Here is a 61,024-nt window from a genome sequence, read left to right on the forward strand (position 1 = left end):
CAACTTTACCCGCTAACACCCTCATAAGATGGTATTAAATCAAACCCTAACTTCTTAGGACCTAGATCTTGGTCCACAAGCCACCAATACTTCAATCTAAGGCATATAAGTTCAGATCTAGACCCTAGATGCTTCATGAACACGCAAAGATTCCACCTTTCCTTCCATGCATGGCCTTTTAGAGCTTAAGAGACCATAATAACCTTCCCTAGGGTTGCATGGGACTTTAATGGCATAAAGTTTGCACCTTTATGCCTTCACAACCATTAAGGACTCCAGATCTAAAGAGATCCAAGCTTGGGACGTCCAGATCCTAAGGATCAAGTTTCTTGGACAAAAACCCCCACAAAAGTGACCATAAGGAGATCTAAGAAACTATAAGGCAAGATAGAAGCTTGATTACCACAAAGTGATGAGAATGAAACGAAATCCCTGGATCTATAACCTTATCCTTGAACCTTCAATTTCCTTCTTCTACTTCTAGGATTCAAGAGCTTCCAAAATCACTCATAAATGGCTCACAAACTCAAGAGGGTCACTAGGGTTTCGTGGGTGAGGGTTTGCACACCGGAGGCTGTAAATGAGGCTGAGGGGAGGGGAATAAGATGCTTAAATAGGGCACCAAGTCCTGATTTTAGGGTTTTCCAACCTAGACCAGACTCGCCGAGTCGGCCACTTAATCCCCCGACACGGAACTCGCTCCGACTCGTCGAGTGCTTCCTTGGACTCGACGAGTTAACTCATTGACTTAGGGTTTTCCTTTCCTTTCTTGGTGCTGCTGGATTACGGGTGTTACAAATCTCCCCCACTTATACTTGACTTTGTCCTCGAAGTCCGCTACGACCAACTATCCTGCAATCTACTCACAGCATTCCCGCCCGATGAGTACATCTCGTACTGGGTCCGATCCTCGTGGAATCACTTCCATTGACCTTCCGACCGCTACGACCAATAATCCTGAGAACACGGCTCTTACCCAACCGACAATCCTTTCGGTACTCCCTGTGTACTTATGTTGGTCATCCTAGGGGTTCACCCCTTTTTTCCTTGCGCGTTCACTGGCCTTCCCAAGGCAACTTTCCATAAACAACAACCTCCTCTATCTCTATGAAGGATATACCCTTCGCTGTATCTACACCTCCAGCCACTCCCCGTGTTGGTTACTTCACTGATACCCGCTGAATGCTTCCTCTTACTATATCCTGGTGCTGAAAACCCGACCCCGCGAATGGACCAGATAATCCTTCGAGTAAAAGATTCATCCCTGCAACGGTTAGACTCATACGAGAGCTGCGCAATAGGGTCAAACCCTTCCCTCTGAGATTATTTAACCCTGGGGTGAGAGGCGTAACACTTCTTGGTCAACTAGCTGTCCCACACCAAACTTCTCTTATCAATACCACCCCTGACTGCAAGTTCTGCTGTCTCTTATCCGCCTTCCGGATAAACCGAGACCACCCTGGTCCCATCTAATCTGCCAATAACTAGGTTACCGGAATCCCACCGGTTACTGAACCCAAGCTCAATCGCTCAGTCACTCCCAGCGATTCCCGAAGGAAACTTCGGATGTCTAAAACTGTTCTATCTACTTTTCCACTCTGACTCTATAAGCTCTGGGATCCTTGATCCCCTAACTTAACCCTAAGGTCTCTACCAGGTCCCACCTGCACTGCTGCCAACATACGAGCCTCTCCCACGGGTCTCACCCAACTATATCTTGGAGCGGCATCTCCCAGGGTCTCACCCCTCTAGGACTACGCAGGCCAACTCCATACTAGAATCTCAATGAACTATCCTTTCCTGATTTCTATCATGCTAACTAAGAGATACGGGCCTCGCCCAAACTCCGCTAACTAGGAGATATGGGCCCTCGCCCACACTCCTCTGACTGGCTACTAACGAATGTTGCGGCTATCCCGCAGTCTCACCACACTCTCCATGTTGACTCTACTACTGACTACTACTCCGAAAGCATCCCATGTTGGACGTTCACATAATCTTCATCCTGACTCACTCGCGTCCTGCTGGCGATCCTCCGACCTGGTTTCCCAAACCAACCATCAACTAATCATGAATATACGAACTCAACGTTGGGAAGTTTCCCAAACTCTCAGCTCACATGCTCCTCAATCCAACCAGCCACTTGGGTTGCTTTCCTTCTCATCAAGGATGCATACTCATCCTAGTTTTGTACTTACTCCTGCTTCTGACTACTCGGAAGGTTCTCCCCCACTTCGATTCAACTAGCTCCTTACAGCTCACTGCTTGGAAAGGATTCCCAATCCTTCCTACCATCCTATAACCAATATGCCGACAAATCCAATGCTCGTCACTGCTAGGGATCCAGAACACCAATACCCAAACGAAACCACTCTTGAAAACTAATAGAATACCTCCCGAGCCCCAGCCACAATTGCTACAATGACTACATCCGGGAAACCTGCTCTAAAGGGAAACATCTTCAAACTACTACTCTAACATCCATGGCATGCAAATGACATATAACTCAATCACAAGCAGGCCACTAAATTCTGAAATAACATTACCCATACCGATGCAATACTATAACAATAAAGTCATGAATAAAAACTGACATGAAATCAAAAGATACGCACCTGCAACGTCCGAGGCTGCTCGTGTCTCCAATGTAGACAGCTGAAAAGCCCTTCTCCGTGCCGTAGGCGCCTTTGCCCGGCCTCAACGACCGCCGGTGATTCTCAAAGTCACAGGGGCAGGAGCCCTCTCCTGTCCTACTGGAAGCGAACTCGGACATTGGGCCTTCTTGTGGCCCCGCTGACCGCAATGGAAGCATACCATGTCTGATCCATGGGAGATGGTAACAGTACAATCTCTACTAAAATGACCGATTCGCTCGCACTTGAAACAACCCAAATCACTACCACTGCTGCTCCTAGACGCACCCTCGTGCGTCCTGCCGCGCTTACCTTCGCGACTGCGGCTCTGAAAGTCTCTTAATCTCGAATCCGACCTTTTGGGTCTCTTACCCGAACCTGTGGACAACTGAACCTCATCTGGTTTCCTCTTCCTCTCTGACTCCAAGTCAATCTCATGCTCCTGAGTTATCCCGACTGTCCCATCAACTGTCTGAACAGTCGTTGTCTGACCCTGAAACCTAGCGGATACTCTGCCAATAACACGCTCAATAATGTCGGGCAACTCCTCGCGTACGGCTCGCGAAACCTCCATAGCGATCCAATCATGTAGTCGTCTCTCCTGGAGGCAAGGTCCTCAACCCACCTCTGATCCCTGATGACAAGAGATAATAACGAAATCCTCCCTTCCGAGAGATCGCAAAGATCCATAAGCATTGGGCCCCTGATGGGCCCCGAGGCGGCTACCCAAAAGCTGCAAAATCCTCTCCTTGACTGTACCGAAGATCAAAGGAGTCTAGTCCAATATACTGCGCGTAACCTCAACCGATACAAACTCTCTCATCTGCTCCTCGAGCTGTCTGGCTCCTGAACCCGAGCCTGATCCCTCCCCGGCGCCTGCACCGCCCACCGATCTATCTCGTAGCGTCACCATGCTGCAAACATATCATAACACCCATCTGAATATTCCTCACTGACGAGGGATCACATACACACTACGAGTTTCCTGGTCTCATCTCGGCCCTTCTTGAATCGAGTATGGATCCTCTGCTTTCAGTAGTACGGGCCCATACTACCTTCCACATCTATCTGTACTTTCCTCAAGAATTGCTTTGACTCCACCAGGTCCTTTTCACTGCTACTAACACTGCGCCCAACACTACTCTCATCCTAGGCTTGCCCTAGGGTATCCTCTAACTTATTCCATCCTCAGCTGCTGAAGGACTTCCCAGTAATGCCAACTAGCTACCTCATGAATATAGCCACATACAACAGAGATCAGATAATCCTTCAAGTAAAAGACTCATCCTTAGAACGGTTGGACTCAGACAAGAGCTGCGCAATAGGGTCAAATCTTGTCACTTTGAGATTATCCAGCCTGTGCCACATGTGACTTAGCATATTCACTTAATAGCTAGCTCGCATTAATAAAAGTCCTAAAAGCACAAAGAAAGAAGCATTCAGACAATAAGGAAAAACTAACCACATAATCCAATCAAAATGTTCTATCCCCTACTCAGGAATCTGTACTAGCATGCAAGTCATAAAGCTCATATAATCAGGCATAACCTAAACAGGCTATCCTGCCACTGACTAATCAATACTAGCATGCATCTCAATAAACGAATATAACAGGCATACAAGGCATCCTTCCTAGATCCTTAGCCCTAAAGTAGCATGCTGATCACATAATCATATCATAACATAAACTTGTATGGGTAATTTGGGAGAACTTACTTGAGCTTGGCTGATTACATGCACCACACCCTTTTTCTCTTTTCAAAACTCTTTTCCTTTTTCTCAGAACGCGTTTTTTTTTATAAAATGATTTTCTTTTGAAAATTTTCATACCATGCCCTCAGTTTGAGTTCAGTCACACCTAAGAGTATGCCCGAATCCCTCAAACCAAGGCTCTGATACCAACTTGTAACATCCCAAAAATCATGACTAAAAATTTCATTTTTAAAACCATTAAGCAAACCATGGTTATTAAGTCATACATAAAACATCTTAATAATTCAAAGTATCCTTTCCAAAACATATTTATTTTATCAGAGTAAAACATCCCAGGCTAAATAAATAATGGTGTGTGCCATGCGATCACCCCGAGCTCTTCCCTCCGCTACCGGAAGTACCTGAAACCAAAAATGAAAACTGTAAGCACGAAGCTTAGTGAGTCCCCCAACCTACCACATACCATACATAATCATATACTGCAAGCATAGGGCCTCGCCCGCTACATCGGGCCCCGCCCGAATCCGGACGAATCCGACATCAAGCCCCGCCTGACCCCAGGCCCCGCGTGGCTTCGAGCCCCGCTCAGTATACATATCTGTTTCTCTTAGTCCCCGCCTGTCTCTGGGCCCCGCCCGCTAAACATTTACAAATATATAACCATAACACATAAACTAAACATACCCTATGTATTCCTGTTCTAAGGCCTCGCCTATCTTGGGCCCCGCCCCTGTCCTGCTATGGATGAGTCATGGAACCCCGTCCAAGCTCCTGCTGTTAGTGAGATACATGCCCCCGCCCACACTCACCTTCCTACCAGGCACATACAAGTATCACACAGACAACAAGTATAATCTAACATGCAAAAATTCCTTGGGTACCCGCCCGACATCAGACCTTGGTCCGAAATATCATGCTAGCATACGGTGCCTAGGGCTAACCCCCAGGTCTTACTACTAATAACTACATGGGCCGGCATTATGCCTTAGACCCATTCACACAGTGAGGAGACTTACCTCGCATTGCTGAAACCCTGCTGATATCCTTCTGGCTGCTATATGGCAATTCCCGAACTGCTGCTCCCCTAGCTCCCCGAGCTACCAATACCAACATAACACTTAGTCCCAAAATTCCCTCAAGATGTCAAACTAAGTCAACTCTGTTCAAAGTTCAAAGTCAACAGTCAATGGTTAAAGTCAACATTCTGAGTTGACTCAACTCGCCGAGTTCCTCCTTCAACTCGCCGAGTCCTAAAACCCAGATCATAGAAATCCTCAACCAACTCGCTGAGTCAGCCCCTGACTCGTCGAGTTCCCTGGCTAACCAGACTTGTGATAAACCGAGTTAACTCGTCGATTCATTCCTCTGACTCGCCGAGTTCTAACGCGAACCAACGTGGGACAACCCACTCCAACTCGTCGAGTCCCTCCCTGGACTCGCCGAGTCCTTCAGTCTGATGGACTAACTTAATGTATTAAGCCTCTATAATTCAGATCCAAGCTTCATACTTCACATAAACCCTGAAAATGTCCATTTAAGGGTAAAGTTTCTAACTTTACCCGCTAACACCCTCATAAGATGGTATTAACTCAAACCCTAACTTCTTAGGACCTAGATCTTGGTCCACAAGCCACCAATACTTCAATCTAAGGCATACAAGTTCAGATCTAGACCCTAGATTCTTCATGAACACGCAAAGATTCCACCTTTCCTTCCATGCATGGCCTTTTAGAGCTTAAGAGACCATAATAACCTTCCCTAGGGTTGCATGGGACTTTAATGGCATAAAGTTTGCACCTTTATGCCTTCACAACCATTAAGGACTCCAGATCTAAAGAGATCCAAGCTTGGGACGTCCAGATCCCAAGGATCAAGTTTCTTGGACAAAAACCCCCACAAAAGTGACCATAAGGAGATCTAAGAAACTACAAGGCAAGATAGAAGCTTTATTACCACAAAGTGATGAGAATGAAACGAAATCCCTAGATATATAACCTTCTCCTTGAACCTTCAATCTCCTTCTTCTTCTTCTAGGCTTCAAGAGCTTCCAAAATCACTCATAAATGGCTCACAGACTCAAGAGGGATACTAGGGTTTCGTAGGTGAGGGTTTGCATACTGGAGGCTATAAATGAGGCTGAGGGGAGGGGAATAAGATGCTTAAATAGGGCACCAAGTGCTGATTTTAGGGTTTTCTAACCCAGACCAGAATCGCCGAGTCGGTCCCCCAACTTGTCGAGTCGGCCACTTAATCCCCCGACACGGAACTCGCTCCGACTCGTCAAGTGCTTCATTGGACTCGACGAGTTGACTCATTTACTTAAGGTTTTCCTTTCCTTTCTTGGTGCTGCTGGATTAGGGATATTACACAATTGGTCTATGATTCTGTTTTCTAGTGGGAACCTCAAGTAATCAGAAGTAGAGTAGCCAGCTGGGAGACAAGTGGGTTGGATTCAATAATGATTTAGTAAGGGCGGTCTGTCGGGGAATCAGACCATCTCGAGACTTCAGATTTCAGCTTGGGTAAGCGTGATTATGTTATAAGGGATTCATACCTTTGCGGGTTGTAGGGCCCTGCGAGGGTTGAATTCGGTTGCCTTGGGAAGGCTGGGGTATGCTTGGGATTTTGGCTGTGTTGCTCAAGGTTGTTCGACATGACGAGAATGGTATGGAATGATTTCGAGGACGAAATCTAATTTGAGTAGGGGAGAATTGTAACATTTTGTTTATTAGATAAATAGATAGATAAATTTATAGATGAATAGTAGCCCTAAATTCGAAATACTTTAGCAAGGCATTGGTTTTGGGGGTTAAATGATATAATTTGGACTTCGGGGGTTAAGAGTGTAATTTCCGGATTAATTTGTAAAGAATTTTGAAGGTTGAGGGCTGTTTGGTAAATTATGGATTTAATTTGAAAAAGGATTTTAGAAGTTAGGGTATGTCTTGTAAATATTAGACTAAAGTTAAAAAGGTTTTGTGGAGGAGGGACTGAACTTGTAGAAAAGGAATTAAGTTTGGAAAGAAGACACGAGATAAACCCGGTGCACTCCTTCCCTACCGTTTTTGGACGATGCAACCCTAACCCTAAAACCTTCATCCAGCCGCCAACCTTATATCCACTACCACCGGTTGCCACCACCGCCTCCTAGCCGCTGTTGAAGCTGGAAGCTGCCGAAGCCAAACCGGTAGTGAGTCTGTCGACAGCGACGAAGAACATCTCATGGGACGCCAGAATCGTGAAACGCGGCCGCTGATATTGTCTATCGGTGAGAACGCAACCTCCGTTTCCTCCGCCTCCACCACTCCTTCTTACTCCGTTTTTGCTCTGCATCATCTAACTCGTTTCGCCGCCGTAGACGTCGCTCCTTGCGGCTGTTTCTCTTCCCGTGAAATATCTCCGGTCGTCGCTGCAGCGGACATGGTGGTTGTGGGTACGTTTTGTAGTGTTTTTCCGTGATTACGATGTGTGTGTGCATTTTCTGGTCCGAAAGCGTGGGTAACCACCATGACAGCCAATCATGGTGGCTACCGCCATATAGCCTATTTCTGCCGCCACCAGGCACTGTGGGAGGTGGCTGTGTGTGTGTGTGTGTATGTGTGAAATCTTCGGAATGCATGTATTGTAGTGGTGTGTCGTTGGTTGGACGATTCTTGGTTGGAAGTTGAAGAAAATCCATCACCACCGCCGTGAGGTGGTGGCTGCCACTGTGGGCCGCCGTCGACCACCACCGCCCGAGGCGGCAGTGGGTGGTGCTCAACATAGTGAAACCCTAATCGGTCCAATAGCTTAATCTTGGACTTAGTTGGCATGTGTTTGGGTTAGAAACCATAATTAGGGTTTAGAAAACCCTAATCTTGGAAATTTTAGTTTGGACTTGTCGGGACCCGTGTTTTGGACCATTGGATTGAATCTATGGCCTATGCCCGACCACATGGTATGATTGGTCTAGTGGAGTGATGGACTTATGTAACATCCCAAAATTCAAGACCAAAAATTTCATTTTTAATTAAGTTATTATAAAACCAACAGTAAAAGAAAACATCCATAATAACATCCCATGTCAATACCAAAGTGTCAATAATCAAAACATGTTATCATAAAACAATATCAAAGTGTAATCCCAAATATCTCATGTGCGGAAAACATAGTGTGATACGCTGCGATCACCGACTCCTTTCCTTTGAATACGAAGTACCTGAAACCAAAACTGAAAACCGTAAGCACGAAGCTTAGTGAGTTCCCCCATCATACCACATATCATACAATAAACATACTGCCAGACATGTTTGGGTGCTCGACCTACCCTGCTGAGCATATTTGGGTGCTCAACCTACCCTTTTCAGGCATACCGGGGTGCCCAACCTACCCCTGTCAAGCATATATGGGTGCTCGACCTATCCTGCTAGGCATATCTGGGTGTCCGACCTACCCTCCGGTTTATTTCAACCGGTTACGGGGACTATTTCACCCCTACCACTACCACATAATAACATAGCATAACATACTGTCAGGCATATCTGGGTGCCCGACCTACCCTCCGGTTTATCTCAACCGGATCTGGGGACTAGTTCCCTTCCTACCACTATCACATAATATCATAGCATACTATCATAAATAGCATACCAGATAGTGACATACCATATAATTATCACAAAGACAATCATCTCTACTATAATCAACTACTAGTGGGCCGACATTGGGGCCTTCGATCCACTTCTACTGGAAGGTAACTCACCTAAATGTCGAGAAGTAGTTGAACTATCCTCGGATTTAGGATCAACTCCTCTCAAACTCCTACACATAACAATCTCCTTTAATTACCCTTTCATACTTATAACCCCTTTAAGGGTCAACTCTGGTCAAAGGTCAAAGTCAAAGGTCAACACTCTGGTCAAAGTCAACCTTCTGGTCCAAGTCAACCTTCTGTTTGACTCAACTCGCCGAGTTGGTCCATCAACTCGTCGATTCCCCGAGTCCATAAAACTCTCGAGTCTCGATCCTACTCGTCGAGTTCTTCCACGAACTCGTCGAGTTCCCCTTCATACAAATCGGGGCATTCCACTCACAACTCGTCGAGTTCGTCCTTGAACTCATAGAGTTCCTCTTCATATCCATTAAGACATTTTGCTCTCAACTCGCCGAGTTCATCCTTGAATTCTTCGAGTTCCTTGATCTTCAAATCCATAAACACGTTCAACTCGCTGAATCATATTCTAGACTCAACGAGTTTGCTCAGTAACATCAACGGTTGGGGGACCACGACCTAACTCGTCGAGTCGTATGAACGAATCGTCGAGGCCCCCAAAGTCCAAATCTGTCCAATCGATTTTGGTTGGGCTTAATGCATCCAAAACACAGATCTGGTTCCCTAGGGTCGATATATCACGTAAAGTTTGATGCATGGGTTATTTAGCTTAAAAAGGCTCTAAAAGTGGTTCATATGATGCATGGGACTCCCATGGCCATAAAGTTGGCACCTTTATGCCATGGAGTCCCTCTAAGACTCTGGATCTGAAGTTATAACCCCAAACCATGCTTGCATCCATGAATGGTTCCATAATATACTCCAAATGGCCCTAAACTACCCCATGAAAAGATCTAGTAGATGAATAGTCAAGGTCAGGAATGTAGCACAAACTCTGGATCTACTTGCTTCCTCTAGAATCCCCAAACTTCCTCTTCCTCCTCAAGCTTCAAAATCACCAAAAACACACAACAAAGGCTCAAGAACACTCAAAATGGGTTAGGGTTTCGTGACTAAGGTTTGGAGGTGATTGAGGTTGTAGTTGAAGTCAGTTAAAGTGTTTAAATAGGGTGCAAACCCTGATAATTAGAGTTTCACTCTGGCAGCTCTACTCGTCGAGTCGGGGCTCCCTGACTCGTCGAGTAGACTTCGAGTCTCGCGTTCGAAAATCCCATTCCTACTCGACGAGTTTGGGGCCTCCAACTCGTCGAGTCCCTTTGCTAAAATGAATATTTATAAAAAAAATACCTACCAGGAATCGGGCATTACAACTTAATGAATTAAGTAAGAACACTTAACCCTAATCGTCATCTTATGTGAAAACCCTAATTATGTTTGGCTTTAAGTTGGGCCTTTCTTTTGGGCTTAGGTATTTGGATTCTTGTTGGGCCATCTGAGAGCAAATGTATGGACTAGATTATTTGGATGGGCTTAGGGTAAGGCCCATGCAAAGGGTTTGGGCCTAATTTGGAAAATTGGGCCATAGTTGGGCATTGGTTGATTATTTGACTTTTGGGCCTTCAGAGTGTGAGTGTGGGCCTTGGTCTTGGACCAAGCTAGGTTAGGGGTAAAATGGTATTTTTAACCCAAGTATGGACTTATGGTTATGTCTTAGAACCCGATTATTAATTAGGTGTTGTTTTGATGTTGACAGTTCGGGAATCTATCATCCACTGGCTAGAGTTTTATCCACGGGACTTCAACATAACAAGGTGAGTCTCCTCATTGTGTTTAGCGGGTCGAAGACACCAATGCTGGCCCATGGTTATTATGTTAGGATGTCAGTTGTCTACGTGACCCTGACATGTGTACATATTGATATGTATGCTGAGTGGGGCCCGATGACTATTTTATATGCTAGTATCAGGTTATGCATATATGACTTGTATGTAGGCGGTGCCCGTTGATTGTGCTGTATGTTGTTATCTTTGTGATTTTCACATGTGTTGGAATGTTTATATGATTATATGTATGTGAGAGTGGACGGGGCCCGTATTTCCTCATTATTCGAGTATGGGCGCGCCCGTATCTCAACATTAGCTGAGTGTGGGCGGGGCTCGTATCTCATTATTACTTGTGTGTGGTTATTGGTATGTTTAGAAGGTTGTGTACTTGTTGTCTGTATGATACTTGTATGTGTTTGTTTATGTATCTGAGCGTGGGTGGGGCTGATATCTCATTATTATTTGAGTGTGAGTGGGTCCCGTATCTCATGATTAGCTGAGTGTGGGCGAGGCACGTATCTCGTAGTTAGCTGAGTGTGGGCGGGGCCCGTATCTCACAGAGTGTGGGCGGGGCCCGTATCTCGTAGTTAGCTGAGTGTGGGTGGGACCCGTATCTCCTAGTTGCATGTTATGTGTATGGTATGTGGTAGTTTGGGGGAAACTCACTAAGCTTCGTGCTTACGATTTTCAATTTTGGTTTCAGGTACTTCGGTTTTCAAAAAGAAGAGCTCGGGATGATTGTAGAGCACACACCGTATGCTTCCGCCTTGGGTGTTTTACTCTGATTTTACAGAAATTGATACATTGATTTTATGTATATGTTTGGATGTCATTGATCAATACTGTTTTATCTATTATTAAAAATGAAATTTTTGGGACTATATTTTGGATGTTACATGTATATATTTTGTATTTATTTTATATTGAAAATCAGTAAACTTATATATATATATATATATATATATATATATATATATATATATATATATATATATATATATAATTTCAAAAATGACTAATTTAACTAGTAATTAAAGGTTTTTCTTTTTCAAGGCAAACTTTTCTAATGACAATATGTAAGGGTAACCAATCTTTATAATTGTATAATTCTTATCATTTGTTATATACAAATTTTACCAATAAATATAGAGTTAAGATCAAATTTGGCTAATTAGATATTTAAAGTTAAAAGACCAAATTTGAACAATCATGAAAGTTTGTTCTGAATTGGTCCTTTTTACCTCATATATATATATATATATATATATATATATATATATATATATATATATATATATATATATATATATATATATATATATATATATATATATAATTTTGGCTTAAATTTTAATTTTGTTATTAATTTGGCCCAAATTATATTATAATTTATAACTTTACTTTTCTAACAAGTTTTTTTACATATGCATTTTCACAATTTTATTAAAAAAACTAAGTTTGAAAAAGCTTTGTAAAAAAGTTGTCAAAAAATATAATTTTATGAAAAAGGTTTTAAATTTGCGAAAAAAAAGTTGTTTAAAAAAATATTTTGTTGAAAAAATTAAGTTTTAAAAAACAGTAAAGCAAAGTTGTAGAAAAGTTTAGAGTAGATTTGTAATAACAATTAAAACTTAGGTCATAATTGTAAAAAATAAAAAATGATGATAATAACAGGAAACATTGACCAATTCCAGACAATTTTTATGATGGGTTAACTCATTATGTAACAAAATGTGTAAATTTTGCTATTGACATTTGAAATAATTTGTTAGTCATAATGGTCTTTTTTGAACATTTTATTTTTGTAAATGCACAAAAAAGTATATTATTATATGTATAATATCACAAAAGTTTGTTGCCCTTACAAGTTTATTGCAAATTCAATATGAAAATTTATTGGTCAAATATGTAAAAATATAATGATTAAATATATAACATAGTAAAACTAGTCACCTTTGAAAGTCATTACTTAATATATATATATATATATATATATATATATATATATATATATATATATATATATATATATGTTGAAGTGGTCAAAGGCAATCTAACGGTATGCAAGTTTCAGATTTTATATGGATTGAACTTATAATTTCAACTTTCAATTCCTACATAGATTCATTGTGCTTCTTGGAGCATTAGATTCTTGTTGTGAGCCACCTAATTGTCGTTATATACATCTCATGCTCTATGAACAACACAATTTAGGCCAGCTATGAATTTGGTACAAAATTAATACTTAGTTTGGTGAATATGTTCATAATTCTTCTACCGGTTAAATAAACTTGTGAAGGATGTATCATAAACTTGTGCATATTCATATTACCATTAAAATTGTTTTTTATTTATTTTCTTGATTTTACTAAAATACAAGTTATGAAAATAGAAATTTATCCTCACACCCTACATATTGAACTTATCAAATCTTCTCTAATCAAAGAGTATACGATTCACATATATGCAAGCATGGAACATTTCAGAATCTATATCACTCAATTGCTTTACTACAAAACTCAACATGCTATAGATTTGTTCAGATTGTGGATGAGTTTTATCATGAGCTATGAATCTGTGAGGTGATCCAAGTATCTCCACAAAGCTCCATCCTGGAGACTTCTTAACTCCTCTCTTCTCCATCACTTCTCTCATTGTTCTTGCTTCATCCCATCTCTTAATCACTGCATAAACATTTGATAAACCAACATATCTACCATCATGATCTGGTTCCAATTCAACAAGCTTCTTCCCCACTACTTCAGCAAGATCAAGATTCCTATGATTGATACAGCCATTGAACAACGCCCCTAACATGGAAGCAGTTGGTTCCATTGGCATTTGAGACAAGAATGTGTATGCTTCCTTAAGTTTTCCAGCTCGAGCCAATGCATCCATCATGCATGCATAATGTTCGGTTTTTGGATTCAAACCATTTTGAGTAATAGACTTGAAATAATACCAAGCTTCGTTTACTAAACCTCCATGAGCACAAGCACTTAGTATGCACAAGTATGTGATCTCATCTGGTGTGATCTTGTTCTTCAGCATCTCTTTAAACATATCAAGTGATTCGTGTACAAACCCATGTGTTGCAAGCCCTCCAATCATTGCATTCCAAATTAAAACATCGGTTTGTTTCATGATTGCTCCATGGAATACGGATAGTGCTTCCTCTATTGCTCCACATTTGGCATACATATCTACAAGTGATGTTCTTAACACTAAAGTTAAAGCTATCTTCTTGTTGATAATGTAGTGATGCATCATGATCCCTTGATCAAGTGCACCTAAATGAGCACAAGCACCCAATACACTCACCATAGTCACCTCATTTGCATTGATACCAGATCCATGCATCTTTTGGAAGATAGCCAGTGCTTCACTATACTCACTACCTTTGACATACCCATCAATCATGGAGCTCCAGGATACAACATCACGCTCTGGCATTGAATCAAACACTTCCCGAGCCATTAATACTTTCTTACACTTGACATAGCAATCCAACATCGAGTTCCAGGAAACCAAGTTCTTGTTTGGCATTTCGTCGAACAGCTTGCGTGCATACCCTGGATCCTTGAAAGAAGAAGATAAATGAATCAAAGAATTCTTAACGAACCTGTCAACATCAAATCCATCTCTTATAACACGTCCGTGAACCGATAGGCCAAGCCGAACCTCTTGTAAGTGCGACGCTGCCTTTGCTAGAAACGGGTAAGTTAGATGGTCTGGGGTTATACCCATCCGCAGCATGTCAACGAAAACTGATATCGATTTGTTAGGATTTTTGCTTTTCGAGTAACCCCTAATGATTGTGTTCCAATTGAAGATAGTTGGGTTTGGAAGTTGAAGGAAAATAGCGTAGGCGTAATCCATGTTCTTGGAGTGAGTGGCTGCAAAAGAGAGAAAGCTTGAGACGAATGCATCTTCTTGGGTTAGTGGAAGCCCGAATGTAATGATGATGGAATGCAATTTTTTGAATTGGCACAATGATCTGCAGTTTTCAAGCAAGGCGATCAGATTCCCATTTTTACATAACAATGCAGCATTCAACATTACCTGTGGTTTAGCGATCGGAATAGTTTATGGATGATGCCTGGGTTTTTTAGTTTACTGGAAAAAGACTATGTGAGTAATTGAGTATTATTGTATTTATATACGATCTGAAGTTTAGAATAAGTGGAGTCTTACAACAAAATGATAAACATGGACGGGTCACCGGGTCCAAAATACCCGGTCCAGCTTGGTCCAACAAAACATGATCTGGTATGATACGTATCAGTCCAGAACTTTGATATGGACTACACCGTCCACGACTCAATCACCTTTTATTAATTGGATATTTGGATCCGTTAAAAACTTTATGTATGAGTAAGAGTAACAAGTTTTGTAAACGTATACATTTTGTATTTTTTTTAATATAGAAAATCAGTAAACTTAACTATAAAATGTTCAAAAATGACTATTATAACTAGTAATTAAAGGTTTTTTCTTTTTCAAGGCAAATTTTTCTGCGCGACCAATAAACATGTAAATACACATTTGACCAATATAGAGGAAAGATCAAATTTGGCCAACTAGCTATTTAGAGTTAAAAGACCAAATTTGATCAATCATGAATGGTCCTTGTGACTTCCTATAACCAATTTTTCTTTTTATAATTTTGGCCTAATTTTATTTTTGTTACCAATATGGCTCAATTTTTATTATAAGTTTACTTCTTTACAAGTTTTTTTTACATATGCATTTTCACAATTTTATTAAAAAAACTAAGTTTGAAAAAGCTTTGTAAAAAAGTTGTCAAAAAATATAATTTTATGAAAAAGGTTACAAATTTGCAAAAAAAAGTTGTTTAAAAAAATATTTTGTTGAAAAAATTAAGTTTTAAAAAACTGTAAAGCAAAGTTGTAGAAAAGTTTAGAGTAGATTTGTAATAACAGTTAAAACTTAGGTCATAATTGTAAAAAATAAAAAATGATGATAATAACAGGGAACGTTGATCAATTCCACACAATTTTTATGATGGGTTAACTCATTATATAACAAAATGTGTAAATTTTGCTATTGACATTTGAAATAATTTGTTGGTCATAATGGTCTTTTTTGAACATTTTATTTTTGTAACATGCACAAAAAAGGAAATTATTATATGTATAATATCGCAAAAGTTTGTTGCCCTTACAATTTTATTGCAAATTGAATATGAAAATTTATTGGTAAAATATGTAAAAATATAATGATTAAATATATAACATACTAAAACTAGTCACCTTTGAAAGTCATTACTTAAAATATATATGCTGAAGTGGTCAAAGGCAATCTAACGGTATGCAAGTTTCAGTTTTTAAATGGATTGAACTTATAATTTCAACTTTCAATTCCTACATAGATTCATTGTGATTCTTGGGGCATTAGATTCTTGTTGTGAGCCACCTAATTGTCGTTATATACATCTCATGCTCTATGAACAACACAATTTAGGCCAGCTATGAATTTGGTACAAAATTAATACTTAGTTTGGTGAATATGTTCATAATTCTTCTACCGGTTAAATAAACTTGTGAAGGATGTATCATAAACTTGTGCATATTCATATTACCATTAAAATTGTTTTTTATTTATTTTCTTGATTTTACTAAAATACAAGTTAAGATAATAGAAATTTATCCTCACACCCTACATATTGAACTTATCAAATCCTCTCTAATCAAAGAGTATACAATTCACATATATGCAATCATGGAACATTTCAGAATCTATATCACTCAATTGCTTTACTACAAAACTCAACATGCTATAGATTTGTTCAGATTGTGGATGAGTTTTATCATGAGTTATGAATCTGTGAGGTGATCCAAGTATCTCCACAAAGCTCCATCCTGGAGACTTCTTAACTCCTCTCTTCTCCATCACTTCTCTCATTGTTCTTGCTTCATCCCACTTCTTGATCACTGCATAAACATTTGACAAACCTAAAGAAACTGAGAAAACATTCTATTCCATTAATTGATTATTGATCCACACACGTACAAGTATTAAAGAGATCCTTATAAACAGGATCAGATAAACTAGCTAGAAAATAGGCTAAAGATAAACATAGGAATAAACTAAACAATACGTGATTATCTAAATGGAATAATCTAGATGTGTAAAATAGTTCTATTACTCCCCCTCAAGATGGAGCATGAAGATTACGAATGCCCAACTTGTCCGATAGAAATTTGAGACGATCTGATCCAAGTGGTTTGGTCAATAAATCAGCTAACTGGTCTTGAGTCTTGATTTTGACAGGTGCAATCTCCTTAGACTCAACTCGTTCCTTAACAAAGTAACAGTCCATTTCCACGTGCTTTGTACGTTCGTGCAAAACAAGATTGTGTGCAACGTGACGAGCAGATTCATTATCACACAAAAGGGGAGTGGGTTTGTCCAAAACAATGTCGAAATCAGCCAACAGCCATCGAATCCAGAGTATTTCACTAACCGTGACAGCCATTGCACGGTAAGCAGTGAGCTTAACGTCTCCTTCCTTTGGTAAAAGTATGCCTTGCCCCAAGGTGTTTTTCAGATATCGAAGAATTCGAATGGCTGCATCCCAATGGTTTTGGCGAGGATCATAAACAAACTGACTAAGCACGTTCACTGCGTAAGTTATGTCGGGCCTAGTGGCTTGGAGATAGAGAAGCCTACCAACAAGGCGTCGATAGGTGCTTGCATCTACCTTGTCAGCATCATCTCCTTTATCGAGCTTCAAATTTTGTTCCATAGGAAACCGACTAGGCCGACAGCCAAGCATGCTAGAATCTTCGAGCACATCAATGGTGTATTTGCTTTGACTGAGTACCAGCCCTTCATTTATGCGAGCTACTTCAATTCCCAAGAAGTATTTCAAAGTTCCAAGGTCTTTAATACTAAAATTTTTGTCAAGGCATGACTTCGTATCTTCTATATTCTTTCTATCATTCCCCACAATGATAACATCGTCAACATAGATGAGTGCTGCCACAAAGATATCTCCGTCTTTGTGAATAAAAAGCGAGTGATCAGCATGAGACTGTCGAAAAGCAAGATCTTGAAGGGTAGCAGTGAATTTTTTATACCAGTTTCGCGAGGCTTGTTTTAGGCCGTATAAGGATTTCTTTAGCTTACATACACGTGTCTCATTATCTTTTCTGAAGCCTTGTGGTATTTTCATATAAATGTCTTCATCGAGATCGCCATGCAGAAATGCATTGTTGACGTTCAATTGGGATATGATCCAGTCACGCTTGACAGCTATGGTAAGCAAAACACGAACAGTGATGAGTTTAGCAACTGGGGCAAACGTGTCATGAAAGTCGACTCCTTCCATTTGTGTGTAACCTTTTGCCACAAGGCGTGCTTTGTATCGTTTCACCTCTCCATTCGGCTTATACTTCACTTTGTACACCCACTTAGAGTCTATAGCTCTCTTGTCTCTTGGCAGACTCGTAAGTTCCCAAGTGTTGTTTTGCTCAAGGGCTTCAATTTCCTTCTGCATTGCCTCTTTCCATCGTTTGTGTCGAACTGCTTGATGAAAAAATTTAGGCTCATCGTTGGTGACGATGGCAGCTAAAAAGGATTTGTGAGATTGATAAAAATTGTTATAAGAGACATAATTGGTAAGAGGATGTACCGTAGAGGCGACTCGACTAGTGACGGGTTGCGGATGATTTATCGAAGGGGGGAGCTGCACTTCATAGTCTTTGTAACGGGTGGGTTGTGACCTGTTTCTGGTTTCTCTTTGTTGATCAGTGTTGCTGGTTTGTTGATCGGTGCTGCTGGTTTCACTGGCGGCGTGATGGTTCGTTGGTACAGAATTATCTTCAACCTTGCCAAATACATCATTTACAACACTCGTCGTATGTTGGTTGTGGTCAGAATGACTTGTGGGGCTGTTGTCATCGATAAAACTGTCATGCATGGCAGTCTCGGATGATGAGTTTTGATCAGGGGGTGTGATGATCTTATCAGCAAAGCGAAAAAGATCCTCACTGTCGGCTAGTGGTTGCATGTTTCCATGCATATGTTTCATGGGAAACTCGTTTTCAAGGAATCTTACGTCCCTTGATATCACTAACTTCTTGGTTTTCATGTCATAAATTTTATAACCTTTTATCCCTTGAGGGTACCCAACGAATATTCCTGGTCTGCCTCATGGTTCAAATTTATCTCCCCCAGTGTCGGTGTTGCGATAGTATGCCAAGCATCCAAAGACGCGCATATGATCATAATCTGGTGACTCATTGAAAAGAAGCTCATAGGGAGTGAGACCACGAAGTACCTTGGAGGGGAGTCGATTTATGACATAGGTGGCAGTCAATATGCACTCACCCCAAAAGGTTTTCGGCAGGTTTGCTTGAAATAAAAGGGCACGGGCTGTTTCAAGCAAGTGTCGATGCTTGCGTTCTACCACCCCATTTTGCTGTAGGGTGTATGGACAAGTGGTTTCTAAAACAATGCATTTCTTGGCATAGAAGTCAAACATTCTTTTAGAGATAAATTCTCCCCCGTTGTCACATCGTATTCGTTTTATGTCCTTCCCAAATTGTGTTTTGACCATTTTGTGAAAATTTATGAGATATAAACCAACTTCATGTTTGTGTTTGATAAGAAAAGTCCACACTGATCGGCTATAGTCATCAACTATTGTTAAGAAGTAGAGAGCCTTTGATAGGGATGGGATTCTATATTTTCCCCAAACATCACAATGTATAAGCTCAAAACAAGAAACAGTCTTTATTTCACTAATGGGAAATGGCAACCTAGTGTGCTTAGCTTTAAAACAAGCATCACACATTTTAGTTTGGTTATTCCTAGAAACATCTCTAACAAAATTTAAATTCAAAATCTTCTTGGGTGATGGATGACCAAGTCTTTTGTGCCAAACCTCGAAAGTTGTCACGAGAGCCTTCTTTTCCATTGCCCCCATTCGATACAATCCTCCAATGCAGTTACCCGCACCAATCAAGTCCCTCGTCACTAATTTCTGCACCACAAAGAAGTCAGGAAAGAAAGTTACAACACAATTAAGGTTCCTTGCAAGTTTGTTAACAGATAACAAGTTGTAATTGAAATTAGGAACATGTAAGACGCCATCAATTTTGAGACCTCCTGGTAGGGTGTGTTCACCCTCACCCATGACAGGCACCTTATCGCCATTAGGGATGATGACATGTGTTTCTTTGGTGTTTGTGACTTTGTTATCAAGAAAGTCACTTCGATGGGTGATGTGTTCGGTTGCACCCGAGTCAACCACCCATCCATCATACGTGTTAGTTCTACCTGCCAGATTAGCTTTAGGAGCCTCATCTTCTCGGAAGTGTGCAACAAAAAGACGATATTGTTCATCCGTTAACCCTGGTATGGGGCTGGGTCCAACTTCTACACAAGCTGCTTTTGCCTTTGGTTTGTCTTTCTTTCCTGGCCACCAATCAGGGTAACCTATCTTCTTGAAGCACCCATCGCTTTTGTGTCCTTTTCCACAAAAAGTGCATTTTTCTGCCTTGTCGCTACTCTGTTTCATGATTCGTTGTGCGCCTTTGTTAGCCGTCTGTGTGCCTTGAACCCCTTGTGTAGTGCGTGTTGTCTTCCTGTTCATCATGTTCACCTGGAAGGCTGTTGTTTCGCCAATTGATTTTCTAGATCCACCTGTGATTGCGCGTTGCTGTTCATCTTCAGCAACCAGGTGATACGTGGCCCCCCAAGGAAGGTGGTGGCTTCATGGCAAGGATTTGGGTTCGGATGATGGAGAACTCCTCATCGAGCCCCATAAGAAACTCATAAATTCTTTCTTTCTCCTTCACTTCATTCAATCTTCTTCCTAGAGAGCAATTACACCCATCACAGGTACATCTTGGTGTTGGGAGAACGAGTTGCAGTTCATCCCATAGGGTTTCTAATTTCGTGTAGTAGGATGAAACCGAAGTCCCATCCTGCCTTGTAGTGTTCAACGACTGTTTTAGCTCGTAAGCCCGTGGAGCACCTTCCTTCTCAAACCTCTCTTCCAAGTCTTTCCAAATCTCGGCTGATGTATTAGTGTACCTCACACTGGTCCAAATGTCCCTCTCCATGGCTGTTGTCAGCCAGCCCTTGACCATGACATCTGCACGCATCCATGCCATATGCATGGGGGATGCAGAATCTGGTTTGTTGATTGACCCATCGACAAACCCCTTTTTATTCTTGGCAAACAAAAAATTGATCATCTCCTGCCTCCATTCATTGAAGTTGTTATCATTCAACACGTCATTAACCTGCATTTGTTTAGGGTAATCTGACGGATGAATGTAGTATGGGGAATTGACATGGATGGAGTTAGCATCGATGGGTTCTTCAGTCTTCTTGCTTGCCCCCGGATCATTGTTTTTCTCTTCTGTCATGGCGGCTTCGAATCTAGGTTTTCTTCAACGGATCAACGCTCTGATACCATAAAGAAACTGAGAAAACATTCTATTCCATTAATTGATTATTGATATCCACACGTACAAGTATTAAAGAGATCCTTATAAACAGGATCAGATAAACTAGCTAGAAAATAGGCTAAAGATAAACATAGGAATAAACTAAACAATACGTGATTATCTAAATGGAATAATCTAGATGTGTAAAATAGTTCCATTAAAACCAACATATCTACCATCATGATCTGGTTCCAATTCAACAAGCTTCTTCCCCACTACTTCAGCAAGATCAAGATTCCTATGATTGATACAGCCATTGAACAACGCCCCTAACATGGAAGCAGTTGGTTCCATTGGCATTTGAGACAAGAATGTGTATGCTTCCTTAAGTTTTCCAGCTCGAGCCAATGCATCCATCATGCATGCATAATGTTCGGTTTTTGGATTCAAACCATTTTGAGTAATAGACTTGAAATAATACCAAGCTTCATTTACTAAACCTCCATGAGCACAAGCACTTAGTATGCACAAGTATGTGATCTCATCTGGTGTGATCTTGTTCTTCTGCATCTCTTTAAACATATCAAGTGATTCGTGTACAAACCCATGTGTTGCAAGCCCTCCAATCATTGCATTCCAAATTAAAACATCGGTTTGTTTCATGATTGCTCCATGGAATACGGATAGTGCTTCCTCTATTGCTCCACATTTGGCATACATATCTACAAGTGATGTTCTTAACACTAAATTTAAAGCTATCTTTGATAGCTTATTTTATTTCCTTATTTTTATTAGTGTATTTTAGATTTTTAGCTCTTTTTATTAGTATTGCATTGTATATTCTTTATTTTCTTTAGTATGGATCGTACCGGGTGCTTTTTATGTTGCATGAGGAATTTTGCAGGGTTTTGGAGCTTATTGCGATTATGGATTAGAGTGAAGACGGACTTGTGGGCTCTCGAGGCGCTATTGGGCTTGGCGGATCCACCAAAGGAGATTTGGGCTTAAAAACATAAAAGCTTGGATGAAGTGGGCTTGTGAAGATGGATCATGGATAATTAATTTTGGGTTTGGAGCATCCACATTTGAAGATAAAAGATGATTGGCTGATTTGAATTACATGGATATGGAGGGGACCAAAGGAATCTTTGGTAGTGGAAGGGTGGAGTGGTGGAATGAAGGACCAATAGCATAACAGCAACATTTGCGCGGGTGGAATTTTCGTCGCGCGGGTACCCGCGCAACTGCCCAGTTTGGGCATTTTGGTCATTTAGCTCACCATAACCTTGGGGGATCAGATCTAGCAGCCATAACTTCGATTTTACACCATTGGAGACCTGTAGGAGGCGATTTTTGAAGCTCAAGACTCATTTCTCTTCATCTTTGCAAGATTTTTGGTAGTTTCTTTATGCAATTAGACTTTTGTGATTGTTGTTCTATTGCCATGAGTGGCTAAACTCTTTATATTGGTTAACTTTGGTTAAAACCTTTGAATGTTTGTGGGTTTTTGAAGGATTCATGCTAGATTATCAATTATCTTATGTTTATGGTTCTAGATCATATTTCTTATGCTTGTTTAATGCTTTGATCATGAGCTTGGCACTTGAAAGAGCAATTGTTAGTTTATTTCTTTGGTTTTGCATTGAATCATTGAATTAACTTAGAACAAGGGCTTTATGATGGTAAAAATCATCTCTAGTTTATGAATCATAGCTCCTTTATGGATGTGTAAGCATTGACATCCTCTAGGAATTGGGGATTCCTTCTTTCTTAAGGCTAATTAACTTCTTGGGTTCAATTGCTTCAATTAAACCCTTGATCTTGATTAAGAGGGTGTGTTGTGGGCTTCCCCAACCTCCATACTACCTAAGAGGAATCTTGGCATATCATGCTTCATGATTGCTATAACCAATTTGGGATGAATGATAAGCTTCATGTTGAATCCTAATGATAAGCACACAAATGTTCATTGTGTTGAATTGCCTTAGTTAACCAACTCTCTCCACTTTGTGAGCATCTCACTATCTTGCTTAATTGCAAGTTTTTAGTTATTCAAGTCTTTTAGTTTTCAAGCAATCATAACACCCCCCCCCCTTTTTTAGTTTAATTGTAGTTAATTAGTTTATTTACAACCATTTCCCTGAGGATCGATACCCCTTTTTACCATTATATTACGTTTATTTAGAAATCAACGGGTGTAATTTGCTTGGTGGACTTGACATTCCCATCAAGTTTTGGCGCCGTTGCCGGGGAAGTTGGTTATTGTTATTTGATTGTTTATGCCTAGGTCTACAAGAACCGGTGAACTACTCTACAATCCGGAAATTGAAAAAGAAGCAAAAAGGTTGAAAAAGTTAGCCAAACAAGCAAAGCAACAACAACTCGTTCAAGCTTCTTCCTTTTCTCCACTAATCAACATAGAAGATCAAGTTCATACTTCAAGTGATACCGACACCGAGCCGAGTTCTCCAATTTTTGGTCATTCCTTTGAAGACATTCCGTTTGAAAACTACATAGCCATGAATCATACTCCACCTCACAATCCCAATCCAAACAATCAAGATGCCAATACCCCACCCCAACAACCAAGACAACAACAACAAGAGCCTCTCATTGATATGCCACCTTGGAATCAAGCCCTTCCTCAAAACCAACCTAATTATCAACCACCACAACCACCAAACCAACAATTCCACCAAAACAACCAACCTCAAAACAATGCTTTTCAAGTTCAACAAGTACATTACCCAAATCAACCCAATTACCAACATCCTCCAATGTACCAAAACCCGATGTACCCACAACAACAACCTCCTTACAACCAATACCCTAACTACCAACCTTATCCACCACCAATCTATAATCCCCAACAATACCCATACCCACCTTACCAACAACATCCTAATTACTTGCAACAAACTCCCAATTACCCCAATCCACCCAATCCCCCTCAAGAGTTGACACTTCGACAAATGATGGAGACAGATGTTACTCACACACCTCTTGGTATTGTTTATCCTGCAAACCGCCGAGGGATTGAATTAAAGTCAAGTTTCATACATCAACTCACCAAGTTCCATGGTTTGGATAGAGAAGATCCTCAAATGCATTTGAAGTCCTTTCATATGATATGTGTTAGCATGTTGCCCGAAAATGTGACATTGGATGATTTCAAGCTAACCGCCTTCCCACTCACCTTGGAAGATAAAGCTAGAGAGTGGTTATTCAACTTACCACCGGGATCTATTCACACATGGGAAGAGTTACTCAAAGCCTTCAATAGCAAGTTCTATCCCACCTCCCGAATTTCAAGACAAAGAAGTGACATTTTGGGGATTCGTCAAGGGGAGAATGAGACTTTTCATGATTTTTGGGAGCGATTCAACAACTTATGTACAAGTTGTCCTCAACACAATATACCCGAACAACTACTTCTTCAACAATTTTATGAGGGTATGAATGAAAAAGATCGAAGGATGATTGATGCTTCAAGTGGTGGTGACATCTTCAACAAGACACCTCAAGAGATAAGATCACTTTTTGGAACCATTTCTCAAAATCAAAGGAACTTTGGGACTAGAAATGACATGGAGAGAAATTCTCCACAAGTATTTGGTGAAGTTAGCAACACTCAACACTTGGAATCAAAGCTTTTAGATTTGACTAATGTGCTAAGTCAAATGGTGGTGGGAAGTGGTCAACAATTGATGGTATGCGGTATTTGTGCAATGACGGGGCATTATACGGATAAGTGTCCCACACTTGGAAGTGAACCGGAGGATGTGAATGCAATGGGCGGATATCAAGGTCAACCAAGACCCATGGGATTTCAAAACAATTTCAACTCAAATTGGAGGAATAACCCAAACATCCCATACCCACCAAAGCAAAATCCACCAAACATTTTGATGAGACCTCAACATCCACAATACCCCTCTCAAAAACCTCCATATCCACAAACTTCTTATACCCCTCCAAATTACCAACCACATCATCAACAAGGCCAATCAAGTGGTACCCACCAAATGAGCCTTCAAGAACTTGTCACTTCTCTTGCTCAAAGCCAAACCCAATTTCAACAAGAGACCAAGAACACTTTCTCAAACATTCAAGCACAAATTGGAGACTTGGCCACTACTCTCAACAAGATGGAACAAAGGGGAAAACTTCCATCTCAAACCGAGAAGAATCCCAATGTGAGTGCCATAACTTTGAGAAGTGGGAAAACACTTGGAGAAAGCAACCCCAAAAGAGTTTCAAGAGAAGAAGAGGATGAGGTTATTGTTGTTGAACCTTCGAAAGTGGTAGTTCCTCCAAAGGAACTGGTTGTTCCAAACATTGAGCAACCCGAATATTCCAACAAGCCTATTAAGCCATTGGTCATACCACCACCCTTCCCTTCCCGGTTAGCCTTTTCCAAGAAGATAGAGGAAGAAAATGAATTATTTGAAACTTTTCGCAAGGTCCAAATCAACATTCCACTTTTGAATGCTATTAAGCAAATTCCAAGTTATGCAAAATTCCTCAAGGATTTATGCACCAAGAAGAGGAAATTCAAAGCGAATGAAAAGATTCAAGTCAATGCAAACATGCCTGCGGTTATCCAAAAGAAGTTACCTCCCAAATGCAAGGATCCGGGAATATTTGCTATCCCTTGTACCATTGGTGATTTACATGTTGAAAGTGCCATGTTAGACCTTGGAGCCTCAATCAATGTCATGCCATATTCGGTTTTTCAATCTCTCAATGTTGGTCCTTTGGAAGAAACCGGAGTCATCATTCAATTAGCGGACAAGTCAAGTGTGTCTCCAAGAGGAGTGTTGGAGGATGTGTTAGTACAAGTTAATCAACTTGTTTTTCCCGCGGATTTTTATGTCATTGATATTGAAGAGACGACTCCTTCCACATCATCTATGATCCTCCTTGGAAGACCTTTCATGCATACCGCTCACACAATCATTGATGTCCATAAAGGAAAGATAACTATGGAGTTTGATGGAGAAACCATTCACTTCAACATCTTTGAAGCAATGAGGTACCCTAGCAACATTTCGCCATTGTATCGGGTTGATGTGATTGAGCCAATAAACGAGATAAGCCCTAATGTATGCACAAACAAGATACTCATGGCAGATGATTGTAAGCCTAAGAGGGAAGCTCAAAGAAGATTGAATCATCCAATGATGGAAGTGATCAAGAAGAAGATAATTAAAAGGTTCAAAGAGAAGAAAAAGGCATTTCATGACAAGCACATAACCCAAAAACACTTTATTCCGGGTCAAAAAGTTCTTCTTTATCATTCACGCTTAAAGCTATTCCCGGGAAAGTTGCGATCTCGATGGCACGGACCTTTTATTGTTATAAAAGTGTTTGATCACGGTGCGGTTGAAATTAAGAGTTTGGAAATAAATCAAATATTCAAAGTGAATGGGCACCGTTTGAAACCATTTTATGAAGGCTTTGACATGGGAGAATTCGACAACATAACATTGGAAAATCCGAATTACGAAGGTTGACGGAAGCGGAGCTATGTCTTGACAAATACGTTAAATAAATGCATTGTAAATAAATAATCTCCACTTGAAGTTTTGGGTGTTTCTAAGCTTGAAGTTGGTCTAAAAATAAGCATATGGAAGTCTTGCAATGATCTTGGTGAAGTTTGAAAAATGCTAAAATTTGAAATTTGCGCGGGTGCCCGCGCAGATTCCGAGTTCCAAATTACCCCCAAATGGGATGCATTCTGATGTATGCGCGCGGCCGGTTCCTCACCCGCGCAAATGTTTGCGCGACCGACTGCCACCCGCGCAACCCTTGCGCGACCCAACTCTAGTCGCGCAAATCCGAGCTCGAAAATTACCCCAACATGGGATGTATTCTGATGTGTGCGCGCGGCTGCCCCCCACCCGCGCAAATATGTCATTTCATAAGAAAATTTCGAGCCATTTCATATGTGTCCTTTGTGCGACCAAGCTTTCATCCATGTGTATTTAGGCGGCCAAGAACTCCATCCAAGCATCATTATGCGACCCATGTGTTGCTTCCATACCATCCTCGTGGGCCTCCTCCATCTTGATCCCGGTATGATCCTTCCTTACTCTCATCCTAAGCATTGAGGACAATGCTTAATTTTAAGCTTGGGGTGAGGTATTCTTATATTTTATTTTTTTTATTGCATTTAGGTTGTATATTGTTGCATTTAGAGTAAGTCATTTAGGTCATTCATAAAAAATTGCATAAAAAATTCCAAAAATATTGCATATTTTATTTCTTTCTTTTCTAATTTTCATGTTTTTTAGATGCATTCTAGTTTAAGTTCATGCATTTTTGTTCTCTCTTGACTTCTCATCCCTACAGGTACCAGAGCACCGAGTCATAAGTATTGAATCATAGATTGGTCCCGGGTCTTGATATGGAATTCCTTGTATTTGATAAGTGAGACACGTTTTGAGCCTCACGGACCATTTTAAGACCGCTTGTGTGGGGGTCAGATGCAGGTAGCTTGATTGGGTCTAGGTGCGGAGGGATGTGGTTGGTCATGCCAATGTGTGCGAGCAAAGATTAGCCCGGTAAGGTACATTGAAGATATTGAAGACTCGCATCTTGGTTTTGGGGGGAATACCCCTTAGTACTCCCGAGTCTCGTCCGAGCCTTGCTTAGTTAGATTCTCACCACCTTTTTAAGATAGGTTATTTTTTTTAAAGAGTCTAGAGTAGATAGTTAGATAGATTTTGTTTATCACACCTTGCATTAAGGTGCTTGATGAACTTTGAAGTGGGTCCCCCAATTCACATCTTTTGGGACCAAGTCTTTTCGGTAACACCCACTTTTGAGTCATTCCCCACCCTTTTTAGTTGATCTTGGCACATTGTCAATGATCATTAGGTGTTCATGTTAGCCTCCATCCTATGTTACATGGTGAAATTCCTTAGACCTTCAAAGAAAAAAACACAAAAAAAAAAATGAAGAAAAAGAGCAACACAAAAAGAAGAACAAGAATCCAAGTTCAAGGCTTTAGTTCAAAAAAAAAAAAAAAAAAACAATGAAGAAGATTAAATAAAAGCAACAAAATAAAAGAAGAAAAAAATGAAGAAAAAGAGCAACACAAAAAGAAGAACAAGAATCCAAGTTCAAAGCTTTAGATCAAAAAAAAAAAAAAAAAAAGAGACTGAATATCAAACAACAAAGAGGCTGAAGACCAAATAACAGAAGTTCAAGATTGAAGATTTAAGCTGTTAGGTTTAAGTTTAGGTTAAGTAGAATTTTTATTATTTTATTTTATTTTTGATTTTTGGTGAGAAAAGACCCCGACGATGAGACGGTAAACTGTAAAGGACAGTACAAGAGAGAAACCTCTGAAACCGGATGTTTGCCCGGAGGCCGCGCTGCAAAGCCCTATTTCGTACTATACACTTTAGCCTGACAAATGTAGGAATCATAGTGTGTGAAGAGGCGCCTTTCCTTCGTGCATTATGATCTGCATTGGTGATTTAAAGTGCCCCCACTGGGCGCATCTCTGTTTCCTTTGTCTTGCACACCGCGACTACATCCAGTCGTGATCTATTCGCCCATCAAGTGGTTGAGAATGTGGTTTATGGCTCTAAAGCGGGGAACAATTTTGAAGATGCATAGGGTCCATGAAGGACTAATTCTGACCATGTTGACTGATGTTGACCAAGTTCTATGGTACCTTTCTTTTTCCTTTTTAGTTTAGCTCATCCCGATCTCATATTAGTCTTGTTCTAACTTGAGGACAAGTTAGGTTTAAGCTTGGGGTGATTTGATAGCTTATTTTATTTCCTTATTTTTATTAGTTTATTTTAGATTTTTAGCTCTTTTTATTAGTATTGCATTGTATATTCTTTATTTTCTTTAGTATGGATCGTACCGGGTGCTTTTTATGTTGCATGAGGAATTTTGCAGGGTTTTGGAGCTTATTGCGATTGTGGATTAGAGTGAAGACGGACTTGTGGGCTCTCGAGGCGCTATTGGGCTTGGCGGATCCACCAAAGGAGATTTGGGCTTAAAAAGATAAAGGTTTGGATGAAGTGGGCTTGTGAAGATGGATCATGGATAATTAATTTTGGGTTTGGAGCATCCACATTTGAAGATAAAAGATGATTGGCTGATTTGAATTACATGGATATGGAGGGGACCAAAGGAATCTTTGGTAGTGGAAGGGTGGAGTGGTGGAATGAAGGACCAATAACATAACAGCAACATTTGCGCGGGTGGAATTTTCGTCGCGCGGGTACCCGCGCAACTGCCCAGTTTGGGCATTTTGGTCATTTAGCTCACCATAATGATGCGGGCCCTAGTGTGGAGGATCGGGCCCTTGCGTTCCTAGAGGCCCACGATCGTGTGACTAAAGGGGCTTCACGGAAATGGCCATAACTTTGGCTACGAATCTCCGTTTCGGGCCTACGACCAGTCAAATCGAAGCTTGGAGTAAGGAGCACGTCCAGATAAATTCCCAAAGGGAACTTACCCATTTTTGAGTCCAGAAATCGCTTTCTAAATGGAGTTATGAACAATTTTGTTATTTTTCCTTAATTTTTGGGTTTTGTTTTTGGGTTTGTATTTGGCCCATGGACTTTTAGGGTTTCATTTTAATTTCTGCTTCTTATTTAACTGTTTTTGATGTAATTTGGATGGTCGATCATCAATTTTATGAACTTTCGATTTTCTCCCAAATTATGTGTGTTAACCCAGATTTTGAAGCCAATCCCACGGTATTCGTAGAATCAACGTGGTTTTGAAGAGATTGTCCTGGCTATTCTTTTAGAATCAACAGGTTCATTCTTGGTTATCTTTGTGTTGTTTTTTTGCGCTGCATCAGTTCGTATCAAAGCCGAATTCCTGGTTCAAAATGCCTCCGAGGAGAAACAGGACGCCCGCTAATGTTCATGAGCAAGAACTAGAAGAACGTATTATGGCACGAATGGAGGAGATGATGGATCAAATGGTTGACCAACTGACTGATAGGATGGTCGAACTGATGAATCGAGGAGGGCAAAGGTCTCGAACACATTCTCAAGTGGAAGATGGTGAATTTGGGAACCCGTTCGGCGGCAGTGACGGTTCATATTCTAAAGACGATCTAGAAAGGCGGCCAAGGCGTGATCATAGAGGTGACAATAGGCGTTGGGAGGCCGGAATGAGAATTGATATCCCAGAATTCGATGGGGTCAGTTTGAATCCGGAGGGGTTCATCGACTGGTTGGCTACTGTTGAGGAAGTTTTTGAGTTCAAAGAAGTCCCTGAAAACAAAAGAGTGTCATTGATTGCTACCAGGCTACGTGGTAGGGCATCTGCATGGTGGCAACAACTGAAACTGACACGAGACAAGCTCAGAAAGTCAAAGGTCGTGACTTGGAGGAAGATGAAGAAGTGTTTACGATCCAACTTCCTACCCCATAACTTTCAAAGGTTGATGTACCAACGGTTGCAAAATCTGAAGCAGGGTGCCAAATCAGTTGACGATTACACAACTGAGTTCTACCAATTGATTGCCCGAAACGATATCCAGGAGACAGAGGAACAACTCGTTGCTCGATATATTGGGGGTCTACGGGTCCAAATCATGGACTCTGTAAATATGTTTGACCCGGTATCTATTTCTGAAGCGCACCAACGGGCGTTGGCTTTTGAGAAACAAAGTCGTCGGGTGGGCGGTTCGTCTTCAACTGCTAATATTGGAGGAAGTTCCGGGACGGGTGGTATGGTACCCCGTGTTGTGCCTAATCAACAAAGACCGACATCTAACAGTGTTGGACCAAATCCTAGGACAACTGTTAGTAGCAGCTTGAAGTGTTTTAGTTGTGAGGAGACAGGTCACCGACAATCAGAGTGCAAGAAGGTCGGAAAACGTCATTTGTTTGCTGAGCAAGATGATTGGCAAAATGATGATGCCGGTGAAAATTACGAAGATCCCCCTGTGTATGACGAAGAGCATCAATGTGAAGAGGAAGTTGTAACTGGAGATGTGGGGGTAAATTTGGTGGTAAGGCGGTCTTGTTTTACACCAAAAGTTATTGGTGATGATTGGCTCAAACACAACATCTTTCAGTCGACATGTACTATTTTGGGAAAGGTTTGTACTTTTGTTATTGATTCAGGAAGTTGTGATAACCTTATATCTGAAGAAGCAGTTCAAAAGTTGGCTTTGAAAACAGAAAATCGCCCTAAGCCTTACAAGCTACAGTGGCTTAAGAAGGGTGGCGAGGTCACTGTATCTAAACGAGCCCTTGTTCAATTTTCTGTTGGTACCACGTATAAAGATGATGTGTGGTGTGATGTGGTTGCTATGGATGCTTGTCATTTGTTGTTAGGCAGACCTTGGGAGTATGATCGTAACATTGATCATAACGGGCGGACTAATACTTACAGTTTCTTGTTTGGTGGTGTGAAGATAACATTGGTTCCCAGTAAGCCAAAGGAGCCAGTTCCGAGACCTTCGGGTACTCTACTGACCCTTAATCAGTTTGAAGACGAGTTGGAGGCGGAAGGTGAAATTTTTGTATTGCTCGGGAAGGAAGTCGCTAAGGAGGTTGAAATTCCTGAGGCTATGGTTCCTCTGCTCAAGGAATTCGCTGATGTTTTCCCTAATGAATTACCTAATGGTTTGCCACCTTTACGTGACATCCAGCATCATATTGATTTACAACCAGGAGCTCAGTTGCCTAATAGGCCACATTACAGAATGAGTCCCGGAGAGCATGAGGAGTTGCGACGACAGGTGGAGGACTTGATTTCAAAAGGTCATGTTCGGGAGAGCATGAGCCCGTGTGCTGTTCCTGCTTTGTTGACTCCTAAAAAGGATGGTACTTGGCGTATGTGTGTTGATAGTCGCGCCATCAATAAGATCACGGTGAGGTACAGATTTCCAATTCCTCGACTTGATGACCTACTTGACCAGATTAGCGGTGCCTCTATCTTTACGAAACTGGACTTGAAGAGCGGGTACTATCAGATACGACTTAGGCCTGGGGATGAGTGGAAGACTGCCTTCAAGACTCGTGAAGGATTGTATGAGTGGTTGGTGATGCCTTTCGGTTTATCAAACGCTCCTAGTACATTTATGCGTGTGATGAACCAGTTGTTCAGGCCCTTTATTGGTAAATTTGTAGTCGTTTATTTTGATGACATACTTATTTACAGTGCTACTTTTGGTGAGCATGTCAACCATGTGAGGCAGGTTTTGACCGTACTTCGACGGGATAGTTTGTATGCAACTATGAAGAAATGTGTGTTTATGGTTCCTAAAGTCTTGTTCTTGGGGTACGTTGTTTCTGGGGAAGGAATACAGGTGGACGAGTCTAAAGTAGCAGCTGTCAGACAATGGCCAAGTCCAACTACCATCACTGAAGTTCGAAGCTTTCATGGCCTTGCTTCATTCTATAGGAGGTTTATTCCAAACTTTAGTTCTATTATGGCACCGGTGACTGATTGTATGAAAGGGAAGGCCTTTACTTGGACCGAAGCAGCAGAATCAGCTTTCCAATTAGTAAAAGAGAAGCTTACTACATCACCGATCCTTGTATTGCCAGACTTTTCTCAAGTGTTTGAATTACACACGGATGCTTCCAAGGTTGGGATTGGAGCAGTTCTAAGTCAAGGAGGACGACCGGTTGCCTATTTTAGTGAGAAGTTGACGGGGCCAAAGCTGCATTATAGCACTTATGATGTTGAGTTCTATGCAGTGGTCCAAGCTGTAAAGCATTGGCGCCATTATTTATTTCATAAGGAATTTGTTTTGTTCACAGATCATGATTCATTAAGACATATTCGCAGTCAAGATAAGGTGTCACACAAACATGGGAGGTGGATGTCGTTCTTGGAAAAATTCACTTTCGTGGTGAAACACAAGTCTGGGATGTCAAATCGGGTGGCTGATGCATTGAGTCGGAGGAGTAATTTGCTAGTTTCCATGAGGGTTGGTGTGCCGGGGATGGATGTCCTCATGGAGCAGCTAACGATTGATCCTTATTTTTCTGTTGTTCTGCAGGGTATACAATCTGGACAGATGTCTGATTTTCTACTGCATGAAGGTTTTCTTTTCAAAGGCAATCAATTGTGCATCCCTGATTCTAGTCTCCGCCTTCAAATCATTAGGGAGCTGCATGGTGAAGGGCATGTCGGCCGAGATCGCACTTTACAGTTGGTACAATCATCTTATTTTTGGCCTACAATGCGCAAGGAGGTGGATAGATATGTTAAACGGTGTCGAATCTGTCAGGTGTCAAAGGGCACATCTACTAATGCAGGACTCTATATGCCTTTGCCTGTTCCATCACAACCTTGGGTAGACATCAGCATGGATTTTGTGTTGGGTTTACCACGTACTCAACGGGGAAATGATTCAATATTTGTGGTTGTTGATCGTTTTTCTAAGATGGTGCACTTTATTCCTTGCAAAAAGACGACGGATGCAGTTAATGTGGCCCAGTTATTCTTTCAAGACGTCTACCGTTTGCATGGATTGCCGTCTTCTATTATTTCAGATCGAGACACTAGGTTTTTGAGTCATTTTTGGCGCAGCCTATGGAAAATGGTGAACACTCAGCTCAATTTTAGTAGTGCATACCATCCTCAAACGGATGGCCAAACAGAGGTTGTCAATCGATCCCTTGGTAATATTTTGCGGTGTTTAGTGGGTGATCATGTGAAGACCTGGGATCAGAAGCTTTGTCAAGCTGAGTTTGCTCATAATCATGCTATCAACCGAAGTACTGGATATAGTCCATTCCAGGTGGTCTATTCTGTTCAGCCACGGGGACCACTTGATTTGATGTCACTGCCTGTTTCTAGGGTTGTTCCAAAGAAAGTGCAGGATTTTGTTGGAGGACTGCATGATGTTCTTTCTAGGGTTGTTCCAAAGAAAGTGCAGGATTTTGTTGGAGGACTGCATGATGTTCATAAGGCTGTTCATGACAACTTGGTCCGAGCTAACTCCAAGTACAAGCAAGATGCAGATAAAAAACGCAGACAAGTTGATTTTGAAGTAGGTGACTTTGTTTGGGCTGTTTTGACTAAAGATCGTTTTTCGGTTGGTGAGTACAACAAGCTGTCAGCTAAGAAGATTGGACCGGTGGAGATTGTGGAGAAGATTAATTCCAATGCTTACCGTCTACAGTTGCCAAGCCACATTCGTTGTTCCGATGTTTTCAATGTAAAGCATTTGCTTCCTTATTATGGGGATTCTTCTGATGATGACCATGGTGCACATTCGAGGTCGAATTTTGTCTACCCAGGAGGGGATGATGCGGGCCCTAGTGTGGAGGATCGGGCCCTTGCGTTCCTAGAGGCCCACGATCGTGTGACTAAAGGGGCTTCACGGAAATGGCCATAACTTTGGCTACGAATCTCCGTTTCGGGCCTACGACCAGTCAAATCGAAGCTTGGAGCAAGGAGCACGTCCAGATAAGTTCCCGAAGGGGACTTACCCATTTTTGAGTCCAGAAATCGCTTTCTAAATGGAGTTATGAACAATTTTGTTATTTTTCCTTAATTTTTGGGTTTTGTTTTTGGGTTTGTATTTGGCCCATGGACTTTTAGGGTTTCATTTTAATTTCTGCTTCTTATTTAACTGTTTTTGATGTAATTTGGATGGTCGATCATCAATTTTATGAACTTTCGATTTTCTCCCAAATTCTGTGTGTTAACCCAGATTTTGAAGCCAATCCCACGGTATTCGTAGAATCAATGTGGTTTTAAAGAGATTGTCCTGACTATTCTTTTAGAATCAACAGGTTCATTCTTGGTTATCTTTGTGTTGTTTTTTTGCGCTGCATCACATAACCTTGGGGGATCAGATCTAGCAGCCATAACTTTGATTTTACACCATTAGAGACCTGTAGGAGGCGATTTTTGAAGCTCAAGACTCATTTCTCTTCATCTTTGCAAGATTTTTGGTAGTTTCTTTATGCAATTAGACTTTTGTGATTGTTGTTCTATTGCCATGAGTGGCTAAACTCTTTATATTGGTTAACTTTGGTACAAAATTAATACTTAGTTTGGTGAATATGTTCATAATTCTTCTACCGGTTAAATAAACTTGTGAAGGATGTATCATAAACTTGTGCATATTCATATTACCATTAAAATTGTTTTTTATTTATTTTCTTGATTTTACTAAAATACAAGTTATGAAAATAGAAATTTATCCTCACACCCTACATATTGAACTTATCAAATCTTCTCTAATCAAAGAGTATACGATTCACATATATGCAAGCATGGAACATTACAGAATCTATATCACTCAATTGCTTTACTACAAAACTCAACATGCTATAGATTTGTTCAGATTGTGGATGAGTTTTATCATGAGCTATGAATCTGTGAGGTGATCCAAGTATCTCCACAAAGCTCCATCCTGGAGACTTCTTAACTCCTCTCTTCTCCATCACTTCTCTCATTGTTCTTGCTTCATCCCATCTCTTAATCACTGCATAAACATTTGATAAACCAACATATCTACCATCATGATCTGGTTCCAATTCAACAAGCTTCTTCCCCACTACTTCAGCAAGATCAAGATTCCTATGATTGATACAGCCATTGAACAACGCCCCTAACATGGAAGCAGTTGGTTCCATTGGCATTTGAGACAAGAATGTGTATGCTTCCTTAAGTTTTCCAGCTCGAGCCAATGCATCCATCATGCATGCATAATGTTCGGTTTTTGGATTCAAACCATTTTGAGTAATAGACTTGAAATAATACCAAGCTTCGTTTACTAAACCTCCATGAGCACAAGCACTTAGTATGCACAAGTATGTGATCTCATCTGGTGTGATCTTGTTCTTCAGCATCTCTTTAAACATATCAAGTGATTCGTGTACAAACCCATGTGTTGCAAGCCCTCCAATCATTGCATTCCAAATTAAAACATCGGTTTGTTTCATGATTGCTCCATGGAATACGGATAGTGCTTCCTCTATTGCTCCACATTTGGCATACATATCTACAAGTGATGTTCTTAACACTAAAGTTAAAGCTATCTTCTTGTTGATAATGTAGTGATGCATCATGATCCCTTGATCAAGTGCACCTAAATGAGCACAAGCACCCAATACACTCACCATAGTCACCTCATTTGCATTGATACCAGATCCATGCATCTTTTGGAAGATAGCCAGTGCTTCACTATACTCACTACCTTTGACATACCCATCAATCATGGAGCTCCAGGATACAACATCACGCTCTGGCATTGAATCAAACACTTCCCGAGCCATTAATACTTTCTTACACTTGACATAGCAATCCAACATCGAGTTCCAGGAAACCAAGTTCTTGTTTGGCATTTCGTCGAACAGCTTGCGTGCATACCCTGGATCCTTGAAAGAAGAAGATAAATGAATCAAAGAATTCTTAACGAACCTGTCAACATCAAATCCATCTCTTATAACACGTCCGTGAACCGATAGGCCAAGCCGAACCTCTTGTAAGTGCGACGCTGCCTTTGCTAGAAACGGGTAAGTTAGATGGTCTGGGGTTATACCCATCCGCAGCATGTCAACAAAAACTGATATCGATTTGTTAGGATTTTTGCTTTTCGAGTAACCCCTAATGATTGTGTTCCAATTGAAGATAGTTGGGTTTGGAAGTTGAAGGAAAATAGCGTAGGCGTAATCCATGTTCTTGGAGTGAGTGGCTGCAAAAGAGAGAAAGCTTGAGACGAATGCATCTTCTTGGGTTAGTGGAAGCCCGAATGTAATGATGATGGAATGCAATTTTTTGAATTGGCACAATGATCTGCAGTTTTCAAGCAAGGCGATCAGATTCCCATTTTTACATAACAATGCAGCATTCAACAGGGCCGGTCCTATGATATTTGATGCCCAGGCAAAACAAAAAAAAAAAAAAAAGGCCCCTTCAAATTACCAAAATTTATACAATAATTAAATCTGAATTAATTCTTTTCACAAATCTTGGTGATAGACAAATTAAGGATGATAAATAAAAATGTTTAGTGATTTATTACAAAAGATTGTTATTATACAGAATTATATGTAAATAACTTCAAATGAATTTTAAATAAAACAATTAAAAAAAATTCTAAATAAAAAGGATAATTGAACATATTTAAAAAAAAAAGAATCAATTAAGTGGTAAAAAACACTACTACTCCTAAGAATCGAACTAGGGTGCCACATCAAATGTGAAAATCATCCGAGGTGCCGCATCAAATGTGAAAATCATCCTACCAAGTCTGCTGAAGCCTATTTCACTTCATATGCTAACATAATTTATTATTACTAAATATCTAATGATATAAAATTGGGGCCCCCAAGTTCATATGGGCCCTGGGCAGTGGCCCAGCTTGCCCCCTTCTTAAACCGGGCCTGACATTCAACATTACCCGTGGTTTAGCGATCGGAATTAGACTCTGTTCTAGTTTATGGATGATGTCTGGGTTTCTTTAAAGGGTGTTTGGGATTGCTTTTAAGTTTTAACTTTCCCAAAAAGTTTAAAAAAGATACGAAAGTTTGGGTATTAAAAAAGATCTTTTTAAATGACTTTTTATATAAAAGGAAAAGAGAATGTTTCAAAAGTCACACAATCTTATCTTTTTGTGACTTTTGAGACTTTTTAACTTAAAAAGTTAACTTTTACCCTAAAAGCAAATACAAATACTTTTTAAAGATTTTCTTTTGGAAAAAGTCACTAGCCAAAAAGTCTTTTTGCAAAAAGGACTTTTAACCTTAAAAAGTTTTCCCAAACACCCTCTTAGTTTACTGGAAAAAGACTGTGATTAATTGAGTATTATTGTATTTATATACGATTTTAAGTTTAGAATAAGTGGAGTCTTACAACAAAATGATAAACATGGACGAGTCACCGGGTCCAAAATACCCGGTCCAGCTTGGTCCAACAAAACATGATCCGGTATGATCCGTATCAGTTCAGAACTTTGATATGGACTACACCGTCCACGACTCAATCACCTTTTATTAATTGGATATTTGGATCCATTAAAAACTTTATATATATGAGTAAGAGTAACCAAGTTTTTTGTTTTTTCTTTAATATAGAAAATCAGTAAACTTACCTATAAAATGTTCAAAAATGACTATTATAACTAGTAATTAAAGGTTTTTTATTTTTCAAGGCAACTTTTTCTTGACGACCAATGAACATGTAAGGGTAGCCAATCGTTGCAACTGTATTAAATCTTATTGTTTTTTTTATATACACATTTGACCAATAAATATAGAGGGAATATCAAATTTGGCCAACTAACTAGCTATTTAGGGAGGAGGGAGTCATTCCCTCATAACCCACTGAACCCACTGTCGTATCAATTTTTGTCTCTTGTTTTTCTTCATCTTTCCCAACCCACAACACACGGAAATCCTATCTTTCTTAACCCACTCAATTAAAAAGAATACAAAACAACTAAGGTACAAGTTTTAAAACACGTGGTACAAGAGAACATGAGAGAGAGAAAGTAGAGATAGATGATGATGTGGGTTAGTGAAACCAATTAAACAACCCGCTGAAGCGGGAGTGGTACCGACCGTAACTCAATTGCTAATTAAGATTTTACCTTAATTGTTTTGTATTTTTTTTCTAATTGAATGGGTTGAGTGGGTTCAAAAAGATAGGGTTTCCGTGTGTTGTGAGTTGGGAAAGATGAAGAAAAATAAAAGAGAAAAAATGATGTGGCGGTGGGTTCAGTGGGTTGGGAGGGAATGACTCCCTCCTCCCTTGGAGTTAAAAGACCAAATTTGATCAATCATGAAAGTTTGTTATGAATGGTCCTTGTGACTTCCTATAACCAATTTTTCTTTTTATAATTTTGGCCTAAATTTTATTTTTGTTACCGATATGGCTCAATTTTTATTATAAATTTACTTCTTTACAAGTTTTTTTACATGTGCATTTTCACAATTTTATTAAAAAAACTAAGTTTGAAAATGCTTTATAAAAAGTTGTCAAAACATAATTTTATGAAAAAGGTTATAAATTTGCGAAAAAATATTGTTGAAAAAATATTTTGTAGAAAAAATTAAGTTTTAAAAAGCAATAAAGAAAAGTTGTAGAAAAAGTTTAGAATAGATTTGTAATAAAAGTTAAAACTTAAGTCATAATTGTAAAAAAATAAAAAGGTTAGCAATCTGTTATACCTGCTATAGCAACGAAAGAAAGACCAATTTCGGACAATTTTCATAATCGGTTAACCCTTGATGTAACAAAGTGTGTAAATTTTGCTATCGACATTTGAGATAATTTGTTTGTTAATGGTCTTTTTTGAACATTTTATTTTGGTAATGTGTACACAAAAAAAAATGACTAAACGTGTAATATTGCAAAAGTTAGTTGCCAGTTTATATAAGAAGTAAGTAAATATGTTAAAATATAATGATTAAATATATAAAATTAGTCACTCTCGAAAGTCATTACTTAATATATATATATATATATATATATATATATATATATATATATATATATATATGCTTAGGTTATTTTGTTATTACTAACTATTGTGTTCCAGAATGCACAGATCTGGACCACCGGATGGAATAGAATCAAAGGTCATGATCCGATGGTCTATGATATTAGAATAGGATAACATGTACCATATAATCAAACAAATTTCAGCATAAGGGCATTTTAGTCAATTAAGTTATATTAAAAAAGGAAAATTTCGGATTTTTGGATAATTAATTCCTTTATTTTTAAAAATCTGATATTTTAAATTAATTCAAATTTAAAAATCCGATTTTATTCTGTTAGAATGACAGGATGTCAACCATAAACTAGTAAATATATTTTCGATTTTATTCTGTCAGAATGACAGAATCCCAACCATAAACTAGTAAATACATTCTGAAAGAATACACAAAATCGATTCTTGAACTAATAATATACCAAATAATTACATTGTATGATTGTGATTCATTTAATAATAACAACATTCTGAAAGAATAACAAGTGTAATTTTTAAAAAGTAACAACATTATTAAACAATGAGTGTGATCATTCTTTGATTCATTCTTCAAGTCTTTCCCATCAGGTCTTCAAGCCATTCTTCAAACCATTTCTATCACAAATTCATTGCCAAATATTTTGTAGTGATACACTTGTAACAACTGCACATTAAACATATAAATAATTAACTACTATTCTATCAGAATACAACAATAATATCTTTACAGAATAAACTATTCTTGCAGAATGGTTTTGAATATTCTTAAAAGAATTTGTATTATCAAGAATAGACCCAACGAACAAAAACATTTGAAATATAAATGCATGAAAAGATCATGTTAACACAAAAGGTGACTAAGAAAAAAAAACAATTAGAATATATAAACCATCTTCGGCTCACAAGTTTTTTGTTGTGAAAAAATGATGATCTATGAAAGCACCAGGATGAAGACTCCATGTATGTATTCCAAATGCATTATATTCCTATTCAATTTCTCTTTACGTATAATAAATCATGTTACAAGAAAAAAAACAAATATCCAAACCACATTGAATACAGTAAGGGGGCAATAAGCAGGAAGAAGACCCTCCAAGGGTAAAAAGGTCCAAATAGATAGTATATATTCCACCAGGTGTAAAAAACCACCTTTGTTTGCACCTACAACTTGTGTAAATTATAGCAACAGAAAAGTAGTCCATGTGTTTGCAAATTCTTACAGAATGCCAGCTTAACCCTTTTCGTCAAAGACTAATGACATGTACCACTACAGTTAGAATAATTCTTAAACAGTGCAATCGACACATTATTTTTTGAACAATATAACCAAATTTTTAAAGAATGGTGAACAATATGTTATATATGTCGTGTATGTTCCAAGATATTCAAGTTCCAATTCACATATCAAGAAATACATTGAAAAAATGGATTAAATGAAACTTACAATCCCATGTAGCTTCATTCATTTGTTGTATAATTCCAATTGGCCCCACCAAAAAACAAAGGAATCCCAAATTAAAGGAGAAGTAGGAATAGGGTGCAACTGAAGGATATTTAAAAATTAAAAGAAATGAGACGATTACCTGATTGAGGGATACGATGGCCCCTGCCACCAAGGTGAACAATTCTGGATCGGAAAAGGGAAGCAGAACCAAAAAAAAGATGAAAGTGAAAAACCATGAAAGCTATTGTATTGATCGATAAACCCTCAATGGTATTGGTGGCAGCTAATCGTCCAAAACCAGTTTTTATAAAATCAAAAAATGAAGATCGAAAGTTAATCGCACCAGTAGAAATAAGATGATTAATTTTTTAATAAGATCCATGTCGTAATAACAGGGGAATGGCAGAGGGTGGTGTAGCACTGGCGGTGAAGAGGGTCACCGAGTTTCTTTGGACGGCGATTGAACGAGCATGTGGCCGAAGGTGTTGGTGATGTACGGCTAAGGAAAAACCGGTGGTGTAGGGTTACTGAGATGAAAAAGACGTGTAAAAAGATTTTAATACTGATTTCTCTATTTTTAGGAGATATTAAATGTTTTAAAATGCCTACTATAATTAAATAGTGTTAGATTACTATCATACCCTTTTACTATTTATTACTATTTGTTTAATTATTTATTTTTTCCTAAATTCCTATTGGTGCATTCATGCACACAATAATTGCTATAAACATTTGAACCTAACTATATATATATATATATATATATATATATATATATATATATATATATATATATATATATATATATATGTTGAATTGGTCAAAGTCAATCTAACGATATACAAGTTTCAGTTTTTATATGGATTGAACTTGTAGTTTCAACTTTCAATTCCTACATAGATTCATTGTGCTTCTTGGGGCATGAGTTTCTTGTTGTGAGCCACCTAATTGTCGTTATATACATCTCATGCTCTATGAACGAGAACTAATACTTAGTTTGGTGAATATGTTCATAAATCTTCTACCAGTTAAACAAAACTTGTGAAGGATTTATCATTTACATGTATATACATATTAATATTACCATTAAAATTTAGTTTTTATTTATTTATTATTTTCTTGATTCTACTAAACTACAAGTTAAGAAGATAGAAACTTATCCTCTCACCTTACATATGGAACTTATCAAAATGAAAAAAGGAAATATCAAATAATTTTCTCATGTTTGGTGTTTTACATAAAAAAACATATTATTACTTTTCTCATGTTTGGTGTTTTACAGAAATTAAAACTTAAAATGGAAAGAAACACACCTCATACACGATTATAGATCAACCAAGTATCACAAATGATTTATCATATCACTCACCTAATCAATATATCCACATTCATTAATATTTTAATAGTAGTACTACCACTATTTGCCAACTATTGTCTGCTTTTCTTAAGCATATCTTCAGCAATTCCATTTAAAAAAAAAAACTTTACACTTGCAATATGCCAACTTAAGGTACATATATCAGCACTATAACTTCAAGTACATTACACTCCATTTTCCACTTGCCTATTAAGCACTTAATACATTAACAAGACTTTATATACGCGATATTAACAATGGCACAGAAGCAAGGGTATCCTCACCCATAACAGATTGAAAAAGATCCAACTCCCCATAACGTTCAAGAACACGCATCCTGCAATCTTCTGCAGCCATTAATCCAGTTGAATAAGCACCATGTACAGACCCTGGATATTCAGAACTTGTTGCCTCCCCTGCAAAGAATAAGTTATCCACAGGGATCCTTAGCTTATCATACAGATCATGGGGTTTTCCTACTGTATCATAGCTATATGACCCTAATGAGTTCACATCACTTCCCCAATGAGAAACCAAATACTGAATCTGCATAAAAGATGAAAAAGTAACATTCAGTATACACTTATTCGATCAGTAAACATGAAACTGTGAAAGTAAGTCGATATTTTGTAGAATTACTGGGGTGGAAGCATCTGGAAGAATCTTTTTAAGCTGTATAAAAGCGAAACTAGATGCAGCCTCATCTGACATTTTCTCAATATCTCTTGCTAGCTTTCCTGCAGGCATGTAAACAAGAACAGGATGACCTGTAGCTTTGTGAAGATTAAGAAAGTAGCTACATCCATATGAAGTATCTGCAACTACTCCTAGAAACTCGACATTTGGCCAAAATACTTTCTCAAAATGTAGAATGATCTTGTTCTCAATTCCAACTCCAAGGTCAGCTATGGCTTCTTCCTTCCATTTAGGTAGTCTTGGTTCAAAAGTCATGGTGTTTGATTTCAAAACACCTAAAGGGACAGCAACTATGGCTGCATCTGCAAAGAATGTGTTGCCATTTTCAATGGTTATCTTCACACCATTTGTACGCCTGTTTATCTTCTTTACCCTTTTCAAGAACAAGAGGAAAATGTAGGGTGTAAGTTGAAAGGCCATAAATGATAAAACAAAGAAAATTGATCACAATTTTAATACCTGTGACCTAAGCGGATGTCAAGGCCTTTTGCAAGTGTGTTTATAACAGGTTGATAACCTCGGACCATTAGCCCATGTCCACCTGGCAACAACTCTTCTTTGTCCCAACATTTGAGAGATATGGTGTCAGCATCAGCAGCAAACCACCCTTCCATTCGACACAAGTACCATTGTAATACCTTATGAGAAAGCCCCTGCAACCTGTAAAAATGGCAAAAAAAGGAAGAAAATCAAAATCAAAATGTGTCTTACAATTATTTGGATATAGAGGCATTGTTTATAAAGATTGATAAGGTAGTTTAGAGTACCTTAGTTGTGGGTTTCTTTCAAAGACGATTGAGATTGCATGTTGTATAGATGAATCTTCACTTAACTCTTCTCTTACTTTATTTGTCTGCAATAAACTACCCTCCATGTCAGAAAGAGAACAGACAGAAAATCCAAAAAGAAAATAAAAGAAGAGGGAGATGACATGCCTCTTGCAATATGCTCTCAAATGTTTCGCCTACTTGTGAGACGAGTTCTTGAGGAACTTGATTCCCATCCATGTCAAAAAGTGCATAGCTAAAGAATTGTAATAATAATCAGTAAAAGAATACATCTATAACAATGAATGTTGTGTGAACTTTCATAATTCATTTCTCAAATATGGAAGTTCATAGTCCTATTGTTTGACTTCTAAAGTTCATAGGCAAAATACTACTACCCAACTGGCCCCTATGGATTGAACTTTGAAGTTTGAACCACATACATGATAATCTTTAAAAAGATGAAGTGACATACCTTTCCAAATCATGATCATATAGCACTGAGTTGTCACCACTTGTACGATAGAGAGGTAACCCAAGTCTTCCAATAAGAGGTGCCAAGGGATTCTCTTTGCAAACTCCATGCAACCTGCAACATTAACATTAACATTAAGCATAATAATCACACACAGCACACAAGCATACTGTATGCATATCACCTAACAATCATTATCGTGAACGACTCTTACCACGATGCCCCTAAGTCCACAGGAAAACCAAATGAGTAATCTGTCCGAACTCGACCACCAATTCTTTCACGAGATTCGAGTAATATAACCTGAAAAGAACATGGAATTAATAACATATTGTCTTCTATATTCTATTGGGTGTTCTATATTCTATGTACCCAAGTAGGAAAGTATCACAATTGAAATTTCTTTAGAGTACCCGGAATGAAGCATCATGGAGGGCACGAGCAGCAGCTATCCCAGCAAAGCCACCTCCAACTACAATTACAGATGGTGAAGTCGAACGCCCTGTTTTGATGGCTGAATAACAGGGTGCTACATTTGAAAGGCGACATGAATTAGATCGAAGACATAAGAATTTGCCATCTAGATTTGATAGACATCCTCCAAATTTAGACATATAAGTCGAGGGAATTTTTTTTGTTAAACAAATAGTATAAGAAAGCAATACCTTGTATCAATTGGGGTTTATTCTTGGCTGACGAACCCATGTAGTAGTTGATGATGGAGACAATTTCCCTTTGCGGAAAACTAACAAGAACACAATTGTGCGATAAACTAAAGTAATGGGTGTTGTAGTATCCAAGGGTTATCAAATTGAGGGGAGCGATGAAGAAAGAAAAAGAGAAGGCAAGTGCTGAAGTGATTGGAATTGGAACAATTACAATTACAATTACAATTACAACACAGGTTGATGAACAAGCTCATACGTTTTGCAAACTGAACCCTTATATACAATCAGATCTTGAAGTCGGTCCAGATGTCAAAAATGCGCAGAGGAGTGAATGGTGTTGAGTGTTGATTGTGAAGACGGTGATAGTTTTGATGAAGGGAAGGGTAGATATTTGGTTGGGTTTTATAGGGCGAGAGGTATGAAATCAAACACATGAATTACGTGATTGTATTTGATTAATATTTGATTAATTTATTGTTATTTTATTTTTGTATTTGGAATTGTTTGAGTTTGACGTGAATAAGGTCGGTGGTATTTTCGTGGTGAGAGTGAGACTTGAGACTTAGAGAGAGGGAAATCCGTATCTTCAGCCTTAGTCAACGTATCACTTGGACTTAAAGCTCGCAAAAATCGGCTACTCAATCTGCTCATCGATTTAATTAATAAATCAGTTTGGATCGAAGTTTTTAATTCATTAATCCATCTCTAAATATTATTAAAAAACTAAACTTTATGACATCATTTTAAACAATCACGACTTTTAATTGTATTTCGATTATAGATTTTTCCACCCTTAGATCATTTTGTGACACCACCTACCAAAGTTTTGATAACAACTTTTTTTTCATCAATCGTTAACTTGCGGTGTTTACCTTTAATACTCGTTGAATTTTTATATCTCTAAATATTATTAAAAGAGAAACCTTATGACATCATTTTAAACAATCAGAGCTTTTAATTGTATTTTGATTATAGATTTTCCACCCTTAAATCATTTTGTGACATCACCTACCAAAGTTTTGGTAAAAACTCTTTTTTCCATCAATCGTTACCATGTTTAAAGATAACTTACGGTGTTTACCTTTAATACCCGTTGAATTTTCATAATAGAGATTATATCAAATCCTATAAAATCAACACCTTAATTATAGAATCTTTATTCACATTTTATAATATTTAATTGCTTACCATATTAATCATTCTAATTGATTCTAATTGATCTTATACATAGTAAACTGGCTTTATAAGTCAAATGATATCTTTGCAAAAAATGAACTTATAAGGTATGCTATCTTCTATTTCAAATTTAAATTTAAAATACATTTCAATTTATTTACTTCTTCTTTTTCATCGTTATATATCTTTTATACATAATACATAATTCTAACATTTTTATTCTTTGATTTACACAGGAACAGTTGACATACTTCCTCTGCAGAAAAATAGAGCAAAACCTTCTCCAGCCTTGTCATCGACGGTCAACGGTATGTACTTCTATGCCTTATCATTTTTGTTTCACACTTTCAATTCCTATTATCAAATCACTACATACTTTCATGAACTCAAACCTCAATCTTCACATTAATCTAATTAGTTATTTCAATAGATGTGTTTCCAATAAAACCATTTACTATGATTTTATTCATTTTCCTCCTACTATTTAATGTCTCTGTCAATGTTGTTATTGTTTAAAAATAATGTTTAAAAATTGTTTAAAAACGTTATTTAAGTTTGATATGTTTAAAAAATATTATACATGTAATGTTTTTGACTTTTTATAAAAAAAAAACACCAACAAACTATATGTTTTGTTCAAATCTCACCGACTGATAACCACAAAGGTGTGTTTGTTTCTAATTCTTTGATTTACTTTCGTCATGATAAGACTTTTGTTATAGGGGGAGACTTATAAAACATGGAGTTCTAAGACTTCATTATCTACCTCTGCAATTTGATCGATGATAGATGTTGTGAAAAAAACACCAACAAACTATATGTTTTGTTCAAATCTCACCGATTGGTAACCACAAAGGTGTGTTTGTTCCTAAGCCTTTGATTTACTTCCGTCATGATAAGACTTTTGTTATGGGAGTAGACTTATGAAACATGGAGTTCAAGGACTTCATTATCTACCTCTAGAATTTGATCAATGATAGATGTGAAAAAAATACCAACAAACTATACATTTTGTTCAAATCTCACCGACTGGTAACTATAAAGGTGTGTTTGTTCCTAAGTCTTTGATTTACTTCGGTCATGATAAGACTTTTGTTACCGGTTAGACTTATGAAACATGGAGTTCAAGGACTTGATTATCTACCTCTGGAATTTGATCAATGATAGATGTTGTGAAAAAAACCAACAAACTATTCGTTTTGTTCAAATCTCACCGACTGGTAACCACAAAGGTACGTTTGTTCCTAAGCCTTTGATTTACTTTCGTTATGATAAGAATTTTGTTACAGGGGTAGACTTATGAAACATGGAGTTCAAGGACTTCATTATCTACCTCCGAAATTTGATCAATGATAGATGTTGTGATGTGTATTATTGTCTTCTAAATCGGGCCCCCATAGATGGGTTGAGGGAACTTAGAGAGAAAATGACTATGTAAGGTTTCTTGATGCCAGATAAAGTAATGATCGTAAAATCAATATCTACATTGATTATGACCATGAGACAATTATGGAATGGTTTGAAGAAGAGAAAGTCGAAGAATGGGACCATGCTAGTGATACATGTGAAGATGATGTGGACTCGGTCATGTCAGATGATGTATAAGTGGACCATGAAGTCGATGATGAGGTTATAGAAAATCCAAAATCTATTGATCCTTTTTTGTCCCATAAGAATCGTATTCCAGAAGAAGAGGTAGATGATGAAGTTGATAATGAGGTGGTATAATTTTCTATTCATGATCCCAACCAGAAATAGGACACAATAATACCCTTATTAGGTATGAGATTCTCTGGCCGATATGAACTGAAGCAAATGTTAACGAATTATGCTTTGTTTAAAGGTTATGTATTATGGTATGAAAAAATAACCCAAGTAGATTGTTAGTGACGTACGCTGAAAATAAGGAAGGAAAGGCATCTTGCCATTTTTTGTTGAATGATGCTTTTTGGCTGAGAAATCTAGAATACAATGTTATAATTAAATATATTGTTCAAAGTACAATGCTATAACAGTGAATTTAATGTAACTTATGCTATAACAGTGAATCTAATGCAACTTATGTTGAAAGAATGTTGTGAATGACCATTTTACCCTTTGCTGAAAGAATTTTCTAAATGTATTAATTAAATCAAGTAAATGGTTTTACCTTTTGCTGAAAGAATTCTCAAAATGACCATGGAAGATAGCAGCCATGGAAGGTGTACAAGTTATGATTTACTTCTTATTGTGTGTACAGCTAGCACCACTCATAAGTATCACTTTTTATGCATCCATTTATACCCTCTATACCATTTATACCCTTTATACCATTTATACCTTTTATACCTTTTAACCAATTATACCCTTTATACTATTTCTACCATTTATATCATTTATGCAATTTATACCATTTCTACCTTTTATACCCTTTGTACCATTTTAACATTTATATCCTTTATACAATTTATACCATTTATTGCTTTTATACCCAATGTCATGATAGTTTGTAATCCATTACAGTTTAGTCATGACCAGTAGCTAGGCAAGACCCAAACAACAAGTAGATTTCACCACACTATAAATTGGCATAAAATATTAATCAATAAATTTTTGAAGCCAGACTACAAATTAGCATACATCTTCAAAAAAGTATAATGTTAAAGATTGTTATACTACCCATAGAAAAATCTTACACACATATATACTACATCATTAACTTTGCTACAAACCTAAGAAAAAACATGAATATGAAATGTTGTGTATTTTTTATACACGGGTTTTAAATTTATGAATACTAATATCTCATAGCTAAACTGATACACACAACAAACAGTGTACCTAATCGTGTAGTAGTATCGTTATAATAAGAAATGGTGTCGAATACAAAGGGAACTCTAATGGTTCATATCATAAAACTCAAATGCTAATTAAACAATAAACAATAAAGTAATGAGGGATGGGTGAGGGTTCTGTTTAAATTTAATTAAACCCAACTAAAACTAATAACACGTAAACAAAACTAGAGAATAAATTTAAAGACAAAAGAGATAATGATGTTTTCACATAGATTCGTTTTCACCTTCAGATATGGTGGATTCCAAATAAGTGCAATGAATATTAATTATTATTTACCGATTTCCAATGTAATTAGTAATTTTGGTCTGATTAACTAACTTGTATAACTATCAAGACAATTAACATAAGGATCATGCAATTAACTATCTAAACAATTATAATTAAGTTCGTATCATGAGAGATTTAATTTAAAGATTAACTTTAATAGTCATGAAAGTCAATTACAGGCATACATGGTTCTCTAATGCTCCCTTACACATTTAAGTTTACGATTATATTACTTAACCCTAGGATTTGGTCGATTACTAGTCACAATCGCCAAATGGTGTTGGACAACTATGATTTTAGTTAACAAATTCTGATTGATCGTATAAATTCTACTAACTTAGCAATAGGCAAGGTTCTAAATAACGTGAGGCGTGGCTTGACGGCAAGGTAAAAGTTAAGCCATGACAAGCCTTGACGAGTCATGGCGTTTTTCAAGGCGTGACTATTTTCTATATATTACAAGAGATAAATCATATAATTATTGATTTTTAAAAAGTATATCAAGTTTTTAGAAGTGTTATATTAGTATTTAATATAAAAAGTTAGCAAAAACTCAATTATTTTAGGCCAGATAAAAAAAACAAAAAAACAAAAAAATCCGCGCCTTGAAAAAAACTCGCGCCATATTGCGATAAGGCGCGCCTTGACACGTTATTTGGGCGCCACGCTTAACAAACTCGCCTTGGACGTTTTCGTAACGGCTACACCACGCCTCACGCCATGGCACGCCTTGAGGCGCGCCATGGCGCGTTTTTTAGAACCATGGCAATAGGTAATAAAAATCAAAACTTTAAAACATAACATATTTGATCAAAAAAACATAATATATTAAATACAACTAAATATTCGAATAATGGAATCACACCAAGTCATTAAGTAAACTGATTTGTACTCTTAATGCTCCTAGCTTCCAATTCTTCAAATATTCGCTCCAAAGTTCTTCTCCAACCCTGAAATTGACCTCAAAGGGTTTTTGGGCGTTTGGAATGTTGGATTAGATGTCTAAGACCATAATTATAATTGGTATATACTTGATTTGATAGTAGCATGGTCCTTTTAGGTTGCCTTCACCCTAGCAACTTGACTGGATGACTTTTGGAGAGAGAGGCTGAATTTATTATTTGGAATAATAAATTGATTTATTAATATATTATGGAAATAATATATTAATTAGAAATCATGTTATTTAATTAGTATTTAATCAGAAATTAATTTGGAATTAATTTTGAAATTAAAGGAACAGAGGTTGTTTTGCAAATCATTGATAGTTATGAAACTGGGCTACTAGACTCCTTAGAATGGAGTGGACGAAAATATATAGGGAGGCCCTATAGATTTCTTCCAAGGCTCCCTAATAAGGGTCCATGGGCTGCTTAAGCCTTAAACAGGAAATTAGGGTTTCCTCCTGCAAACCCTAACATCCCACAGCTATATAAAGACCCCACCTGTTAGTATTTTCGGCCACTGCTTGCTTGATACAAATCCTAGCCGAAATCCTTAGAGTATTCCTCCTCTCTCATCTCATCCTCTTGCTAGTGGTGTTTGTGAGCCATTAGAGGTGCAACATTTGGGGCACTTGCTTTCAAGAGTCAAGGATCTACAAGGTGTTCTTGTTATTACTACATAACAAGTAAGGTAATCATCAAAACCCTTTTTGTTTGTAATTTTTGAAATTATATATGCTAGATCTAGGGTTTTGCTTTGGTATTCAATTTGCATGTTCAACTAGTGAAAAAACTTAGATCCAAAGCAATTAGGGTTGCATGAACACATAGGTTGTAGTTATGCTCAAAACCCATCAGTAGTATCAGAGCCTAGGATGTTTTTCAGTTAAATTTGATGCAATGGTGAATTTTCCAAAGGAGGAGGGAACAGATTCGTCAATCTGTTCATCAGACTCGACGAGTTCATTGCCTGACTCGACGAGTTGACTCGTCAGATGCCTGATTTTTCGATTTTGATATCTTGATTTGATTAGGATAATTACCTTATTTCGTTTTAACTGCTTAAAATTGAATTTTCAGAAAAGGTAAATGTATATCCTTGTCAAGATAAATGATTTGGTCAAATTTTAAGATAATGACCAAATTATTTTATTAATTTAATTATTTAAATTTTGATCTAGTATTTTTTGAAAAGTTTTTAAAATACACCCTTTGGTTTTATAATTTAAAATTTGATTAAATAGTTTAATTTTGAAATCTTAAATTCTAGAACTCTAGTATTTTAAAAGTTTAAATACACACTTATACTATTATAATATTAAAAGTTTAATTTATATATATGTATAAGAAAAGGTCAGTCTTACCGTTAGTAGGCCCCATTCACGAAGCCGGTCTATAAAGGGGGTATAAGGAAATAGCCTATAAAATGGCGGCTGAATGGGTGTCCATTCTCACCCACCGTTTCCTTGATTGGTGAAGGGTCGTTAGCCGAACGGGTAGGATAGGACATTAAATCCCCATTTGTAAGTATAATAAAAAATATAAAGTAACTAAATGTTTTATAAAAAATCTCAATCTTAGTTACTTTAGGAAAATGTGAATTTGATGCTAATCAATGAAATTGCACATTGCACTTTGTAAAAGTCGTTAGTGGAGCGTGTGTGGTTAATCGGCACACTAACTTGGACTAACAAAGGGTGGCAATGGGTACCTCGTAAATTATCATTGATCAATGGAATGTGTGTGGTTAACCGGCACATTGATTAGGTGGTAAATGACATCGAGAGTACCAAACTAATTTGCATGGTTATTCACACCTTGTTTGTGATCCTCGGTATCCCAGTCACAAATGGAAATGGCATAATCGAGATTAAACATATCATTGAATAGTTCAATGAATCTCAAAAGATATAGGAATTTTCATTTCATTTAAAACCTAGTTTATTTAAAATTTCGTTTTCATGGTGGAATTGGTAAATCGTCATTTACCTACCCTCAAATAATTTACAATTGGATTACGACATCCCTTTTCTGAATTGTGAATTATTGTGTTGGGTCCTAGCCTTAATATTTCATTTTGGGTGTTATATTAAGGATTCCTTATCTAATCAAAACTTGTCCTTCTTCTTTTGCAGATGTCTACCTCAAACAACGATTCCAGTTCCTCAAACAACAACTCTGCTAACACTTTCTCGCTCTTGAGCATCTGTGCCAAGGTGACATTCTATGGAACCAATTTTAATGATTGGATTCGTAACATCAGAATGGCCTTGCGATACGAGGATAAGGAATACGTCCTCGACAAACAGTTGAACGAGATAAATGAATCTAAAGCTACTCCTGAAGAAATAGTTGAGTATAGGGCCCAATGCAAAGATGCTACTAAGGTGTCATGCATTATGGTGGCAACTATGACTCCTGAGCTACAGTGGTTTTATGAGGACTATTGGCCTTATGATATGTGCCAGGACTTGATGGAGAAGTACCATCAAAGAGCACATCAATAAATATATGAGATAGTCACGTCACTCATAACCACCAAGATGAAGGATGGAGAGTCCATCACGACCCACCTGCAACGCATGCAACGTTATGTGGATCGTTTGCTCAAGATTAATGTGAACTTTGATGAAGAGTTGGCTATTGACATAGTCTTGCACTCATTGACTCCTTGCTATGATCAGTTCAAGATGACTTATCATATGAGCAAAGAGGAAGTTACATTGAGTAAACTTCAAGGCTTTCTGAGAACCACTGAAAGTGGATTGAAAGGAAAAAGTGTTGAATCCACTCCTACTGCTGCTACCCCAGTCCTGGCTATTGGACAAGGGAAAGGGAAAAAGAGGAAAGCTACCTCTAAGAAAAGATGGAAGGGAAAGTCTCATGATGGGTATTCTAGTAGTGGGCCCAAAGGAAAAACCAGTTCTTCTCCCCCACCTCAGATCCAAAGGATGCAACGTGCTTCTACTGCCAAGACAAGGGGCATTGGAAGAGAAGCTGCCCCAAGTACCTGCAGGACATTAAGGATGGCAAGATCAAGCCTACCTCGGTAGGTACTTACACTATTTTGTCTAAAAATTCATCGTATTCTAATTCTTGGGTCCTTGATACAGGATGTGGTTTTCACATTTTCTATGACTTGTAGGGACTAATAGAAAGTAGGAATGTGGAGCTTGGAAATATGAACCTGATAATGGTCAATAGGAGATCGTCACCTGTTACCAAGATCAATGTTTATTCTTTAAAGCTTAGTAGTGGATTATGTTTAGACTTAAATAATTGTTGCTACTCGTCAGAAATGGCGAGGAATATTATTTCTTTTCATGGTTTGTACAGACAAGGTTTTAGATGTTCTTTTAATAATGAGAATGGATCTATTAATGCTTATTATAATGGTGTATTTTATTTTGAAGCATTGCATTGTGATGGTGTATATGAAACTATGATGGTTGTAAAAATTTAGGAAATAGTGTATTGCACATTGATTCGTCTAATCGTTTAGACAAAGCATGCTTGTGGCATTGTCAATTTGGACATGTCAACAAGAAGCGCATTGCCCAACTCCAAAAGGATGGAGTGTTGGAATTGTTTGACCTAAGGTCAGATGATACATACGAGTCTTGTTTGCTTGGAAAGATGACTAAATCACCTTTCACAGGTTCGTGTGAAAGAGGTGAGGGATTGTTGGATCTCATACACACTGATGTGTGTGGGCCCTTCAGATCCACCACAAAGGATGGGAATCGATTTTATGTGACTTTTACCGATGATTATAGCAGATATGGATATATTTACTTAATAAAGCATAAGTCAGAAACCTTTGAAAAGTTCAAAGAGTTTAAACATGAAGTCAAAAATCAATTGGGCAGGAAGATCAAGATGTTCATATTCGATAGGGGTGGTGAGTATCTTAGTATCGAGTTCTACGACTACCTCAAGGAATGTGGAATTGTTTCATAATTGACACCTCCTAGGACACCACAACTTAATGGTGTGGATGAGAGGCATAATCGAACCTTGTTGGACATGGTTCGTTCCATGATGAGTCGAGCTTCGCTACCGATATCGTTATGGGGTATTCCTTAGAGACTGCCGCCCATATCCTTAATCTAGTCTCAACAAAGAAGGTTGCCAAAACACCTCACAAGATGTGGACAGGAAGGTTCCCTCGTTGGCACATATCAAGGTTTGGGGTTGTGAAGCTTTCGTTAGACGAGAGACTCACGGCAAGCTTGAACCTCGAAGTGAGCGATGTATTTTCGTCGGCTATCCACAGAATTCCTTTGGATACTTGTTCTACAGACCTAGTGAGAACGTGGTCTTCGTAGCACGAAGGGGAGTCTTCCGCGAGAGGGAACTCATATGCAAAGAGGACAGTGGGAGTATAATTGATCTTGAATAAATTCAAGAGTCAAGCGATGAAGGAACTAGCATAACCATACACTCAATCCTCACTCCATAGAGGAAAGGCTAAGCATCTCAAAACTGGCCGGCTGACCCCACACAACTCATCCATGAAACTTCCACCAACCCTGCAACACTCGTGTATGCTAGCCACACATAACGTTGGACTCCTTTAGACATTCAAATATCTGATCCTACCATAAGACCTTCATCAAACAAGAACAAGAAATAAGGCCAAACCAAACTTTCTCAGGCAATAAGATCTTAGTTATGCATAATCATGATGCATACACAAAGCAACTACATTAATGATGTCAATTCCATGAAAAGAAAGGTCCTAGGATATCAGGAAACTCTATCATGCAATTCTGAAGATTCCTAGCCTATCACTAGCATGTTGTTCTAACATATCACGATATCAATAACAATGTTGTATTTTAGGGTCTACTTACTGGCTCCAGCTGATCGTACACCTTGCTTCCTCCTCGACCATTTTAAAAATTGTTTGAAAATTGTTTTGAAAATCTTTTTCCTTAGTTTGAGACTGGATTCACACGAGTGTTCCTCCAAATCACTCAAACCAAGGCTCTGATACCAACTTGTAACATCCATAAAATTTCATAAAAATCTAAACTTTTTCAAACCAACCAAAAATCATAATTGTTTACATTGTAGTTTTCAAAACAAGTTTAACATCATAGTTTTTCCCAAAATCACAAAACACGACATGAGGAGGTGCAGATTAAGCCTTTGCCTTCCCACGATCATCCAAGGTACCTAAAACATAACCCAAAACTATAAGCCCAAAGCTTAGTGAGTTCCCCCAAAGTACCAACACAACAAAATAATACATATACAATAACATCATACTATGGGTCCAATCAACCATCGGGTTGGAATACCCCAGGCCCCTCAACCGTCGGGTTGGCATGCCAACATACTATGGGTCCAATCAACCATCGGGTTGGAATACCCCAGGCCCCTCAACCATCGGGTTGGAATGCCAACATACTATGGGTCCAATCATCCTCGGGATGGAATACCCTAGGCCCTCAACCATCGGGTTGGAATGCCCCGACCTGTTGTCTTAGTGAAGCCTCAGCCACCGACCAAACATGTGCGCATAATACAGATAAGCATACTACTAACCGGTCAACAAACAATAAACAAATCTTACAGATCACTAAGCATAACATCATCCTATCTACCAGGATACCGATCTACCAATAGATCATTATAGCATAACATCATCCTATCTACCAGGATGCCGATCTAACATATCTCAACAATACAAAAACATTCATAATAGGATATCAATCCAAGGGCCTGCATTGGTCCCTTCGATCCGTGAGTACGGTGAGAAAAACTCACCTCACACTGCTGAATCACACTGAAAGCCTCCGACTGCTAGCTCACTAAAATCCCCGCACTAACACATCATGTAACATCCGGACTTTCGTACACCTTAATGTGTGTTTCATGAGTGGACTCGACGAGTCGTGAGTCCGACTTGCCGAGTAGGGCCGAGTTGCCAGCGAGGATTTAATGAGTGGACTCGACGAGTCAGAGAGCTGACTCGCCGAGTAGGTGTTGGGCAGAGAAACCTTAATTTCTCGGGGGTTGGGGCCTATATAAGGGAACTTATAGCCTCATTTGCGGCTCACCTTCACTGAGAGTAAACCCTAACGTCCTTTTGAACTAGAGAGTGTGAAAGGAGCTAATTTTGGGGTCTTTTGGTTCATTTCTTTTGAAGAGGAAGGGAGGATTCATCAAGGAACAAGAAGAGGGCCAGTGGATCAATGTTATTTCGTCCAAGAGCTTCTGGAGGAGGTAAAAAGTTCCCACCTTTCTCCTTGTGGTGATTAGATCTCATGTTTTGATGAATAGGGCTTTCTATCACCTTTTGTTGAGATATGGGTGCATGAAGTCCCTTTCTAGGCCTAGACTTCAGATTTGTACCTTGTGAGGTCTAGAGGGTCCAAAGGCTCAAGCTTTATTAAGTCACTTAAAGAGTTATTGTGTTTTGGTGCCTTGTTGGGGCATGTATTGGCATTATGAGCCTTATATGCCATGTTTGAACGTAAAGCTTGTAGCTTTACGTGACAATCGACCCTTAGGATGGTAGATGTAGTGTTTGGAGTGATAGATCTGCCTTAAATCGTCTGAATGAGGAATCTGATCAAAGGGACTAGCCGAGTCCATAGCCTGACTCGACGAGTCGGTGAGGGTTTGTCCCGATGGGTTTGATTGTGCGATAACTCGACGAGTTGAGCTGGACTTTCTTGAGACTTCTGAGGAAACGAGGGGACTCGATGAGTCGCAAAAGTACACTCGACGAGTCGGGTCAAACATGGATTGTTGACTCGTGTTTGACTTCTGTTGACTTTAGGGTTTGGTCAACATGAGTATTGGAGACCATAGAGGGGTAAAATAGTCTTTTACCCAATTCGAGAGTTAGATAGAGAAGAATAACATTTGGTTATTGAGAGTCGAGAATTGAGTATTAATTAGAGATATTTACCCTATGTGTTAGGCAGTGGCTAGTTCGAGATTCGAGTTCGAGGATAATTGCTTGCTGCTTGCAAGGTGAGTCTTCTCACTATACTTACCTTGAGTGGTACCTTTGTGTGATTGAGCTGTTTATTGTGATTATCTGTGTATTTGATATTCTGCATTATGTCTTTGTGATTTATGCTGAGTATTGTTATTATGAGCTTACTGAGTTGGGACCGGAGGGTCCCTCCGAGACACATTGACCAGAGGGCCTTATCGAGTTATAGCCTAGAGTGGCTAATGAGCTGTGTGTGGTATTTTGTGGAACTCACTAAGCTTCGTGCTTACCGTGTTATGTGTTATGTGTTTCAGGCTTTTCTCAGGATCGCGGGAAGGGACCGGCTTGATTGTACACACCAATGAAAGAGTTATGTTTTTGAGGATCTTGGATTTTAACCAAACAATTATGGAGTTGCGAATTGTAAATTTGATAAATGAGATTTTTGTGAAATGTGTTATGAGAATTATGTGATTTTAAATGAAAAATTTGTTTTGAAAATTTTCGGTGTTACAAGTTGGTATCAGAGCCTTGGTTTCAGGGATTTGGATGCACCTTCGGGCAAGTCCAGACTCAAACTGAGGATTTGAGAAAAGTTTTTAAAAAGAAAAGATTGTTCTATAACAAGTAAGAGTTTCTAAGAGAAAAACGAGAAGGAGCAGTGTGTATAATCAGCTAGAGCCCGAACGGTGATTTCCCAAAATACATAAAAATTGTTTACTTTATGAGATATTGTTTATGCATGCTAGAGAATAGGCTAGGTACTTCATGTTAGGGCTAGAGATGCCTGATTTGTGATGCCTTAGCCTAGAGATTGTTGCTATCTGTTATGTGCCTTGAGTATGTGCTGAGTAAGAGTATCTAATGGGAATCATTTAGAGAGGGAGCTTTGAGTCGAGAGATAATCTAGGGGAGATACCTAGATGAGCATTTGAGGAGCCTACTGAGAGGAGTGATTAGATACCATGAGAGGTGAGACAGCCTGATTTCAGTGATGCCTTTGAGTTGTGAGTAGAGCAAGTGGAGTTGTGTGCTCGAGTGGTGTGTTAGTCTCGGTGGAGGGTATTCGATGCCCAAATGCTTCTTGCTTTGTGCTTTGTGGAACTCTTGATAATGGGAGTCAGCTACCGAGTGAATATGACGATGTTCAGGAGGTAGATGACTGGCATTATAAGGAGTTCTTCAGCAGCTGATGGCAGAGAAGTGTGAGAACCTAGGAAGAGCCTAGGGAGTGTCTGTAGTCAGAAGAGTATGCTGATAAGAGGAGAGTATTCGCTGGGTGGCGACCGAGTATGTCGGGATTGGTGATAGAGAATGGTTGAGTAGCTACTTTGGAAATCTGGGACGATCCGTGTGGAAAATATGGGTAGATGTGGTAGGTAGTATGGGCCTGTACTACTGAAAGCAGAGGAACCGTACTCGAAGCAGGGAGAGTTCCAGAGGTTCTAAGTAGCAGACTAAGAGGAGATAACATGGTTCGGGTACCATGATTCATAGTAGATTGAGAGGATGTAACATGGTTCGGGTACCATGATTTGTAGCAGATCGAGAGATGATTACATGGTTCGAGTACCATGGTTTGGGGCGGTCAGTGCTTCTGGTTTTACCAGTTATCCCGTTGTGTTTGATTAGACTGAGATCAGATGTAACAGAGTGTGGGGCCTGAGGGCCCTGTCGAATGAGTTTCAATGGAGCATACCTTGAGAAGGAAATCGAGTTAGTTTCTGAGAGATTTTTGGTGAGATGCCAGATGGAGTCGCAAGACTCAGGGATGAGTAGAGATGGTGCTTTATGGAGGATTACGGTCTGAGTTGAGCAATCGGCCGATAGTGGAGACGTTACTTTCGATGACCAGAGTTGTGTTATTTCCTTTTCCTGTGAGAAGCAGAAGAGCCATTGAGTGTTCAGTTTCTGAGTTTGAAGGTAAACCCTGTGGGGTAGCATTGGTTGCGATCTTTCGCTGGAGTATCTGGGTAGTTTGTCTACCGCAAGGTAGTACTATAGTATGAAAGGTTCAGCAGTGGGGACTGAGATGGTCAAGGACAAGGATATACCCTATTTGAGTATAGTAGGGCATATGTTAGTAGCAATGTCGTGTGATCAAGAGGAACATATTGGGGCGGTGACTTCCATTGTCTATGATGGACATCGAGTGTGTGGGGGGGTGGGGGTGAGGTCTCTGCTATCATGATAATTCTCATGATGGGACGTTGGTTGGGGAGTCAAAGACTAGGAATGTGATAGTTCATTAATTTTCAGACTAAGAGTTATGACTACTACGTGACAGTTGAGATGTCTGGTAGTGTGTTAGTATGAGATTGAATGACGTTGGGAGACTGGTCGAGGAATCAGAAACGAGGTGCGTAATAGTGCATTATTTCCAGATTGAGAGTCAGGACTGTGTAGGGACATGCAAAACTTGATTAAGAAAATATCTCATTCAGTCCAACGTCCAACTTTCAGATCTAGGTCCAAAAAGGTGTTCCAAACCATAAAGTTTCCAACTTTATGTTCATGCATGTCTTAATAAGGCCCAACATCAAGATTCTAGCTTGTCTTAACCACTAAAGACTGCATGCATGCACCAAAAGAGCCAAGATAGCATTTTTATGACTTATTGCACCTTATTTCTTCAGAAAGGATGGATCATTTGGTCTTAGAGTAGCACATACTCATTAACACCAAGAAAAGGGACTAAGAACACATAAATTTCCTCATGGCAAGATCTAAAAGAAAACAAGGCAATATTGAAGCTTTATACCTTCTGGAGCTTCTCAAGAAGGTAAGAATCCCAGATCCACAAGTTGCTCCTTCACCAAGGCTTCTCCAAGAATCTTCTTCTTCCTTTAACACACCAAGAACACACCAAAAAGCACACACTTGAGCTCCAAAATGTACACTCAAAGATTAAGGTTTATAAAAATGCCCCAAGGGAGTGGAGGCTGAAAGGTGGAAAGGGAATGAGTCAATATGATGCTTAAATACCCTTCAAACCCTAAAATTTAGGGTTTCCTCCCGACGTGAGTACGCCCTAGTACGCTCAACGTACACACATGTTCGCTTAGCGTACTCCTCCAGCTCATTTTACCAAAATGCCACTAGGGCTTCAAGGCATAATTCTTGGACTTAGGGATCAAATTGACTTATAATTTAAACCAAGGGATGAATTTGAAAATACCTGAAAACCGGGGTGTTACACCTCCCCCCTCAATTCCTTTTCAAACTAAGTCCACTAATTACCAAACAACCTCAGCTTTAAGAATTTATTACAATTCAAGTCCAAAAGTTACCATTTAACCCTCAATATTCAAAAATATAACCTTTAACACCCCACTAATAAATACGACTTTAGGGATAAAAATAAAATATAAAATACGTTTTGGACTTTTAGGGTTTATTATTTCTTTATTTTATTTATCTGTTTTATTTATTTTCTTATTTAATTTATTTTATTTATATACTTATTTTAAACGGAATGTTACAGAGAGATTTGAACATACATGTAGTTCGTTGGAGTTTTTTTGTACAAAAACCTTACTTGGATGGTGTTTTTTAAACATGCTAAACTTGGTTGATGTTTTTTGAACAATTTTGAAACATAATTACTCTTATAAGTCATCTTCCTTACATAATATATATATATATATATATATATATATATATATATATATATATATATATATATATATATATATATATATATCTTTATTTTATATTTATACTAATATCAATATTTAACTATAACTAAGGGTAACCT

At 38.6% G+C, this 61,024-nt stretch overlaps 3 protein-coding genes and 2 pseudogenes across 5 annotated transcripts; all 5 read right to left on the minus strand.

Annotated features, from left to right (window-relative positions):
* Positions 1–13,197: 13,197 nt before the first annotated feature.
* LOC145166056 (pentatricopeptide repeat-containing protein At5g08305 pseudogene) lies at positions 13,198–14,964 on the minus strand (annotated as a pseudogene). Of its 2 annotated transcripts, XR_013740337.1 has the most exons (2): positions 14,880–14,964; positions 13,198–14,814 (listed from the first exon to the last, which is right to left on the minus strand). The product of XR_013740337.1 is annotated as a pentatricopeptide repeat-containing protein At5g08305 pseudogene, transcript variant X2 (transcript). The 2 variants fall into 2 exon arrangements; XR_013740336.1 differs by lacking the exon at positions 14,880–14,964 and having other exon boundaries at positions 13,198–14,876.
* A 5,551-nt stretch (positions 14,965–20,515) lies between these two features.
* LOC145163704 (uncharacterized) lies at positions 20,516–21,220 on the minus strand. Its single transcript, XM_079082500.1, has one exon. The coding sequence runs from the start codon at positions 21,218–21,220 to the stop codon at positions 20,516–20,518; it is 705 nt and encodes a 234-aa protein (XP_078938626.1).
* Positions 21,221–21,436: 216 nt separating this feature from the next.
* Positions 21,437–21,961, minus strand: LOC145163705 (pentatricopeptide repeat-containing protein At5g08305-like). Its single transcript, XM_079082501.1, has one exon. The coding sequence runs from the start codon at positions 21,959–21,961 to the stop codon at positions 21,437–21,439; it is 525 nt and encodes a 174-aa protein (XP_078938627.1).
* A 13,456-nt stretch (positions 21,962–35,417) lies between these two features.
* Positions 35,418–41,360, minus strand: LOC145163706 (pentatricopeptide repeat-containing protein At5g08305 pseudogene; annotated as a pseudogene).
* A 1,203-nt stretch (positions 41,361–42,563) lies between these two features.
* LOC145166057 (polyamine oxidase 2-like) lies at positions 42,564–45,490 on the minus strand. The gene is made up of 9 exons (XM_079084982.1): positions 45,085–45,490; positions 44,833–44,948; positions 44,634–44,722; positions 44,420–44,533; positions 44,113–44,200; positions 43,945–44,030; positions 43,637–43,837; positions 43,121–43,550; positions 42,564–43,027 (listed from the first exon to the last, which is right to left on the minus strand). The coding sequence occupies exons 1-9, from the start codon at positions 45,122–45,124 to the stop codon at positions 42,719–42,721; spliced, it is 1,473 nt and encodes a 490-aa protein (XP_078941108.1). The 5' UTR covers positions 45,125–45,490; the 3' UTR covers positions 42,564–42,718.
* Between the last annotated feature and the right edge of the window lie 15,534 nt (positions 45,491–61,024).

Source organism: Lactuca virosa, chromosome 3 (assembly GCF_052849685.1).
Source record: "Lactuca virosa cultivar CGN04683 chromosome 3, Lactuca_virosa_CGN04683_v6, whole genome shotgun sequence".
Classification (NCBI taxonomy): domain Eukaryota; kingdom Viridiplantae; phylum Streptophyta; class Magnoliopsida; order Asterales; family Asteraceae; genus Lactuca; species Lactuca virosa.

Excerpts from the sequence above, each read along its gene's own strand:
- LOC145163704 (XM_079082500.1), bottom strand. The coding sequence starts at position 21,220 with ATGACAGAAGAGAAAAACAATGATCCGGGGGCAAGCAAGAAGACTGAA.
- LOC145166057 (XM_079084982.1), bottom strand. The coding sequence starts at position 45,124 with ATGGGTTCGTCAGCCAAGAATAAACCCCAATTGATACAAG. Across the intron at positions 44,723-44,832 it reads TCCATGATGCTTCATTCCGG|GTTATATTACTCGAATCTCG; the intron begins GTACTCTAAAGA and ends TGTTCTTTTCAG. Across the intron at positions 43,551-43,636 it reads GACATCCGCTTAGGTCACAG|GGTAAAGAAGATAAACAGGC; the intron begins GTATTAAAATTG and ends GTTCTTGAAAAG.
- LOC145163705 (XM_079082501.1), bottom strand. The coding sequence starts at position 21,961 with ATGTATGCCAAATGTGGAGCAATAGAGGAAGCACTATCCGTATTCCAT.